At 38.7% G+C, this 72,089-nt stretch overlaps 1 protein-coding gene and 1 pseudogene across 5 annotated transcripts; both read left to right on the top strand.

Moving 5' to 3' along the window:
• Positions 1–15,522: 15,522 nt before the first annotated feature.
• RNPC3 (RNA binding region (RNP1, RRM) containing 3) lies at positions 15,523–57,891 on the top strand. Of its 5 annotated transcripts, none has more exons than XM_010589516.3 (15): positions 15,523–16,048; positions 18,178–18,225; positions 23,967–24,085; positions 25,292–25,375; positions 26,531–26,642; positions 27,705–27,773; positions 28,876–29,018; positions 39,940–40,065; positions 43,407–43,558; positions 46,003–46,164; positions 47,422–47,516; positions 47,606–47,664; positions 50,941–51,073; positions 52,267–52,338; positions 55,057–57,891. In XM_010589516.3, exons 1-14 carry the CDS (start codon positions 15,857–15,859, stop codon positions 52,324–52,326), a joined length of 1,554 nt encoding a protein of 517 aa, XP_010587818.1. In that variant the 5' UTR covers positions 15,523–15,856; the 3' UTR covers positions 52,327–52,338; positions 55,057–57,891. The 5 variants fall into 5 exon arrangements, with proteins under 5 accessions (XP_010587818.1, XP_003409575.1, XP_064138548.1 ...); XM_003409527.4 differs by lacking the exon at positions 55,057–57,891 and adding an exon at positions 53,415–54,002; XM_064282478.1 differs by lacking the exon at positions 55,057–57,891 and adding an exon at positions 53,371–54,002.
• On the top strand, positions 25,760–26,524 carry LOC135230855 (large ribosomal subunit protein eL19-like; annotated as a pseudogene).
• Positions 57,892–72,089: the final 14,198 nt, after the last annotated feature.

Below are 72,089 nucleotides of genomic sequence, written 5' to 3'. Positions count from 1 at the left end.
AATATATTTTGGGATGAGCAGGTAAAGGGTCTGAGGTTGAAAGAATTAGGAAACTTGTATTAATAATGAATATTTCAGCGATCTTTCTAAATTTTTTTTAATGGTAAGTTATGAGTATAGTAATAAGGGTCCAGTGAAACAACAAACGCATTACTAAGCAAAAGATGAACTAGTCAGGGGGTTCAAGCATACAATAGAATAAAGAATACAAACCTTTCTACTTTACAACTAAACTTTCATCCGCCTATCACCCTTCCATCCTAAAAAGTACATATATGATATTTCCTTGAAAACCCTATGGGGCAGTTCTACTCTGTCCTATAGGGTCGCCATGAGTGGGAACCCACTCCAGGGCTTTTTTTTTTTTTAAGTATAGCAGGTGACATTTTGCCTTGTGTAGGGTCGCTGTGAGTCGGAATCGACTCGAGGGCACTGGGTTTACTGGGAGGACAAGCTTGCCACCTAGTGGCAACTGCTGGGAACTAGAGAATAAGAGGATGTGCTCAGTGCTCACAAACATGTATGCATTAACTCAAAATTTAAATTAGCTTTGTATTTGCTAATTCAAAAATATCTGTAAAGTTCCTATTATGAGCTGGGATCTAGAGATATAATGGTGGGCAAAAATGAATATGGTTTCTAAAAAGTCTGGGGAAGTGGAGAAGATAGATGTTACTCAAATAATTGAGAATGAAACGTAAAAATCACGATAAAGTCTAATACTTCCATAGCACTGAACCTGTGCCAGATTAATACTTTGGATGCTCATAACAACCCTGGGAGGTAGGTGCTGTTATTATCTCTATTTTGCAGATTAGATGACTGAGGCAGACAGGTTAACTAACTTCCCCCAGGTATATAACAAAGCAGGAATATAAACACCAAAATCTGGGCTTTTATCACTGGCTCTAAATGTAAACTGGAACTGTGACAAATGCAAGCAAGAAAAATATATGATTGCACAGCCTGCATTCATTTCATTCATCTATTTATTCATGCATTCAACAAATACTTATTGAGGCCTAAAATGTGCCAGGTATTATTGTTGGTCTGTGGATAAAGTAGCAAACAAGACAAAGACTCTAACCTCATAGATCTTATGTCATAAACACGTACATATTATAAACACATACAGGCATTAATATATAACATATTTTTTGGCTGTTATATGCCAAGAAATTAATAGAGCAGGATAAGTGATTAGAAATTGATAGGTGGGTGAGGAGAGGCACTACTTCCAGAGTGGTCATGGAAGTCCTCTCTGAGCAAAGGGCATCTAAATAAAGGCCGAAAAATGTAAGGGATGTGCATCTGGGAGAAGAATGTGACAGAGAAAGCTGGTGAATGCAAAAGCCATTGGGAAGATTTTTTTGTTTTTGTTCTGTTCCCCCACCATACCCCATCCCCACCACTACAGCAGGAACGAATAAAGGGAAGTGAATGAGAAACAAAGCAGTAAGGTATGAGGTTATAGGTATAGCCAGAAAGGTGATACACAGCTGAAGAACTTCAGATTTTGCTCCAAATATGACAGAAAACCAAGTGAAGGTTTCAAACGTGACCTAATTTATGTTTTTAAAAAGATCACACTGGTTACTATGAAAAGAGTAGACCAGAGAGCCCCTGGGTGGTGCAAATGCGTTAACACTCTTGGCTGATAACCAAAAAGTTAGAGATTCCTGTCCACTCAAAGGCACCCTAGAAGAAAGGCCTGGTGACCTACTTCCCAAAAATCACGATTGAAAACCCTATGAAAGATTTAATGAGAAAATTATTATAAAGAACCTCACAGTATCTGACACATACTATACTATCACTAAACGTTACCTAATACCTCATAGGAAACCCTGGTGGCACAGTGGTTAAGCACTACAGTTGCTAACCAAAAGGTCAGCAGTTTGAATCCACCAAGCATGCTTTGGAAAATCCATGAGGCAGTTCTACTCCACCCTATAGGGTCACTATGGGTCAGAATCAGCTCAATAGCAACAGGTTTGGTTTTTGTTTTCTTTTAGTTTCTCATATGAATAAAAGAAACCCTGGTGGCGTAGTGGTTAAGAGCTATGGCTGACAACCAAAAGGTCAGCAGTTCAAATCCACCAGGTGCTCCTTGGAAATCCTATGGGGGCACTTCTACTATGTCCTTTAGGGTCACTATGAGTCAGAATCAAACCAACAGCAATGGGTAACTGGTTCATATGAATAAAAATGTATAGATCATAAGTCAGCTTACTTCTGTTGAAATCAGTGAAAGAATTTTGGCATGCCATCTGATACTGGTATCAGTCTATGAAAACAAACCAAATTACTTACTTCTTATGTCCCCAGAATTATTTTTTAAAGAGATTTGGTTTCATGTGCAGGTTGGCACCCAGTGGTGGGATGGAACAAGGTAGAAATGCCCCATAGGGTTTCCAAGGAGCTGCTGGCGGATTCGAACTGCCAACCTTTTGGTTAGCAGCCAAGCTCTCAACTACTGTGCCACTAGGGCTCCAGCATAAAGATAGATACTAATAAGTGGTAGCTATGTTTTTTTATGATTAAAAGCAGATTTAAAAAGAAAAAAACGTATGAGTGCAGTTCTACTCTGACATACATTGGGTCATCATGAATTGGAGTCAACTCGAGGGCACCTGGTTTTAGCATGGAAGCAAGGAAACTAATCAGGAAATTACTGCAACATTGCAGGTAAGAGATATTGATGAAGTGGACTGAGGGAGAAGGGTTGGGTAACATTGGATGTAATAATAAGTGATTGAATTTTATAGATAAAGCCCACCAAATCTACTGATGTGGTGTGAGAAAAGAGAAGCATCTACTTTTCATTCCACCGTTTTATACTGAACAATCTGCTAGGCGCTGAGAAAATCCAAAAATTAAAAATTCATAATACCAAAGAGATAGTCGATTAAATTTACAGGTGGCTACTATAATATTATTATAATTTTATTATAATATAAGAGACAATATGTCACAGGAGAATGTATAAAGCAGTGTAAGAAACCAAAGTCAAGGTCACATCTATACAAGGATCATGAAAACTATCATTAAGGCAGTGGCATACAGTACATCTTGTATCTTCAGATCCCAGTTCATATATAGTACATCTAAGAATATAGGAGGTCCCTGGGTGGTGCAAATGGTTTACAACTGACTACTAACCTAAAGGTTGTCAGTTCAAACACACCTAGCAGTGTCACAGAAGAAAGGCCTGGTGACCTGCTTCTGTAAAGATTATAAAAAAAAAAAAACCCAGTGCTGTCGAGTTGATTCCGACTCATAGCAACCCTACAGGACAGAGTAGAACTGCCCCATAGACCGTCCAAGGAGCACCTGGCGGATTTGAACTGCCGACCCTTTGGTCAGCAGCTGTAGCACTTAACCACTACGCCACCAGGGTTTCCCTGTAAAGATTACAACCAAGAAAACCCTGTGGACCAGTTCTACTCTGTAATACATGCAGTTTCCACGAGTGGGCATTAACTCCATGGAAAAGGTTTTTTGTTTTTGGTTTTTTTTCAGGCTATAGAGACAGGAACTGGTGGGCGTCTTCAAGGAAAAATAAATAGTTCTACTTTGCTGTAATATAAGATGAATATAAGGGTAAAAACCTGTGTCTGTCAGTTTGTCATACTGTGGGGGCTTGCATTTTGCTCTGATGCTGGAAGCTATGCCACTGGTATTCAGAAACCAACAGGGTCACTCATGGAGGACAGGTTTCAGGTGAGCCTCTAGACTAAGACAGACTAGGAAGAAGAACCTGGCAGTCTACTTCTGAAAAGTATTAGCCAGTGAAAACCTTATGAATAGCAGTGGAACATTGTCTGATATAGTGCAGGAAGATGAGCCCCCCAGGTTGGAAGGCACTCAAAAGTTGACTGGGGAAGGGCTGCCTCCTCACAGTAGAGTCAACCTTAATGACATGGATGGAGTAAAGCTTTCGGGAACTTCATTTGCTGATGTGGCATGACTCAAAATGAGAAGAAACAGCTGCAAACATCCATTGATAATCAGAACCTGGAATATATGAAGTTTGAATCTAGGAAAATTGGAAATCATCAAAAATGAAATGGAATGCATAAACATCGATATCCTAGGCATTAGTGAGCTGAAATAGACTGGTATTGGTCATTTTGAATCAGTCATATATAGTCTACTATGCTGGGAAAGACAACTCATAGAGGAATGGTGTTGCATTCATCACCAAAAAGAACCTTTCAAGATCTATCATAAAGTACAACGCTGTCAGTGATAGGATAATATCCATATGCCTACAAGGAAGGCAAGTTAATACCACTATTATTCAAATTTACCCACCAACCACTAAGGCCAAAGATAAAGAAATTAAAGCTTCTTATCAGCTGCTGCAGTCTGAAATTGACTGAACATGCAGTCAGGATGCATTGATAATTACTTGTGATTGGAATTGGAAAGTTGAAAACAAAGAAGAAGGATTGGTAGTTGGAAAATATGGCCTTGGTGATAGAAACATTGCCAGAGGTCAAATGATAGAATTTTGCAAGACCAACAAATTCTTCTCTTCAAATACCTTCCTTCACCAACATGAACAGCGACTATATACATGGACCTTGCCAGATGGAATATACAGGAATCAAATTGACTATGTCTGTGGAAAGAGACAATGGAATAGCTCAATATCATCAGTCAGAAAAAGGCCAGGGCCGACCATGGAAATGACCATCAATTGCTCATATGTAAGTTCAAGCTGAAACTGAAGAAAATCAGAGCAAGTCCACAAGACCCAAAATATGACTTTGAGTATATCTAGAGACCATCTCAAGAATAGGTTTGGCACATTGAACACTAGTGACCAAAGACCAGATGGGTTATGGAATGACATCAAGAACATCATACACGAAGAAAGCAAGAGGTCATTGAAAGGACAGGAAAGAAAGAAAAGACCAAGATGGATGTCAGAGGAGATTCTGAAACTTGCTCATGAATGTTGAGCAGCAAAAGCAAAAGGAAGAAATGAAGTAAAAGAACTGAACAGAAGATTTCAAAGGGTGGCTCGAGAAGACAAAGTACTATAATGACATGTGCAAAGAACTGGAGACAGAAAACCAAAAGGGAAGAACACGCTCGGTGTTCCTAAAGCTGAAAGAACTGAAGAAAAAATTCAAGCCTCGAGTTGCAATAGTGAAGGATTCTGTGGAGAAAATATTAAATGAGACAGGAAGCATTAAAAGATGGAAAGAATACACAGAGTCACTATACCAAAAAGAATTAGTCAATGTTCAACTATTTCAAGAGGTAGTATATGGTCAGGAACCGATGGTACTGAAGGAAGAAGTCCAAGCTGCTCTGAAGGCATTGTTGAAAAACAAGGCTCCAGGAATTGACAGAATATCAATTGAGATGGTTCAACAAACAGATGCAGCACTGGAGGTGCTCACTCATCTATGCCAAGAAATATGGAAGACAACTTCCTGGCCAACTGACTGGAAGAGATCCATATTTATGCCTATTCCCAAGAAAGGTGATCCAGTTGAATGTGGAAATTATAGAACAATATCATTAATATCACATGCAAGCAAAATTTTGCTGAAGATCATTCAAAAAACGGCTGCAGCAGTATATCGACAGAAAACTGCCAGAAATTCAGGCCGGTTTCAGAAGAGGACGTGGAACCAGGGATATCATTGCTGATGTCAGATGGATCCTGACTGAAAGCAGAGAAAACCAGAAGGATGTTTACCTGTGTTTTATTGACTATGCAAAGGCGTTTGACTGTGTGGATCATAACAAATTACGGATAACATTGCGAAGAATGGGAATTCCAGAACACGTACTTGTGCTCAAGAGGAATCTTTACATAGATCAAGAGGCAGTTGTTCGGAGAGAACAAGGGGATACTGATTGGTTTAAAGTCAGAAAAGGTATCCTTTCACCATACCTATTCAATCTGTATGTTGAGCAAATAATCCGAGAAACCAGACTATATGAAGAAAAATGGGGCATCGACATTGGAAGAAGACTCATTGACAACCCGTGTCATGCAGATGACACAACCTTGCATGCTGAAAGAGAAAAGTACTTGAAGCCCTTTCTAATGAAGATCAAAGACCACAGCATTCAGTATGGATTGCACTTCAACATAAAGAAAACAAAAATCCTCACAACTAAAACAATGAGCAACATCATGATAAATAGAGAAAGGATTGCAGTTGTCAAGGATTTCATTTTACTTGGATCCACAATCAACAACCATGAAGCAGCAGTTAAGAAATCAAACGACGCACTGCATTGGGCAAATTTGCTGCAAAGGACCTCTTTAAAGTGTTGAAAAGCAAAGATGCCACCTTGAAGACTAAGGCGTGCCTGACCCAAGCCATGGTATTTTTAGTCACATCACATCACATCCAAGTGAAAGCTGGACACTGAATAAGGAAGACCAAAGAAGAATTGGTGCCTTTGAATTGTGGTGATGGTGAAGAATATTGAATATACCGTGGACTGCCAAAAGAACAAACAGATCCGTCTTGGAAGAAGTACCACCAGAATGCTCCTTAGAAGCAAGGATGGCCAGACTGCACCTTACATATCTTGGATGTGTTGTCAGGAGGGATCAGTCACTGGAGAAGGACATCATGCTTGGCAAAGTACAGGGTCAGCGGAAAAAAGGGAGATCCTCAATGACGTGGACTGACACAGTGGCTGCAACAATGACTTCAAGCATAACAATGACTGTAAGGATGGCACAGAACTGGGCACTGTTTTGTTCTGTTGTGCATAGGGTCGCTATGAGTTGGAACTAACTTGATGGCACTCAAGAACAACACCTACAACATAAGGTTGAAATATGAATTAGAGTAAAATAATCAAGTGACTCCAAAGGATTAAGCAGATAAAAAATTAATCTTCTCTCTACCTTTTTTTTTGCCCCCCTCTCTGCTTGCTTACACAGCTTTCAGGACAGTGCTATAGCAATACAGTTCCATGCTGGTATCCACCTGTCACTGTAGTGTAGGTCTTTTTAAAGTCCTTGAGAGTGACAGTTGGGCACAGAAAATGATACTCAGAAATAACTGATGTTGTTAGGTGCCCTCCAGTCGGCTCTGACTCACAGGGACCATATGTACTACAGAACCAAACACTGCCCAGTCCTGCACCATCCTCTCAATTGTTGTTATGCTTGAGCCCACTGTTGCAGCCACTGTGTCAATCCATCTCATTGAGGGTCTTCCTCTTTTTCGGCTGACCCTCTACTTTAGTAAGCATAATGTCCTTCTCCAGAGACTTATCCCTCCCAATAACATCTCCAAATTATGTGAGATGAAGTCTTACTGTCCTTGCTTCTGAGTAGCATTCTGCCTATTCTTCTTCCAAGACAGATTTGTCTGTTATATATTCAATATTCTTCACCAACACCAGAATTCAAAGGCATCAAGTCTTCTTCAGTCTTCTTTATTCATTATCCAGCTTTCACATGCATATGAGGTGATTAAAAACACCATGGCTCGGATCAGGCGCACCTTAGTCCTTAAAGTGACATCTTTGCTTTTCAGCACTTTAAAGAGGTCTTTTGTGGCAGGTTTGCCCAGTGCAATGCATCGTTTGATTTCTTGACTGCTGCTTCCGTGAGTGTTGATTGTAGATCCAAGTAAAATGAAATCCTTGACAACTTCAATCGTTTCTCCATTTACCATGATGTAGCTTATTGGTCCAGTTGTGAGGATTTTTGTTTTATGTTGAGGTGTAATCTATACTGAATGCTGTAGTCTTTGATCTTCATCAGTAAGTGCTTCAAGTCCTTTTTACTTTCAACTGGCAAAGTTGTGTCATCTTCACGATGCAAGTTGTTAGTGATTCTTCCTCTAATCCTGATGCCCCATTTTGGCAGAGTTAGGTTTATTAATTTACTGTAGCAACAGAGACTGCACACCAGAGAAACGGCAAGGCATTTTACCAACAAAGGATGAGCCGGCAATATTATTGGTTTTGGGGAAAAGGTCGAATTTAGGTAAAATTTAAATACAGCAGTTCTTTAACAGGCTCAAAGCAAAGCAGGAATGTGTTAGCATCAGGGATAGGCTGAGATGTGGACTTAGGGTCCTGTTTCCTTGGAAACTAAAAAATTGTGTCTAAAAACCCATGATCTGAAGTTTCCATCTGGGCTGGAAACTGAGGCTATTTTTCTATGTCAAAGTGCCCACATAGCTCAGATCTCCAGGCATTTTGGGATGTTCCCATCTCACTAATATAATTTCAAAAAGCAAATTTACTAATAGTCTATGATGTCAGAGAACAAAGCTTTTCAGTGCTATATCATTCTTGTTAGTTAACAAAAGAAGTATTCTACATGTTTACACTACTGTAGCTTTTAATGTTAATATTTTATTAAAGTACAATTTTAAAACCCTATTTTTGCCTAAAACTTTAAAAATTCAACTTAAAAAAGCTCTGAAGCAGCAGCACACCTGTCTTGGGAATGAGCAAGAACAGGAGAGCTTTAAGGGGTTTGTGGGGGACAAACTGTCTTTTGCTAGGCCACTTATAAGCTAGTCCTAAGAGCTTTTAGTGTTCCTCGAAACTAACAGACAGCCAGACCAGCTAATCAGCATGAGATAGCTGGGCTCTCTCTGTGTGGATAGGACCCTACCCAAGAGGGCTATCTCCTAGGGTGAATGGCTCCAGATACTTAGCGTCTATATTCAGGGGCAGGAACCAAAGTTGTCAACCACAGAGTACAGGTAGTCCCCAACATATAATCGGGTTCTGTTCTGACAACTCCGTCGTAAGTCAGTTCTGACGCAAGTTGAATACCTCCTTTTTTAGTTCTCATTATTATTACCTTTTATTATCAGTATCTTTATTTGTATTTGGAGCCTGGAAACATTACATACACTTACAGATATATTTTAATATATACACACATAAAAAAATACACAAATCATAAAATTTTATTCCAATGATAAAGAGGAGTTGGCCAATGTTGGCATTTTGTCAGCTGCAGTAATAACTCTACTTGTGGGAAGTTCTGGGTCATCTGGATTATCCCTGGGGATGAGGATGCCATTTCTGTTCAAAAAATTAGTGGAAGTTTTCTGTATTATCCTTTTCTTTTTTTCTTCATGTATTTCACCATAACGTCTCACCGCTTTGCTCACTTTAGCAAAGCAATCTGCATTTGGGTCCATGTTTTCAAGCAACTGAAGCCCCTGATTTAGTTTAAAGAAAAAACTCCAGCTAATCCTTTCACTGGTCTGGTCTTTGGTCATTAGTGTTCAATGCAGCAAATCTATTCTTGAAATGGTCTCTAAATTCAGGTTGGATACACTCAAGGTCATACTTTGGCTCTTGCTGACTTTTTCTAATTTTCCTCAGTTTCCACTTGAACTTGCATATGAGTAATTGACAGTCTGACTCAAAGTCAGCCCCTAGCTTTGTTCTGATGATATTGAGCTTTTCCATCGCCTCTTTCCACAGATGTAGTCAATTTGATTCCTGTGTATTCCATCTGGGAAGGTGTACATGTATAAAAAACATGTATAGTCGCAGTTTATGTTGGTGAAAAAAGGAATTTGCAATGAAGAAGTCACTGGTCTTGCAAAATTCATTCATAAGATCTCTAGAATTGTTTCTATCACCAAGGCCATATTTTTCAACTTTCAATTCTTTTTCTTTGTTTCCAACTTTTGCATTTCAATCACCAGTAATTATCAGTGCATCCTGACTGCATGTTCAATCAATTTCAGACTGCAGAAGTTGCTAAAAATCCTCAATTTCTTCATCTTTGGCCTTTTTTTTTTTTTTTGGCCTTAGTGGTTGGCGTATAATTTTAAATAACAGTCTTCTTAACTGGTCTTTCTTGTAGGCGTGTGGATATTATCCTATCACTGACAGCATTGTACTTCGGGATAGATCTTAAAATGTTCTTTTTGATGGAGAATGCAACGCCATTCCTCTTCAAGCTGTCATTCTTGGCATAGTAAACCATATGATAGTCCAATTCAAAATGACCAATACCAGTCCATTTCAGCTCACTGACGACTAGGATATCAGTCTTTATGCATTCCATTTCGTTTTTGATGATTTCCAATTTGCCTAGATTCATACTTTGTACATTTCAGGTTCTGTTTATTAATGTATGTTTGCAGCTGTTTCTCCTCATTTTCAGTCATGTCACATCTGCAAATGAAGTTCCCAAAAGCTTGACTCTACCTGTATCAGATAGGTTAACTCTACTTTGAGGAGGCAGCTCTTCCCCAGTCTTACATTAACTGCCTTCCAACCTGAAGGGCTCATCTTCAGGCACTATACCAGACGACGTTCTGCTGCTATTCATAAGGTTTTCACTGGCTAATTCTTTTCAGAAGTAGGCTGCCGGGTCCTTCTTCCTAGTCTGTCTTAGTCCGGAAGCTCAGCTGAAACCTGTCTGCCATGAGTGACCCTGATGGTATCTGAATACCAGCAACATAGCTTCCAGCATCAGAGCAACACACAAGCCCCCAGGGTACAATGAACTGACAGACATGTTTAACACTAATGACTGAAGTCCAGGCAAGCTGTAGAATGATATCATACATAAAGAAAGCACAAGGTCATTAAAAAGACAGGAGAGAAAGACCTAAATGGACATCAGAAGAAGACTCTGAAACTTGCTCTTTAACATCGAGTAGCTAAAGCAAAAGGAAAAAATGATGAAATAAAAGAGCTGAACAGGAGATTTCAAAGGGTGGCTCAAGAAGACAAAGTAAAGTATTATGACATGTGCACAGATCTAGAGATAGAAAACCAAAAGGGAAGAACACGCTCAGCATTTCTCAAGGTAGGAGAACTGAAGAAAATATTCAAATCTCGAGTTGCAATACTAAAGAATTTTACTGGGAAAATATTAAATGACACAGGAAGCATCAAAAGAAAATGGAAGGAATACACTGAGTCACTATACCAAAAAGACTTGGTTGATGTCCGACCATTTCAAGAGGTAACGTATGATCAGGAACCGATAGTACTGAAGGAAGAAGTCCAAGCTGCTCTGAAGGCATGGGCAAAAAACAAGGTAAATAGTAAAGTGAATCATTCATCCACTCATTCACTGAACAAATATTTACAGAGTGTCTACTACGTACTAAGCATTTTATTAGCCATAAGGGACATAAAGAAACGCTTGCAAAGGATACTGTTTAAAAATAACATGCCCACTCCAATAACAGTTTATTCAACTACCCTTTTTTTTTTTTTCTGCAAAGCACTTAATCTCTAAAAGGAACTCAATTATTTATTTATCGTTTTGGTCTAGTCTGTCTCTACTGCTAGAATGTGAGTGCCAAGAGATCAGGGATTGTCTTGTTCTTCCTCCTTCCTAAATTTATAAACAATATGGATCACATCCCAGAGATCCATATTGGGCCACCTTCTATCTCTCATCCTTTGGATTTAGTTACTACATATGTTGATGTCACATTTGTATCCAGTGCTGACCTTTCCCCAGAATGCCATATTTACACATCCAACTGCCCACCTGAAATACAGATACTGAATGTTGCTGGTGTTAGTTGGCATCGAGTCAATTCCAACTCATGGTGATACATGCGTGCAAAGCAGAACTGTTCCATATGGTTTTTAAGGCTATGATCTTTCAGAAGCAGATAGCCAGGCCTGTCTTCCGAAGTACATCTGGATGGGTTCAAACAGCCAACCTTCCATTTAACTGTTTTCACCATCCAGGGACTCCCAGGATACCTATTATGGATTGAATTTTGTCGCCCCAAAACATGTTGTAAATTCTAACCCTATAACCTATAAATTCTAACCCTATAACCTACAAACCCTGGTGGCATCGTAGTTAAGAGCTACGGTTGCTAACCAAAAGGTTGGCAGTTCAATTCCACCAGGTGCTCCTTGGAAACCATATGGGGCAGTTCTACTCTGTCCTGTAGGATTGCTATGAGTCAGAATCGATTGGAGGGCAATTTTTTTTTTTTTTAAATACTTACATGTAATACCATCTGGGAATAAGTTTTTTGTTGTGTTAATGAGGCAATGTCAGTGTAGGGTGTGTACAGTGTGACTTAAACCAAACATATAAAACATATAAAAGGGCAGATTAGGCACAGAAGGAAGAAAGCACAGATAGGGGAGGATAAGATGCCACTCCCCATGAAGATCTCTAAAGAGACAAAGCCTCTCCCTAGAGCTGGTGCCCTGAATTCAGACTTCTGGCCTACTGAGACAGAATAAATTTCTGTTCTTTAGAGCCACCTACTTGTGGTATTCGTTATAGCAGCACTAAGAAACGAAGACAGTACCTCAAACTTAATATGTGCCCCACTGCCCCTGCCCACCAATGTCCCTAACCTAGCTACCCTTCAATCAGCTTTCTCATGCTCAGTAAATGACATCATCATCCCCCTACATGGTGAACAGTTTGGGGTTCAAGCCAAAATATCAGAATTTATCCTTGTTTTTTCTTTACCTTTCATCTGCAAGTGCTATGAACTCTACTTCTAAAACATATCTCAATTCAGCCCCTTCTCTCCATCTCTACTGCCCTTACCTACACATTTGGGTAGTGTCTCTTCTTCCAGCTACCATGAGACTGGTCTTCCTGCTTCTACGTTTGTTTTTAATACTGCAACCAAAGTGTAATTTTAAAACCTAAAATTTAATAAAAAGTCTTGTCAGTTTTCAATTGCTCTTCCGATAATCAAGGCTTCTAACAAAACTATAATCAAAGCTCCTGGGAGGTTTTCTTAACCAAATAATTTGGTCTTTGTCCTTAGTTCCTGAGAGAGAACCTCTAAAACCTTGAACCACTCAGTAATCATAAGTGCCTTTGATGAGGGCCCCAGACTACATTTAACCAAAAGATTATGCTAACGAGGTGACTCTTGAGTGGTTGCTGGCAGAGAAAGCCCACCCGGTGATATCAACCTGAAGACATTGACCAACTTCAGGGGAGAAGGGCTGGAGTCTGAATGAGACTCCCAATAAAAGCTCTGGACGCTGAAGCATCATGGCCTTCCTGGTTGGTGAAAGATATGAACACATGTGGGAAGGTTGCACGTTCCTTTTTGGGACATGGAAGCTCCACTTTGGGAACTCTTCCAGACCTCATCATATGTATCTCTTCATTTGTATTTTTTTCCTATAATAAAACTGTTATCATAAGTATAGAAACTTCTGTGAGTTCTGTGAATTGTTCTTGTAAATAATCAATCCCAAGGGACTGGTGGAAGCCAGTAGGTCAGAAATAAGGGGAGCTGCGGCCCACGAGCTATGCCTGCTATCTTGAAGGGGTAAAGGAACCCCCAAATTTGTAGCCAGCAGGTCGGGGTGGGGGGTGGAGGGTTGGGGACTTCCAAACTTATGGCTGACATTCTGAAGGGTTAGTGGGAAAACAATGAAATTGTAGCCAGCAGTCAGAAATGAGGAAGGCCTGAGGACTCCCAAGTTTATGGCTGGTTTCTGAAGTCCTAGATAGACTTGGCAATCTGGAGAACTGTGCCCTTTAACTTGTGAGAGCTGACCTAGCTTCAGGTGGTTAAGGTCAGAGGAAGAAGCTGCATGCACAGCTGGTGTCAGAACGGAAGTGGAACAGAACTGATGATACATTGCATTGATTTGATCCGCACATTTAGTATCAGAGCAATGTAATGTGGGCATTCCTATGATTTTTTTCATGCAGCTCTTAACAAACCTTAAGAGTCCTCATGATTTGGTTCTTCCTGACAGTTTTTTTTTTTTTTTTTTTTTTTTACCCCCATGTTTTACTGCCAGTCCCTTCCCAGTTCCCCCGAACAATACTCCACGAAAGTAGAACTGTATTGTTCTAACATCTAGCCCTGCAGCAAATAAAAAGTGTGGTATGAGATACCCTGGACCTCCAGACTGTGGATTATAGTATCTGCACCTAGAATAATGCCTCTCTCTAGAATTCTCAAGGCCCTCACTGTATGGGGGAGAGAAAAACAGAGGGGGAGAGACAAAGAGAGAGATAGAGACATCCCCTTTTGGGGATGATCTTTACCTCACTCCATTCAGAAACTAGGCGGGATAGTGGCTGAGTGAGATAGAGAAAATACATTTTCTCCAGTGTTTTAATATTAAAGTAGAAAGAATATATTTTCTAGTTGGTTTTAGTATAGCTATATAAGCTGTGATCAATCTCTCTCTAGTCTTTAGAAAATGGGACAGGTTCTGTTCAAGACAGGGCTCAGCAGCCTGTTCCACTCTTAACAAACACCCTTATACCTTATTACAGGTTTTCTCATATTTACAATGGGTCACTGAGAGCTCAACATAACTAAAGCCATAATGATGCTTTAAGTAATCTCTAGAAACATTTTTTATGACACCAGCTGCACTGGTCTCTTCCAGAGGTATGCGGAGCTCTCTCAACTCCTGTGGCCTTGGTCTTTCTTCTCTCTTTTGCTCTCTTGAGAAATGGCCTTCAGCCTACAAAACGGCAGAAATGCTGAGTGACATTTTCAATCTGCAACTTTCTTTCTTGCTTCCTATCTCAGCCAGAGTGGACTTGACAGAACAGTTTCACTAGCCGAGAGATCCTTATGTGAGTTTTTTTAGCCTGTTACAAACATACTGATTAGAGTCCAGATGTCTGACATGTGTACCTTTAGTTTAATAAAGAGTTTCTTGTAGTTGTTTTGTGATGTATGAGACCATTTGTGGACTACGTGCTCAAGACATTTGGTAACCCTAACCTTCCTCATATAAAACCCTCACGTCAGCCTTTTAGGGTAGACAGAATTTGGAAGAAATTTAACCGCCTCTGTCTATTGAATATCCATATTCAGTAAAGCCATCTTGCTGCTTACCTCCTCCTATCTCACTATTGGCTTTGGGCAGGAGGCTCGAATCCGCGATTTGCTGTAACGAGAGTGTGGACCCACGCAGTATTTCCAACAAACATACATAGAGTATCTCTCCCCAGAAGCTGCCAAATCTGTTAAAACCAACGCTGGCTGGTGCTTATCAGGATGTTATATATGCCTGTTGATTCAAGGAAACAAAACATTTCTTCTGTTTCAACTTTTTGTCCCTTAAACTGAGTTCTCCTGCACACATGAGCCCTTCCGAGCTATAAAAAGACTGCGCTATCTTTAAGATTTACCATCCAACACTGTAAAGAACACACCCAAATTTCCACCTCCACTCCTCTCCCTTCACCTGGCAGTCAGGTTCACTTTCAAAAGATGCCAGGATTAAAAACCAGTCCCTGGAGGACATCATGCTTGGTAAAGTAGAGGGTCAACAAAAAAGGGGGGAGACTGTCAACAAGATGGATTGACACAGTGGCTGCAATAACGGGCTAAAATATAGCAAGGACTGTGAGGATGGCGCTGGACCTGGGGAAGGTTTCTTTCTGTCCCACAAAGAGTGGCTATGAGTCCTAAACTACTGGAAGGCACCTAATAACAATAAAGTGCTGATCCGGATCTCGCTGGGCTCCTCCTCCCAGTCCCACTCCCCGTTCGAACATGCGCAGTAGCGAGTCTTTAAATGTCCTTGAGCGTCACCCTCTTTGCTTCACGCAGGCTGAGGTCCTTTATCTCTTTTTTAATCCTCGAGCCTCCCACGGGCGAATTTCTGTTTTTTAATACCTCCTGCAGAAACCTGAAACTTAAGTCACTTTACTTTCCGGTAACTGTACCACCTCACGCTTCAGTTTCATGAACTTATTTCCGAAGAAGTGTCTAGGAGCCGTGGCTCAGTTCTCGCGAGAAAGCGACTTTTGATCGCGGCATTTCCTTGTTTCCAGAATCCTTAGCGAGAAGCGGAAAAAGGCTCATTGAGTTCGGCTGGTGTTGCTGCTGCAGTTTCTTCTGCGGCTCCCGGCGGTGCCCTACTTGCTCTTTCTTCTGGGAAAATGGCAGCCCCCGAGCAGCCACTGCCGAAGTCGAGAAGTAGCCAGAGCTCCGCTTCGCTTTCCCCGCCGCGGGGCGACCGAACCCTTCTAGTGCGGCACCTACCCGCGGAGCTGACCACTGAAGAGAAGGAGGACTTGCTGAAGTACTTCGGGGCGCAGTCGGTCCGGGTCCTGTCAGATAAGGGGCGACTGGTAAGGGCGCGTCACTCCCGAGCCGCCCCGGAAGGCCCTGGATTAGTGGGGAGGGGAGCGATGACGGAAGAAGAATATAGAGAAGAGGGGGAAGACGCGCCTGTGTGGTAGGGACTTCCCCCATCTTTGCTCTCCTATGTCAAATTATCTTGAGTCCTAAGTGAAGTTTTAATTGGTTTGAATTTAGACTAGTCACAGCGCTGCGGAAAAGGAGCCCTGGTGGCGCAGTGGTTAAGAGCTGCCTGCTGACCAAAGGGTCGGCAGTGTGAATCCACCGGCTGCTCTTTGGAAACCCTATGGGGCAGCTTTGCTCTGTCCTATGGGGTCTCCGTGAGTCGGAATCGATTCGACGGCAACGGGTTTAGGCGAGGCTAAGAATGGAAAATAGCTTACTGTCATTATTTATATTCCCTTTTTGGACCCACCTTGGAGAATCTCACAACTCTTCTGAATTTGTTTCTCTTAGAATTAGATGATATTATAATTATGAAACCATTTTTTAATTCTCGTGTATTTGTAATCCTATGTTAACATATTTGTTAATATTAAGGCGAAATCACAGTAGTCAATAATTTCTGTAAACTGAATACAGGATTTCTTCCAGATTTTTAACCAAGGGACTCATAAAAATTTCCTGACCGAATCCATTAGGGAGCAATAGTTTAAGACTATTAAAAATTCCTATACAGGAATTTACACAATGATTTTATTTTTCTTTATACCAGATGTTTTAGGTGGGTTTCTGTTCATTAAAGTAGTAATGGTAATGTTTCTTTTCTGCAGGATGGTCTGCAATGGGGGATACATTAATGTTTTTCGAGTCACCCAAGCTCAAAAAAACCGAACTTGTTACCATTGAGTCGGTCCCAACTCACAGCGACCCTATAGAACAGAATAGAACTGCCCCATAGGGTTTCCAAGGAGCACCTGGTGAATTTGAACTGCTGACCTTTTGATTAGCAGCTGTATTTCTTAACCACTATGCCACCAGGGTTTCCAAAGTCTCCCCAGGTGACCCTAATGTGCAACCGGAATAGAAAATCACTGAGCTAGAGGAAAGACTGATTTTGGTCAGTGAAAGTCTCATGTATGCAAGTACAAATATTCTTCGTGGCTTTGATTTAAGCACTGTTAATTAAATCATCTTGGGTAAGAATAGATAAAGTATGTTCTATAACTACCCTAAACCAAAAAAAAAAACCAATCCGTGGAGTCGATTCTGACTCATAGTGACCCTATAGGACAGAGTAGAACTGCTCCCATAGGGTTTCCAAGGAGCTGCTGGTAGATTCGAACTTCTGACCTTTTGGTTAGCAGCCGAACTCTTAACCACTGCCACCGGGCTCTGTATAACTACCTTAAACCCAACCTTAGCAAGCACTAATAAGCATTGTCAAGAACTCTTCATTAAACAGCATAATGATTTACTTTTGACATATGTTCTTTTTCTGGTGGTTTTAGAAATATTTAAAGTTTATAGCTAAATATAGATTTCTCTTCTTGAACCTTATTACAAGGACAAAACACAAAGGAAACATACTTGGAATGATTTCTCTGTTGGTGAATATTTTTAAATTTGCAATAAGCTGTATAGAGAAAGTTTAAGATCTTTAGAAGAGTTATAAATGGGAGCTATTTTGTATTTTTTGATAAAGTAGAGGTTTTTAAACTTCTGATATGTGAAACAAAAACAAAAAACCCTAAATCTATTACCGTCAAGTCAATCCCAACTTGTAACGACCCTATAGGGCAGACTAGAACTGCCCTGTAGGGTTTTCAAGGAGCAGCTGGTGTGTTCGAACTGCCAACCTTTTGGTTAGCAGCCAGAGTCTTAACCACTGTACTGCCAGGGCTCCAAAGTATATGAAAGTATAGGTAAATGTGTTTTGTGTGTGTGTGTACACCTTTATAAGAAAAAAGCTACATAGCTTTCATGTTGAAATGTCTGACCCAAAAAGGTTCCAAACCACTTTATAGTGAAGCTAATAATTGGCTAAATTACCTGAGTTTTCTATCCTTTCCCATGATTTATTAATGTGTCAGATCACTCTCTACAGGTAAAATGTCATACTTCTTTATTAGAAATTGAGATTATGTTGGAAATAATTTCTATCTTAATTCTCTTTCAGAAACATACAGCTTTTGCTACTTTCCCGAATGAAAAGGCAGCTATAAAGGTATGACTTTTAATTTACTATTAAGGTGATCAACAGTTTTTTATTATACAGTATTTGATTGAAAAATGGGAGGTAATGTTAAATTGTAGTTTTTAAAAGCAAAAAGGTTTGTGCTTCAAGAGTTTGTCCAACAGGATGTATTTGGTTTGTCAGATTAGAAAAGTTACCAGATCTTGCCCAATGCTTAGGTATTTGGACATAAGAATAACCGATTAAATGTATAGTGAATTAAAGTTGACATAATATGTATATGTAATTAAAAATAATTTCTAAAGGATACAAAGATTAGTAATCACTGTTACAAGTAAAATATGCTAATTGTCTTTCTTATCTAGTGATGCTGTAACCGAAGTACCACAAGTGAATGGCTTTAACAAAGATAAATTTATTCTCTCACAAGCTAGTAGGCTAAGAGTCCGAACTTAGGGCGCCAGCTCCAGGAGAGGGCTTTATCGTCCTCTCGGCTCTTGAGGAAGGTCGTCGTCATCGGTCTTCCCCTGGTCAAGGAGCTTCTGAGCACAGGGCCCCTTGTCCAGGGGATGCGCTATTCTTCTAGCTTTTCTTGTCGGTTGAGTCCTACCTCGTTAACATAACTGCTGCTAATCCCACCTCATTAACATCACAGAGGTAGGGTTTACAACACATAGGAAAATCACCTCAGATGACAAAATGGCGGGCAGTCACACAATACTGGGAATCATGGCCTAGCCAAGTTGACACACATTTTGAGGGGACACAGTTCAGTCCATAACACTGATGAAAACCACATTGTCATGGAGTCAAGATTAACTTGGAGTGACATAATGTGATTTGTACCGAAAAGGATTATTTTGTCAGTTGCCTTGAGAATACACTGTAGGAGGGTAAGGTTAGAAAAAGGGATGGAGATCTGTTGAAAGATTATTGTGGTAATTCAGGCTAGAGGTGATGGTTGCTTGGGCCAGGGTGATAGCAGTGGAGGTGGTAAGGAGTGGTTAGATTCTGGGTATATTTTGGAGGTGAAAGTAAACAGGATATCTTGGATGGCTTGGACGTGGAAAATGAGAAAGAGCAGTCAAGGATGATTCCAAGGTTTTTGACCTGAGTAACTACAAGAATGGAGTTACCATCAGCTGAAATGAGGAAAGCTCCAAGTGGCACACATTTTTGAGGAAAAGATCAGTGATTCAGTTTCTGAAGTGTTGAAATTGAGATGTGTATTAGACACCTGAGGAGAAGAATATCCAACAGTATGGATGTAATACTCTTAGACTTCAGAACAGAGGTCTGGGTTGAAGTTATAAATTGGTGAATCATCAGCATAGAAATGGTATTTGAATTCAGGAGGCTGGATTAGATCAAGAGAATGAGTTTAGAAAGGACCAAGAACAGACTTCTGGTGTACTCCAACATCAAGAGTTTGAGAAGATAATAGCAAAGGGATTAAGGAATAGAAACCAGTGAAGTAGAAGTAAACTAAGAAAGTATCGCGTCTTGAAACCAAGTGAAGAAAATGTATCGAGGGAGCGAACTATGTTAAATACTGTGATTATGAAGACTGAGAGTTGACCGTTTGCTTAGCAATGGAGAATTTATCGTTGACCATGGCAAGTAGTATCATTGGATTGATTGGGGTATAAACCTAATCGAAATGGGTTTGAGACCAAATGGGAAGAGAAGAATTGTAAATAGGAAGTTTGTATAACGCTTAAGTCGTTTTTTTTTTTTTTTTTTTAAGATGAGAGAAATGGGAATATGCTGATATGGATGATCTAGTAGATGCAGAAAATTAATGATGAAGGTGAGAATGGCCCTCTGTACAGTTCCAAAGAGTGGCTAAAGAGAGGTCCTTGATTAGCTGAGAGAGGATGGGATTTAGTTTATCAGTCAAGTAACTGAGTTGCGATAGAGGCATGACAAGTGGAAGGTAGAATATGTAGATGCAGATGCTGGTATGTAGGAAGTTGTGGAAATCTGAAAATCTCATCTAGTTGCTTCAGTTTTCTCAAAGTAGGAAGCAAAGTCTTAGGCTAAAAGAATAAAACCCAAAAACCAAACCCATTGCTGTCGAGTCGATTGCCACTCGTAGCTACCCTATAGGACAGAACAGAACTGCCCCTTAGAGTTTCCAAGGAGCACCTGGTGGAATCAAACTGCAGACCTTTTTGGTTAGCAGCTGTAGCTCTTAACCACTATGCCATCAGCATTTCCGGCTAAAACAATGTTGTTTAGGTACTGTCCAGTCGGTTACGACTCATGGTGACCTGGTGTACCACAGAAAAAACACTGCCCCGTCTTGCGCCATCCTCACAGTCGTTGCTATGCTTGAGCCCATTGTTGCAGCCCCTGTGTCAATCCATACTGTTGAGGGTCTTCCTCTTTTTCACTGACCCTCTGCCTTACCAAGCATGATCTTCTCCAGGGACTGATCCCTCCTGATAACATGTTCGAAGTATGTAAAACGTAGTCTCGCCACCCTTGCTTCTCAGGAGCGTTCTGGCTGTACTTTTTCCAAGAGAGATTTGTTCACTCTTTTGTCAGTCCATGGTGTATTCAGTATTTTTCACTAACACAACTCAAAGCTATCAGTTCTTCAGCCTTCCTTATTCATCGTCTGGCTTTTGCATGCATATGAGGCGATTGAAAACACCATGGCTTGGGTCAGGCACACCTTAGTATTCAAGGTGATGTCTTTGCTTTTCAACACTTGAAAGAGGTCTTTAGCAGCAGATTTGCCCAGTGCAGTGGGTCTTGATTGTGGATCCAAGTAAAATGAAATACTTAACAACTTCAATCTTTTCTCCATTTATCATGATGTTGCTTATTGGTCCAGTTGTGAGGATTTTTGTTTTCTTTATGTTGAGGTGGAATCCATACTGAAGGGTATGGTCTTTGATGTTCATCAGTAAGTGCTTCAAATCCTCTTCACTTTTAACACGCAAGGTTGTGTCATCTGCATAATGCAGGCTTTTAATTAGTCTTATTCCAGTCTTGATGCCAGTTCTTCATATGGTCCAGCTTCTTGGATTATTTGCTCATCATTCAGATGCAGTAGGTATGGTGAAAGGATACAGCCCTGATGCACACCTTTCTTGACTTTAAACCACACAGTATCCCCTTGTTCTGTTCGAATGACTGCCTCTTCATCTATGTACAGTTTCCTCTTAAGCACGGTTAAGTGTTCTGGAATTCCCATTCTTCTCAATGTTATCCATAATTTGTTATGGTCCACACAGTCAAATGCCTTAGCATAGTCGATAAAACACAGGTAAACATCTTTCTGTTATTCTCTGCTTTCAGCCAGAATCCATCCGACATCAGCAATGATACCCCTTGTTCCATGTCCTCTTCTGAATCTGGCTTGAATTTCTGGCAGTTACCTGTCAGTACACTTCTGCAGCTGCTTTTCAGCAAAATTTTACATGCATGTGTTATTGTTTGATAATTTCCACATTGGATTGGATCACGTTTCTTGGGACTAGGCATGAATATCGATCTCTTCCAGTCAGTTGGCCAGGTAGCTACCTTCCCAATTTCTTGGCATAGATGAGTGAGCACTTCCAGCACTGCATGCATTTGTTAAAACATCTCAGTTGGTATTCTGTCAATTCCTGGAGCCTAGTTTTTCACCAGTGACTTCAGTGCAGCTTGGACTTCTTCCTTCAGTACCATCGGTTCCTGATCGAATGCTGCCTCTTGAGATGGTTAAACGTTGACTAGCTCTTTTTGATGTAGTAACTTCCATCTTCTTTTGATGCTTCCTGCATCATTTACTATTTTCGCCATGGAATCCTTTACTGTTACAACTCGAGGCTTTAATTTTTTCTTCAGTTTTTTCAGCATGAGAAATGCTGAGCCTGTTCTTCACTTTTGGTTTTCTATTTCCAGTTCTTCGCACATGTCATTATAAAACTTTACTTTGTCTTCTCAAGTTGCCCTTTTAAATCTTCTTTTCAGCCCGTTCATCATTTCTTCCTTTTGCTTTAGCTGCTGAACGTTTAAGAGCAAGTTTAAGAGTCTCTTCTGACATCCATTTTGGTGTTTTCTTTCTTTCCTGTCTTTTTAAAGACCTTTTGGTTTCTTCATGTATGATGTCCTTTCACAGCTCGTCTCGTTCTTCAGTCATTAGTGTTCAGTGCGTCAAATGTATTCTTGAGATGGTCTGTAAATTCAGGTGGGATATATTCAAGGTCGTATTTTGGCTCTGATGGACTTTTTCTAATTTTGTTCAGGTTCAACTTGAACTTGCATTTGAGTAATTGATGGTCTGATCCCCAGGAGGCCCCTGGCCTTGTTCTCACTGATGACATTGAGCTTTTTCATCCTCTTTCCACAGATGTACTCGATTTGATTCTTGTGTATTCCATCAGGGGAAGTCCATGTGTATAGTCGTTGTCTATGTTGGTGAAAAAAGGTATTTGCAGTAAAGTCATTGTTCTTGCAAAACTCTGTCATGCGATCTCCAGTATCATTTCTATCACCAGGGCCATATTTTCCAACTACAGATGCTCCTTCTTTGTTTCCAACTTTTGCGTTCCAATCGCCAGTAGTTATCAGCGCATCCTGATTGCATACTTGATTAATTTGAGACTGCAGAAGTTGGTCAAAATCTTCAGTTTCTTCATCTTTGTCCTTAGTATTTGGTGCGTAAATTTTAATAATAGCATTGACTGCGTTTCCTTTTAAGTGTATGAAAATTTTTCTGCCACTGACAGTGTTGTGCTTCAGGATAGATCTTGAAATTTTCCTTCTGACAATGAATGCACCGCCATTCCTCTTCAAGTTGTCATTCCCAGCGTAGTACAGCATATGGTTGTCCAATTCAGAATGGCCAATACCAGTCCACTGAGGCTACTAATGCCTAGGATGTAGATGTTTATGCATTCCATTTCATTTTTGACAATTTCCAGTTTTCTTAAATTCATAATTCATACATTCCAGTCACTATTGGATGTTTGCAGCTGTTTCTTCTCATTTTGAGTCATGCTGCGTCAGCAAATTAAGGTCCCAAAAGCTAGGCTCCGTGCATGTCATTAAGGTTGACTCCCCTTTGAGGAGGCAGCTCTTCCCCAGTAGTATTTTAAGTGCCTCCCAACCTGAGGGGTCATCCTCCAGCACTATATCAGACAGTGTTCTGCTGCTATTCATAAGGTTTTCACTGGCTGATTCTTTTCAGAAGTAGACTGCCCAGTCCTTCTTCCTAGTCCATCTTAGTCTGGAAGCTCACCTGAAACCTGGCCGCCATGGATGACCCTACTGGTATTTGAATACCGGTGGCATAGCTTCCAGCATCACAGCAATATGCAAGCCTCCACAGTACAACAAACTGACAGATATGTGGCGGAGCTATAAGAATAAAAAATTAGAGGGAGCATATTCTGAAGTTGAGAAAGTATAGAGAAAATGGACAAATAATGTAATATATTATTGTGGCATCATTAAGGGATGCCTCCAGATTTGTGGCCGTGGTCATTAAGTTACAGGAGACAAGACAGCTTCATTATGTGTATATTTATAGGCATTTTTGGCTGTTCGATTATGATGAGCTGACAGTTAAACTTAGGCAGGTTTTGGTTAGGTATCAGTCCTTTAATAAGTATTAAAAACTTAGCAATCCAGGAGTGGCAATGGGTGGGAAATAACCAAGGAAAAGTTAACAATTAAAGAAATGTATAAATTATTTTCCATATGGTTTCTAACAAGTGATTTTTGTTAGATCATCAAATCCTCATGTTTTTTACTCTCTTATTCTTCAACTGAAGGCATTGACAAGACTCCACCAGCTGAAACTTTTAGGTCATACTTTAGTTGTTGAATTTGCGAAAGAGCAAGATCAAGTTCACTCTCTACTTCCTTCTTCAAACGCTGAAAAAAAGAAAAGGTAAGTAGTTCTTCCTAACATTTTAACTTATCAGTTGTATTGTTTCTGGATTGTTTTCAGATTAGCAAGTAAATAATTTGAAACAGAGCATATGCTACATCTCTCTGTTGAATCTAATATATTAAAATAAATTACTCCTGATGTTGCTGTCAAGTTGATCTGATTCATGGTAACCCCATGTGTGCAGAGTAGAACTGCTTCACAGGGTTTTCAAGACTGTGACCTTTCAGAAGCTGAGGCTCCTCCGGGTGGGTTTGAACCACCACCCTTTGAGGTAGTAATTAAGCACTTAACCGTTTGTGCTACCCAAGGACTCCTAATTGGGCTTTAATTTTAGGAACCTGAGTGTTGCTTTAATATTACTGTTCTTGTATTGTTGGGTGCTGTGGAGTTGATTCTGACTCATAGTGACTCCATGTGACAGAGTAGAACTGCCCCCATAGAGTTTTCTTGGTTGTAACCTTTAAGGAAGTCAATCACCGGGTCTTTGTCCCATGCAGCTACTGGATGAGTTCGAACAGTCAACCTTTTGGTTAGCATCCAAGCACTTAACTGTTGTGCCACCAGGGTTCCTTGATTTAATATTAGAATTGATTAATGTGAAATGGGAAGAGAGTGGGCCGAAAGTATTCAACTTTAAGTAGAGAGACGGTAAGTAGTATAAAGTCTTTGATGTGCTATGAATAGCATGTCCCTTGAAATCAGAGATTGGTATTCGCTTGCCAGCTGTACTGCTGTGACTGTTTGTAATTACATAGCCCATGGTTCTTAAAGTGTGGTCCCTGGACCAGCTGCCATCACTTGGGATCTTGTTTGAAATGCAAATTCTCAGGCCTTACCCTAGCCCTATTCAATCAGAAACTTGGGGCTAGGAGTGGGAAAGCCTCCAGCAGTCTGCATTTTAACAAACCCTACAGGTAAATATTCAATTTTCTTCTTGGTTAATGAGAATTATAACATTTTCATAGGGTTGTTGTGAATTGTAAAAGAAAATGTGGAGTGCCCAGTGTCTGGAATAGAGAAGGTGTTCAATAAAGGTTAATTCTTATTTCCCTTCTTTTTCATTGGTCTTTGCTTGAGAAATGCTTGGAATTTTCATTTATTTATGGAACTGTTTTTATAATGCCATGTTTGAGAAGGTAAGTTGTCTTTTCTGTGTGTAATTTTTTACTTTATTAAGATCAACTTTGATTTTCCATTTTTTAGATCTGAAGACCCTCTGGAAGATGATAAAGAAAAGAAAGAATTTGGTTGTTTAACAGTAGAAAATGGAATTGCACCAAACCATGGGTTAGCATAATTTGTTTTTTGCCCTTCATTTGATTTTGTTTTTCTGTGTGTGTAAGATGCAAATAAGATAAATTTTTAAATTATATTTTAGTGTATGTCTTGTCTATTTTTAGTGTGTAGATTTTGAGATACGATAGCTTAATTGTCACTGATTCTGTTCAAACAAAGTATCTACTAAGATTTTCAGAGTTATAAACTCTAATAGGAAATACTTTATTAGGTATTTTTCTTTAAGCAATTTTTAGTTTTACATTTTCTTTATGCATTTTTCTTTAATGCAAAAAAGATAAGTTTCCTTTTGAAAGTGTTTATTTGAATATTCTAGCAACAAAGTAAATCAGAGAGTACTGCATCATTTGAGCAGTTTTATATGTTATCAGATAATCTCAAATTAATTATGGCTGTGAAACAATTATTAAAACATTACAGCCTTTCAGCGCTGTGGCCACAGCCATTAGTACGCTAAGGCTTCCGAAGAGGCTTGCCTCCAGCTTTCCCTGCTGTGGTAAGAAGAAAGCCTGATTTGACTCCAGTGATACCATTGAAGTCACCAGTGCCAGCTCCCATCAGCAAATCCGGAAACTGACCAAAGTTGGGCTGACTATCCTTAAGAGTATAACTGTTCCTTCTGGAGCTCTATGTCAGAAAAACAACTTGGCCTTCTGGAAGGGTAAGCATATGGGCATAGGTAACAAAAAGGTACTGCCAATGCTCAAATCCCAGAGAAGGTATCATGAGTAAGAGGATGAGAATTCTGCACTGGTTTCTCAGAAGACACTGTGAATCTGAGAAGATGTATCACGTGCATCACAGTACCTGAAGGTGAAGGAGAACTTGCTCAAGAAAACACAGGTTTTCATGAAACACATCCACCAGCTAAGGGCAGGAAAGGCCTGCAGAAAGCTCTTAGCTGGCCAGGCTGAGAACCGCAGGTCTACAACCAAGGAAGTATGGAAGTGCTGTGATGAGTGGCTCCAAGCCACAAAGGAGCCACTGTCCAAGGAGGAAGAGACCAAGAAATAAAGTTCCCCCTCATGTGTCTGTTCATAGTGGTCTTGGCAATTTTCAGATCAGTTATTCAATAAAGCAGGCTTTTATCTGCCTGTCTGAAAAATAAAAACACGATAATAAGCATTTTAAATGTTTTTCTTTTAGGCTGACTTTTCCTCTAAATTCATGCCTCAAGTATATGTATCCGCCACCTTCAAGCACAATCTTAGCAAACATAGTAAATGCCTTGGCAAGTGTGCCTAAGTTTTACGTACAGGTAAGTAGAATAAAGCTTGTTTTCCTGAAAGTACATGCTTGCTAGACTACTTTCCATGGTAATTTTCATACTTGTAATAGTATCAGATTGGTTTGAGAAAGGCAATGATATTATAATATTTTGAAGTTAATAAAATACTACTATTTTCAAGTCAACTACTACTATAATCTATGATAATAATGGATACTAATAAATACAAGCTAATGAGAAAAAAGGATTTTGGGGGATTTTTTGTCATTTTGTAATATACGTTTACATAAAATTTTTAAAGGAAAAGGCATAATAGGTACCATAACAAATGCATGGTAATAAGTGTACAAAGATATTTTGAAATACAAAAGATCAAAAACAAAAAACCAAACCCACTGCCATTGAGTCAATTCCGACTCATAGCGACCCTATAGGACAGAGTAGAACTGCCCCATAGAGTTTCCAAGGAGCGCCTGGCAGATTCAAACAGCCGACCTCCTGGTTAGCAGCCATAGCACTTAACCAGTACTCCACCAGGGTTTCCATACAAAAGATAGATGATGTTTATTTTCTGTATTGTGCTTTGCTGTTTAATGATTTCACAATAATCAGGGAAAAGTGTATAAAACCATTTAAGTAGATTTTACATTGCAATAGTTATTTCTTAGTAGTGAGAATAACTGTCTTTGTAGAATTGACAAGCATTTTAGGAAGGCCGATCTTCTGAGCCCTGGTGGCGCAGTGGTTGAGCACTTGGCTGCTAAATGAAAGGTCAGCAGTTCAAACCCACCAGCTGCTTTGTGAGAGAAAGAAGTGACAATCTGCTTCCATAGGTTTACAGCCTTGGAAGCCCTATGAGGCAGTTCTGCTCTGTCCTGAGGGTCACTATGAATCAATGGCAATGGGCTTTTTTAATCTGAGATGTACCAGTACCTTGTTTTAGCTCTGTTCTGGAGTTATAAAGGCAAGAGATAGGTTTTCTTATGTAGTAAATTAATTAATGATGTTATCATAGTGAAGTTTTTGGTGCATAAAACATGAGATGTAAGTTTATTTTATACTATGTCATTTTAAATGTTTTATCACATTAAGGTGCTTCATCTTATGAATAAAATGAATTTGCCCACACCCTTTGGACCAATTACCGCACGACCTCCGTTGGTAAGAGAGCTCATAGAATTTTCAAGATCTAAAATTTCTCTTGCTGAGTAGGATTATTGAGGCTAAAATATACAAGTGTTATTCCAGTAATCTGTGATGGACCATGAAAATCAGGAATAAATACAAGCAGTAATAGTGAAGTAGAGAACTGAGAGAGATGAGAGCTAGAACACGAAAGAGGTGCTTTTGGCAATACAGGAGGTTGTCAATGCTGCCAGTATTATTGCTGAGTCCTTTAATCCAGAACATCTTGCATCCTATAATTACACTTAACTAACTGAATTATCTAAAATTTCCATTGTTCTGGTTTTATTGCAAATAGTTTCATTTGTAGAAGACAAATAAGGTTATTAATATTTTCTTAGACTTTATGGTGTGAGTGTATCAATATAAATAGTACATTGTAACTGCTCTTGGATATTTTTTTATTTTATTGTTTTGCTATAATAAAATACTTTTATAAATAACAACGGAAACTTATTTTCAATGTTAACATATAAACAGAAGAAAATTTGCTTTAAGCTGTTGGCTGCTTTTCTAACGTAGATCTTGTTGGCTTTATAATTATTCTTTGGAACCTCCTAGAACTTCTTCCCTACTGCCTGTCACATTGAAGGGGTATTACCTAATGCTATGCTAGCTGCTGTTAACAAATAAACCTCGAATTTTGGTTGCTTAATGCAATTTTTTTTTTTTAATGCAATGTAAGTTATGTCAAATTCATTCCAAAAGTAGGGCCGGGGGCTGTCTTTAACATATACCTCTCCAGATTTATGAGATCTTTGACATATAGTCTGCAGCCCAGGAAGGACGAGAGGATTATATGTGGGTTTTTTAATGTTCACATTCCATTGGCTGGAACTCAGTTACATGGCTGGAACTAACTACAACGGAGTTTTGAAAATTTAGTCCAGCTGGCTACCAAGGCATATGAAATAAGTTTTATCAACTGGCAATCTGCCACAGCAGGTATTCCTTGAATATGTGAAAGAATGTCACAGGGTAGAGAAAAATGAGAAAGAAGTGTCCGAATGGAAATGGTTTTCCTTTTCTATAAAAATCGTAGATCTCCATAGTATTTTTGTTTTGTTCTTTTATTTAGTATGAAGATTATATGCCGTTGCATGCACCTCTTCCACCTGCATCTCCCCAGCCACCTGAGGAACCTCCTTTGCCAGATGTCGATGAGGAATTATCTAGTAAAGAATCAGAGTATGAAAGCAGTGATGATGAGGACCGGCAGAGGTTTGTAACGTCAAATAACGTTTGTTTAGATTTGTCAAATAATATTTGTTTAGATTCCAAGAAATATAGATGTAGGATGGGGACTCTATTGCTCTTCTTAATTTTGCATATATAATCTATTCTAATTATTTGCAGATGACGTATTTACGAATTCACATACTTGCTAAAATTTATTTACAACCCTAAAATTACTAGTTGGCAGCTCTTTCTTGATCATTCTCAGATATCATCAGAGTGACAAAAAACTTGAGTTGTCCAGTGCATACGTGGTTGAACAAGACTGGTTTGGTGTTCTCTGATTCAGTGTTCCTGATAACTTTATAGAACATAAGTACTGTGAATGATGAAAATCAACTATAATTTTTCATAATTTGGGGCCATTATAATTTATCCATCTTTTTTTTTTTTTTTTTAGCCCCTCAATCTCTCAAGCATGTATAGTAGTTATAGGTTAATGAAGACCTGAGAATAGATATCAGGACCTAAGGAAAAAATTTTGGATTGTGCATAGCATTTTTAGATTGATGATTGTGATGTTATAAAATATTTCTATTTTGACAGCTTATTCCCCTGGACTTTATTTACCCAAAATGATTTCTACGGTAATTCTGTAGGACTTTATCCAAAACTCTTCATAGTGCAGTTCAATTACTGTTTTTATTGGTTGTTCTTGACTACTAATATATATTTTTCTTAAAGATTCTGACAGAGAGCAATTATACCTTGTTAATAATGTCCAGGCATATAATCCACAGCATAGCCTAGAACAGGAATTGGCAAGCATTTTCTGTATAGAGCCAAATAGTACATATTTTTTTATTTTGTGGGCCAGCAGGTCTGTGGCACGAATACTCAGTTCTGTTGTAGTGCAAAAGCTGCCATAGACAATACCTAAGTGAATGGGTGTTATGTTCCAATAAAACTTTATTTACAAAAATAGACAGCTGGCTGGATTTAATCTTTGGGCTGTAGCTTGCCAACCCCTAGCCTAGAAGACTGGTATGGGTAAATGGTAATGGGAATCTTGGGTAACTACACACAGAAGGCATCTGGTAGAGATGGGATGGTTGACGTGAGAACCCAAGCAGAAACTGTGGGTAGAGTATTCAGATAATCAGCAATTTGGCTATTATCGAATCATAACTACTTGAGTAGTAGCTCAATATGTATTCTTTTTCTAGGGAGAGCATTAAAATCAACCAAAACTACAAAATGGGGGTGAATAGACGTATCTGTCTCAGATAGAGACATTTAGGAAAGCTGGTTGTTACTGCCTGATAGAAGTAACTTTGTCTTGTTGTTAAATAAAGAGCGTATAGTGTTGCACTGGGTCAATTACTTAACCCCTGTGAACTTTATAAAAGTGCTGTATGTAAACTGGCCCAAACCTTTTGGTTTTTTTTGTTGTTGCTGTAGGTTTCCACTTAGGGATGTTGTGTGGAATTCTGCAAATAGTTCATCTTGAATCACATGTCAGTAGTGTTCTAGAAGCTTGGTATACTTTGGGGGAACAATTTGATTGTAGACATTTGTTTTATGTAACTGAATTCTTTAAAATTTTGGTAAAACTGTGGTTGTAAGACTTTAAAAGTTTACAGCATGTTTTCATTTTTCCGCACTTTTAGAGAAAAATGTTTAAGATTTATTTTAACCATACCCCCTCTACCTGGATTTTGTTGTATGTTTGTTTTGCTTTGCAATTTCACCAGTGTAACCATGGGGAGACCTAGCTATGACTAGTGTATTTTGAGCTGCTCTGCAGAAACATGCTGCCTGACTGTGGAAGACACAAAAATGCCCAGACAAGGTCTACTCTTAATGTTAAATATTAAATAATACAGATAAGCTATGAACAAGGTATCAGTGTCACTCCTTAAGTGTTACTTAAAAGCTGTCTCAGAGTGTAGTATTTGAAAACTTTGTTCTCAAATTATCTTGCTTGTACTGACAGTTATGCACAAAATGCTTTTAAAGAAAGAAGAATACTTCAGTCCAGCCTCCCTTTAAAATGCTTAGAATATGAATCAGAATTCTATTATATATGGTTTTTTAAATATCAATCAAGCAAACAGTGAATTTAGATAGATTTATTTAAATGTATCCTCTTCAACCATATAGCATAACGTTCAGGCATTTTATTTGGGAAACTAATGTTTATAATGAAACATCTTTAAAAACTGGTAAGTTGTAATTTAAGTAAATTCCTAATTCCTTCAAGATAAGATGAAAGTTGAAAAAGGAGATTTTGAACTTGAGCGTTTATCAAATTGAGTACATCTTTTTTTTCCTAACTTTATTTATTGTGCTTTAAATAAAAGTTTACAAATCAAGTCAGTCTCTCATACAAAAAGCCATACACACCCAGCTGTGCACTCCCAGCGCTCTCCCCTTAATGAGACAGCACATTCCTCCTCTCCATCCTGGATTCCCTGTGTCCATTCAACCAGCTCCTGTCCCCCTCTTCTTTCTCACCTCGCCACCAGACAGGAGTTGCCCACATAGTTTCATGGGTCTACTTGAGCCACGAAGTTCACCCCTCACAAGCATCATCATCTACCTTATAGTCCAGGCCAATCCCTGTCTGTAGAGTTCGTTTCGGGAATGTTTCCAGTCTTGGGCTTTCAAAGGGTTCGGGGACCATGACCATCAGTGTCCCTCTGGTCTCGGTCAGACTGTTAAGCCTGGCCTCTTTATGAGAATTTAAGATCTGCATCCCACTGTTCCCAGCTCCATTAGGGCTTCTCTGTTCTGTTCCCTGTCAGGGCAGTGATCAGTGGTATCCGGGCTGATGGAGCCTCTGGCTTATGTGGCCCTTTCTGTCTCTTGGGCTCATATTTTCCTTAGGTCTTTGGTGTTCATCATTCTCCTTTACTCCAGGTAGGTTGAGACTATGCATCTTAGATGGCCGTTTGTTAGCATTTAATGCCCCAGATGCCTCTTACCAAAGTAGGATGCAGAATGTTTTCTTAATACATTTTGTTATGCTGTTGACCTAGATGTCCCCTGAAACCATGGCCCAAAACCCCCTTCCCTGCTACTCTGACCTTCGAAGCATTTGTTTGTATTCAGGAAACTTCTTTGCCTTTGGTTTAGTCCAGTTGTACTGACTCCCTGTCTTATATGTTGCCCTTCCCTTCACTTAAAAAAGTTTTTGTCTGATATCTAGTTAACGAATATCTCTCTCCCTCCCCCTCCACCCTCATAACCATCAACGAATATTTTCTTCTGTGTTTAAACTTTATCTAGAGTTCTTATAATAGTGGTCTCATACAATATTTGTCCTTTTGCATTTGACTAATTTCAGCGTTACGCCTTCCAGATTCCTCCATGTTATGAAATGTTACACAGATTTATCATTGTTCTTAATTGTTGCATAGTATTCCATTGTGTGACTATACCATAATTTATTCATCTGTTGAGGGGCACCTTGCTTGCTTCCATGTTTTTGCTATTGTAAATAGTTCTGCAATGAACAACAGGTGTGCATATATGTGTTCGTGTGAAGGCTCTTAATTCTTTAGTGTATATTCCAAGGAGTGGAATTGTTGGGTCGTATTTTTTTTTTTTTTTTTATGGTAGTTCTAGCTTTTTAAGGAAGCGCCAAATCGATTTCTGAAGTGGTTGTGCCATTTTTCATTCCCATCAGCAGTGTATGTGTTCCAGTCTCTCCACAACCTCTCCAACATGTATTATTTTGTGTTTTTTGGATTAATGCTAGCCTTGTTGGGGTGAGATGGAATCTTGTTGTAGTTTTAATTTGCATTTCTGTAATACCTAATGACTGTGAGCATTTCCTCGTGTATCTGTTAGCAGCCTGAATGTCTTCTTTGGTAAAGCGCCTGTTCATATCCTTTGCCCATTTTTTTAATTGGGTTATTTGTCTGGATTCTCAATTCTGTTCCGTTGGTCTGTGTATCTGTTGTACCAGTACCAGGCTGTTTTGACTACTGTGGCGGTATAATAGGTTCTAAATCAGGTAGTGTGAGGCCTCCCACTTTGTTCTTTTTCAGTGTTGTTTTACTTATCTGGGGCCTCTTTCCCGTCCATATGAAGTTGGTGATTTGTTTCTCCATCTCATTAAAAAATGTCACTGGTATTTGGATTGGGATTGCATTGTATGTATAGAATGCTTTGGGTAGAATAGACATTTTTACAATGTCGAGTCTTCCTAGTCATGAGCAAGGTATGTTGTTCCATTTAACGTTAAGTGTCTTGGTTTCTTGCAGTAGTGTCTTATAGTTTCCTTTGTGTAGGTCTTTTACATCTCTGGTTAGATTTATTCCTAAGTATTTTATCTTTTTAGGGGCTATTGTAAATGGTATTTATTTGGTGATTTCCTCTTGGATGTTCTTTTTGTTGGTGTAGAGGAATCCAACTGATTTATATATGTTTATCTTGTATCCTCATACTCTGCTGAACTCTCAGTTTCAGTAGTTTTCTTGAGGATTTTTTGGGTTTTCTGTGTGTAGGATCATGTCATCTGGAAACAGATACTTTTACTTCTTGTTTACCTAACTGGATGCCCGTTATGTCTTTATCTAGCCTAACCGCTCTGGTTAGGACCTCCAGCACAATGTTGAACAAGAGTGGTGATAAAGGACGTCCTTGTGTGATTCCCATTCTCAAGAGGAATGCTTCAGTCTCTCTCTGTTTAGGATGATATCGGCTGTTGGCTTTGTATAAATGCCCTTTATTATGTTGAGGAATTTTCCTTCTATTCTTATTTTGCTGAGAGTTTTTGTCATGAATGGGCATTAGATTTGTCAAATGCCTTTTCTGCATCAATTGATAAGATCATGTGGTTCTTTTGTGTTTTTTTTCTCTATAATTTTTTTATTCTTTGTATATAAGAACTGTCCTTTGGGATACTGATAGCTATTTTTTACCGTTAGTAGAACTTGGCTTTCACTTCAATTAGGCAAGGTAAAAAAGTTGTGTTCTTTAAAGAGAATCTGGAATAGAGTTGTGTCTTCTAAAGAATGGGAGGTGGAAGCTTCTTTGCTTCCTTTAATAAGCTGTCAAGATTTAACTTAACCATGTTTTAAAAATCAGGTTTTTTTTTTCCCCCAATTGTGGTGAATATAAACATAACAGAACATATGCCATCTCAGCGTTTTCTACAGGTACAATTCAGTAACACCGATTACATTCTTCAAGTTGAGCAACCATTCTCACTATCCTTTTCCAGATCTTTCAACCACCATTAACATAACCTCAGTGCCCCGTAAGCAAAAACCTCCCTTTTTCCCCCTCCCTCACACCCTTGGTAACCACAAATAATCTTTAGTTTCTGGATATTTGCTTATTTCATGTAAGTGAGATCATATTTGTCCTTTTGCAACTGGCTTATTTGCTCAGAATGATGTTTTCAAGGTTCATCCATGTTGTGGCATGCTTAGGACTTCATTTCTCTTTACGGCTAAGTAGTATTCCATTGTGTGTATATACCACATTTTTTTTTTCCGTTCATCTGTTGATGGACATTTCCATTGTTTCTACTTTTTGGCTATTGTGAAAAGTGTTGCGATAAACATTGAAGTACAGATTTCTGTTTGCATTCTTGCCTTCACTTCTTCTGGGTGTTTACCTAGGACTGGGATTTCTGGGTCATATGGTAGTTCTGTGTTCAACTTTCTGATGAACCCCCAACTATTTTCCACAGTGGTTGTACCATTTTATAGTCTCACCAGAAGTAGATGAGGGTTCCAGTGTCTCCACAGCCTCACCAACACCTGTTGTTTTCCATTTGTTTGATTATTGCCATTCTAATAGAGTTCAGGTGGTACTTCATTGTAGTTTTTTTTTTTTTAATAATTTTTATTGTGCTTTAAGTTAAAGTTTACATATCAAGTCAGTCTGTCACATACAAGCTTATATACACCTTACTCCGTACTCCCACTTACTCTCCCCCTAATGAGTCAGCCCACTCCCTCCTTCCAGTCTCTCCTTTCGTGACAATTTTGCCAGTTTCTAACCCTCTCTACCCTCCTATCTCCCCTCCAGACAGGAGATGCCAACACAGTCTCAAGTGTCCACCTGATACAAGTAGCTCACTCTTTGTCAGCATCTCTCTCCAACCCATTGTCCAGTCCCTTCCATGTCAGATGAGTCTTTTGTTTTTTATATGATGGATTGCACTGATTGTTTTTTAAAGTTGGAACATCCCTGCATACCTGGTATGAATCCCACTTGGTCGTCGTGAATTATTTCTTTGACATGTTGAATTCTGTTGGCTAGAATTTTGTTGTGGATTTTTCCATCTAAGTTCATGAGGGATATTGGTCTGTAATTTTCTTTTTTTGTGGTGTGTTTAGCTGGTTTTGGTATCAGGGATGTGCTGGCTTCATAGAATGAGTTTGAGAGTATTCCATTCTTTCCTATGCTCTGAAATACCTTTAGTAGTAGTGGTGTTAACTTTTCTCTGTAAGTTTGGTAGAATTCTCCAGTAAAACCATCAGAGCCAGGGCTTTTCTTTGTTGGGAGTTTTTTAATTACTTTTTCAATCTTTTCTTTTGTTATGGGTCTATTTAGTTGTTCTACCTCTGTTTGTGTTAGTTTAGGTAGTTAGTGTGTTTCTAGAAAAGCATCCATTTCTTCTAGGTTTTCAGATTTGTTAGAGCACAATTTTTCATAGTGATCCGATATGATTCTTTTCATTTCAGTTGGGTCTGTTGTGTTATCGCCTGTTTCATTTCTTATTCTGGTTATTTGCTGCATTTCCTGTTTTTCTTTCGTCAGTTTGGTCAGCGGTGTATCACTTTTGTTAATCTTTTCAAAGACAGCTTTTGGTCTTGTTAACTCTTTCAATTGTTTTTCTGTTCTCTAGTTCATTTAATTCTGTTGTAGTTTTTTTTTTTTTTTTAATTTGCTTTCTTGCGGTGCCTGAGGGTTTCTTTTGTTGCTTTCCTTCTATTTGTTCAAGTTGTAGGTATAATTCTTTGATTTGGGCCCTTTTTGTATGTGTGCATTTATTGATATAAATTGACCTCTGAGCACTGCTTTAGTGTGTCCCAAAGGTTCTGATAGGAAATATTTTCATTCTCATTAGATTCTATGAATTTCTTTATTCTGTCCTTAATTTCTTCTGTAATCCAATTGTTTTTGAGCAAAGTGTTCAGTTTCCATGTGTTCGATTTCTTTTTCCTGATATTTCTGTATTGACATCTAGTTTTATGGCTTTATGGTCAGAGAAGATGCTCTGTAATATTTCAGTGTTTTGGATTCTGTAAGACTTGCTTTATGGCCTAATATGTTGTCTATTCTGGAGAATGTTTCATGTGCATTGGAAAAGAAAGTATACTTGGCTGCTGTTGGGTGAAGTGTTCTGTATATGTCTGTGAGGTCAAGTTGGTTGATTGTGGCATTTAGCTCCTCCGTGTCTATATTGAGCTTCTTTCTAGATGTTCTGTCCTTCACTGAAAGTGGTGTGTTAAAGTCTCCTACTGTTATTGTAGAGATGTCTGTCTTGGTTTTCGATGCTGTTAAGAGTTTATGTATTTTGAAGCCCTGTCATTGGGTGTATAAGTATTTAATATGGTAGTATCCTCCTCGTATATTGTCCCTTTAATCATTATATAGTGTCCTTCTTTATCCTTCGTGGTAGATTTAAGTTTGAAGTCTGTTTTGTCAGAAATTAGTATAGCCACCCCTGCCCTTTTTTGATTGATGTTTGCTTGATGTATATTTTCCATCCTTTGAGTTTTTGTTTGTGTCTTCGAGTCTAAGGTGTGTCTCCTGTAGGCAGCATATAGATGGACCTTGTTTTTTTAATCCATTCTACAACTCTGTGTTCATTGGTGCATTTAGTCCATTTACATTTAATGTGATTATAGATAGGTGTGAGTTTAATGCTGTCATTTTGATGTCTTTTTGTGTGTGTTATTGACAAGTTTCATTTTTCCACTTAATTTTTTGGGCTAAGTAGTTTTTCTTTGCTAACTGTGTGTTCCTCTTTTGCATTGTTGATTTTGTTATTGCTGAGTGTTTATTTTTTTTTGTATTTTATTTTGATGTGTAGCATTGTTAGTCTCCTTTGTGGTTACTTTAATATTTACCCCTATTTTTCCAAGTTTAAACCTATCTTGTATCTCCCTATATCGCCACGATTTCCTCTCCATGTGAAAGATCTGTGACTTTTTTATTTAGTCCCTCTTCATTGCTTTAATGTTGTCGTCTTTTACATAATGACATGGCTGATTCCCTATTTTGAGTTTTTTTTTTAATTTTGATTTAAGTTTTTGTAATTTCCCTGTCTGGGTTGATATCATGTTGCTCTGTCCTGTGTTCTAGTGTTGGATTGGTATCTAACATTATTGATTTTCTCACCAGAGCAATCCATTTAGTATTTCTTGTAGTTTTGGTTTGGTTTTTGGAAATTTCCTAAATTCTGTTTATCTGGAAATGTCTTAAATTCGCCTTCATATTTGAAAGACAGTTTTGCTGGGTATATGATTCTTGGCTGGCAGTTTTTCTCCTTCAATGCTTAATATATGTCATGCCATTGCCTCCTTGCCTGCATGGTTTCTGCTGTGTAGTCCGCTCATTCTTAGTTACTCATTTGTAGGTGACTTTTCGTTTATTCCTGGCCACGCTTAAAATTTTCTCTTTACCTTTGGTTTTGGCAAGTATGTTTATGTCTTGGTGACTTTCTTTTGGGATACACCTTGTATGGAGTTTGATGAGCATCTTGGATAGATATCCTTTCATTTTTCACAATGTCAGGGATGTTTTCTGTCAACAAGTCTAAAAGAATTCTCTCTGTATTTTCTGTTATCTCTCCCTGTTCTGGTTCTCCAGTCAGTTGTAGGTTATTTTTCTTGATAGAGTCCCACATGATTCTTAGGGTATCTTCATTTTTTTTAATTCTTTTACCTGATTTTTCTTCAGATATATTGTTGCCAAGTGTTTTATCTTCAGTCTTGCTAATTCTGACTTCAGTTTCCTCGGTTCTCCTTGCTGACTTTCGACTGCGTTGTCTAATTCTGAAATTTTACTATTAATCTTCTGAATTTCTGATTGCTGTCTCTCTATGGATTCTTGCAGCCTATTAAATTTTTCATTATGTTCTCGAATAATCTTAATTTCCTTGACTGCTTTGTCTGCGTGCTCCTTGGCTTGTTCTGCATTTTGCCTTGTCTCCTTCCTGGTGTCTTGAAGAGTTCTGTATATTACTCTTTGTGTTCTACGTCTGGTAATTCCAGGAATACATCTTCATCTGGAAGAGTCCTTGATTCTTTGTTTTGGTAGTTTGTTGGAGCAATCATGAACTGCTTCTTTATATTGACTGTCTTCTCTGAGCCATCTATCCGTTATGAATTTATTTCATGTTTGCTCACTGTTTCCTACCTTTTTGTTTTGATATACCCAAATAGGCTACTAGAGTGAACTAACTTCGTTATTGGAGTCTTTGAACTACTAATGTCCTGTTACCAGATGGCTAGAGCTGTTACTAGGTATATGAGCCTAGGAGTCCATTCACTATACTTGTATAGATTCAGCGCAGGTGTCCCGGTAGTCAGTTATCTAGTGTGTGGTACAGGCTCTCACCTACAGTCTTAGAGGAACAGTGGTGATTGGTGTATGCACAGGTTTCTGGTAGCAGCAGGGCATCACACTCTGAGGAAGGCAGGGGGCTGATAACGTTCCCCCCAGTGTCTGTGAGGAAGGCACCTCCCTGTTCTCTAGAGCGCTCTGGTGGTTGGGTTCTACAGCTGTACCATAGATGCCCAGTGCTTTTAATTGTAAGGACTGGTGGGCACCACTCATCCTTGGAGCCCTGTCACAGGTGGCTTGGTGGCATGGGTGGAGCCTGCAGTCCTCAGGCCTGTCCTGTGGGTATGTGAGGGTCCTGTTTAATAGGCAGAGTGGTGTCAAACATTAAAAACCTGCCTCTCCACCACACAGCTAAAACAGTTAACAGGCAGATCTCAAACAGATTCACCCTTGCAATATAATAGCCAGATCATATTTGCTGTAATGGGGCCACCTGGATCATTGCAGGTGACAAAGTTTGTGGACTGCTTGTGCCTGGACTGGAGCCACTTCTGCTCTGAGTTTCCAGGTTAGAGGAGTTGGCAGAGTATTTTTGCCCTGTTTGTTAATTTGTTCCTTTTCCAAGGCCAGGAGGATGGCTCAGGGAGCTCAGCAGGATCTGTCTCAGGCCCAAGGAAATCGACTGTTAGTGAAGCCAGCTGGGGCAGAGGGAGGGGGGATCAGATAGATAGGAGAGATTTCTTCCAAAAGGAGGAGCTGTTAGATCCACGTGGTAAATTAGACAAAATCACTTATCTTGTGCTGAGAGGGCTGTTTTATCTCAGATTCTGGAGGTGTGTGTAGATTGTGTGTGCTAGCTCAGTTCCCGCCATGGTTGCACCAAGAGCTTGGGGCTGCGCCACCTTGCTTGCCTTCTTTTGCTGAAGCATCTGCGTCCTAAATGCCACCATCAGCCCCACTTCGGTCACACCGGGGGATCAGGGCTGCACCACTTCCCTTGCCTTCTTTCACTGAGGCATCCACGTCCCTGAACACTACCACGGGCCACACTGCAGTCACTCTAGGGAATAGGGGCTGAGGCAGTGCCACTGATTCGACAACTCCTCGTTGCTTCTGCACCGTTTCTACCTCCCCCGTCACTAAGCCTGATTTCTTAACTTTGCCTTTGATGCTCAGGGTTTCTGGCTTTTCATACATATGATCGATTCACTTGTTTTTTCAGGTCTTTGTTGTAAGAGGGACCAATGAAAGCTTCTGACTACTCTGCCATCTTTGCCCTGCCCTTCTCAAATTGATTACATCTTGATGTCTTGGTTGTTATATTTATGCCACATAAGCATAAATACAAATTTATCTTAACAGAAACTGTGGTAAATAGCTATACTTCTAGTTAAGTAAATCTTTTTTACCTCCCTTTTCTCCAACATAGAATGACCAAACTAATGGAACTAGCAAATCTTCAGCCCAAAAGACCAAAAACGATAAAGCAACGCCATGTGAGGAAAAAGCAAAAAATAAAGGATATGTTGTATACACCTTCAGCTGCTTCACACAGGTAATTTTGTTATGGATTATGAAATAAGGGTTTTTTTGTGTACTTTGTCTACTTGTTTAACTCGTTCCATTTCTCAATCTGGCTTTTGTTTCATATCCCTCTACTTGGTTCACTAGTCACTTCCTATTTGCCAAATTTACAAATATATGTAATTCTCTCACAGTTGACCAGCTTTTGATAATATTGCCTATCCCAGATCTCAAAATTGTTCACCCTTAATTTTATATTACCTTTCTCTGTTTATCTCCCACCTTACTGCCTAACTCTGTGCCTCTGTTTCTTCTAGTTTTACAACCTCCTCTTTTCTCTTTTAAAGTAGTGGTTTCATATGCTTGTGTTATGATCTTCTGTTGATACATTTATGTTGTCTTCTTTGTTGATCTCGTCCATTTTTATGGTTTCAACTAGCATATTTTTATGCAAATAACACACACCTTCTATGTTTGTTTGCCAACTGCACCCTCCCCACATGAGGTATTTTCGTAAGCGTGCTGTGCTGATTATTTTTTTACAGTAACACTTAAAAGAAAAAAATTGGCCTAGCACCACTTATGAAGATACCTCGCAGGGAGTGGGCGCAGGTGGCAAACAAAAATAGAAGGCGTGGGTTATTTGTGTGAAAATGCAGTATGGGAGCTAACGAGTACCATATCTCTATCTTCAGATTTATCCTTTGTCCTGAGACCCAAAATCGTCATTCCCAGTTTCCTATTTGCATACTCAGTGTCTTGTAAGCACTTAAAATATTCTCCAAAACAAAACTCATTTATTTGCTTCTCACTATCTGTTTCTCCTTTTGCATTCATAGTTTGGAATGTGTTTATGTGAAACTGTGTTAATTCCTCCTAACTCCACTCTGTGATAGCAAACATGTGCTGACTTCAAAGTACCCATCGAGTAAAAATTCATAAATCTTAGTTTGGCACTTAGGACCACCAGAGTACTTTTTAATATTTAATATTTATTGGATGGTAAAATTTTTCCTAAGTATTGCTTTGGAGCATACTTCCAAATATTAATGCCATATTTTTAAGCAATGAATTAATAGTCTTACAGACAAAAAAAAAAAAATGTGCACGCAATTATTGCAATAACAAAATATTGGCATAAGAAAAAGATAAAAAGTAATAACTGTAGGGATTTAAGAAAAAAGTGGTCACAGCCAGTTGAGAAATCTGGAAAGGGTATAATATGTAGGAGACGTTGGAGCTGATCCTTGAAGGATGAGATTGAAAAATTGAGTAGAGAATGGCTATCCAGTGTGAAGGGAAAAGCATAAAGTTTCAGATGAGTAGGAATAGAAATAATGAAAGAGAAAGAAGGATGTGGGGAGATCTGCCTTAAATATTATGCTGTTGTTACGTGCCGTCAAGTTGGTTTGTGACCCTAAGTACAATAGAACTAAACATTGATCTTGCGCCATCCTCACAGCCGTTACTATTTTTGAGCCCATTGTTGCCGCCGCTGTGTCATTGAGGGTCTTCTACTTTTTCGCTGACCTTCTACTTTTCCAAGTATAATATGTCCTTCTCTAGGGACTGGTCCCTCCTGATAACATGTCCAGAGTACATGAGATGAAGTCTTGTCATCCTTGCTTGCCAGGAACATTCTGGCTGTACTACTTCCCAGACAGATTTGTTTATTCTTCTGGCAGTCCATGGTACATTCAGTACTCTTCACCAGCACCATAATTCAAAGGCATTGATGTTAGCAGAATGTTATGCTAGAGAGTCTGAGTTTGTTGAGGGAGCCATTGAAATGACATTGACATTAAAAAAAAAAAAATTCCTTTTGGGCTACATTATAATAAACTTCCCAAGGAATAAGCAGTTTTCCTGAGAGCCAGGGCTATAGGTATGCAAGAATTCCATTAGCGATAAGTTAACTTTCAACTGTGTCTTGAACATTGTGTTATAGTAAAGAAATTACCAATGCAGTGATATTCATTGTAAATGTATTTTGTTTGAGATGTATTATCCATTTTTCTCCTTTCATTGGTTATGTATGACATTTTATATTTTAACATGTTTTATTTTAAAATTATGGCAGGAATTTTATTTGCTCGTTCAACAAGCAGTTCTGTGTATTTTAATATCTTAATTAGATAAAAATTACCATAAATTGTGATTTTAATTTCATTTAGTTTTTCTATAAATTTCCATTTAAACTAGTAACTTTGTAAATTGAGAAAGAATTTTGTTAAAATTAACTTTCTTTTACTTTTGCAAGAATGAGCTTTTAATTTTTGTATTTGATTTTGCTTTAAGTATAAATAATATATACTTTTTAAGCCCACCTATGTCTGTTTTGACACCACACACACATGCTTTTAATCTGTAGCAGTGTTGACCACTGCTGTAAAGTGGTCTCTATAAAACCTATAAACCTAATGGAAACCACATTAAGAAGAAACAGATAAGACTAATTTTAATAATGTGTTTTATTTAACCCAGTATATCCAGAATATGGTTTTGTTCCGTAGTCAGTATAAAAAATTATTGGAGTATTTTATATTCTTTTTTTGTACTAAGTCTTCATAATCTGGTGTGTATTTTGTATTTACCAAAAAAAAAAAAAAAACATTGCCACCGAGTTGATTTCAACTCATAGCCGTAATGACCCTATAGGACGGAGTAGAATTGCCCCATAGGGTTTCCAAGGAGCGGCTGGTGGATTCAAACTGCCAACCTTTTGGTTAATCACTGAGCTCTTAACCACTGTGCCACTAGTGCTCATTTAATTTGCATTAGCCACATTTCACGTACCCGTTAGCAACATGTGACTAGTGGCTACTTATTGGAGAGCACAGCTTTATAGTATATAAAATATAGTGCACAGAAACACATTTGTTAAATAAAATGAACTTTTTTGCATGTTCAATACTCCGTGATTTAGAATTAATAGACCTCACGTCCTGCCTCTGCTCTTTTCTCAGTGTTTTTTTGCAGATTACTTAACATTCCTTAGGCTCATCTCCTGATCTGGAGATTAGGAATTTAATAGTACCCATTTTGGAGCTTTTATTAGGGTTTATTGAAGTGTTAAGTGTAAATTACTTTGAGCAATGCCTATAGTGTCCCCAGTGCCATCGAGTCGATTCCGACTCATAGTGACCCTATAGGACAGAGTAGGATTGCCCCATAGAGTTTCCAGGGATCGTCTGGCAGATTCGAACTGCCAACCCTTTGGTTAGCAGCCATAACACTTAACCAGTACGCCATCAGAGTTGCTAGTGTAATGAGTGCTTAATCAGTGTTAGCTTTTTTAAGTTAAAATAATGTTTTTCTCAGGATTTTGTTTATTTGCCGTTACAAACCAATGCTGTGATTGTCTTTAAACAGTAATTTACATCCAGTGCTGTTACCTTCAGATGTATTTGACCAACCACAACCTGTAGGTAATAAAAAAATTGAATTCCATATATCTACTGGCATGCCAGCAACATTTAAGAAAGATTTAGAGAAGGAACAAAATTGTGAGGAACAAAATTACGGTAAGGATATTCTAATTTGTTCATATACTGTATAGAAATTATTTTCAATTAGTGTTTTGTGTTAGAATTAAGTTTTATGTGTAATGAATTTTAGTGTATGTGATCTGTATTTAAAATATGGAATAGGTTCTTCCTCAATATCATGAAATAATACCCATTTTCAGCTTTTTTATATAACTAATATTGATGCTAGATAACAAGATTATCATTGCTACTTTTGGTAGTAATGAACTCCAGCATGAAATTTAGTGTGTTTTTTGCTCATGTTCACACTAAAAAATATAAAAAAGTTTTTATATTGGCTTAATTTTTTATTGCATATCTTACGGTTTTATTAGTATAATCGTATTAATGGTTAGGAGGTAACCACGTGACTAAACTGTGAGTTGTGGATTTTTTTTTTTTTTAAATACAAAAAGCATGGAAGGTTATTTACCAAAGATACTGTTCTTAAATTTAAAGATAATGTATTGAAATTATAGGTTTCTTTTGCCACTTATCTTAGGCATTAATTTGATATTAGCGTTTTTTTGTTCCCTAAATCTTTTTAATTTCAGAAATAATACAAGCTTATAGAAAATGTAATCAAAACAGACCATATAAACTGAAAAAAAAATTAAAGTTGACGCCCCAAACCCACTCATCCCACTACCTAGAGATTTACTGTTAGTAATTTGGTGTATGTGTTTGTGTATGTGAGTGTATATCCTTCCAGACCTTGTCCTATACATGTGTAAACACATTCTGTTTTTTTTTGTTGTTGTTAATGGGCACCGTGTTAAACAGGCTGTTCATCACTCACTTAGTAACAACTATTGGAAGCTAATTATATAGCAGACCTTATGCTAGGCCCTAGAGAATAAGCTAGACATGGTGTATAATCTTTTGAAGATTAAAGTGTTATGTAGGGATAGCTTACGGTGTCAGAACATAAAAATATATATCTTACTTGGCTGCATAGTACTCCGTCGTGTAGTTATATGAATCTTTATTTAATCATGCCCTATTAGAAGTTGAGGTTGTTTAATTTTTTTTACTATTACGGAAAATACTGGAGTTTACATCTTTGTACATATATCTTTGAGCACTTGTGTGAGTATAGGATAGAGTTCTAGAGAGTATTGCCAATGTAGTGAGTGAAAAACTGTAAATGGTTTTAATTCCTGTCCTTGATGATTAGTGAGAATGCATTGCCTTTTCAATAGCTCCTATTTGTTTCAGTACTTTTCTGGTTGTAAGTTTTTCTTATCTCATAGCAGTCACCCTTTTATACAATTTTTTAATTTTTTTAAACATAATTTAGTCAAAGACTTAGAAGGGGGACAGGCATCCCATTCTACATCAGTATCAAAGTAGTAATGTTGAAGTGATAGAAGAAATTTTAAAAGTGTTTCCTGTTATTGATGCCTTTAGGCCACAGGAGCTCTGTTTCTGCAATGGTTTTTCTACATTATAGAGAGATTACTATAATGCTAAATATAGTATATTAGTTACAATGTTTTCACAGCTTTTTGCCATCCTAGCATCCCTTAGTGTTTCTTTCCTTTTTAGATAATATCACTAGAATGTTTCTAGTAATGTTTTTCATTCCCAGTCCTTCTCCCCAATCCAGTATAATTCTTGCTGATGATAAAATTCATGGTATGTATTGCTATCTAATACTGAAATTTGCCATCTTTTTTTATTTTTCTAAATAAGAGGTGATTTTTTAAATGTGCAAACACCTGTTTTTCTTTATGTTTTGTAAAATTGGGATTAGGATTGGCTTTTTTTTTTAGTAACCTCAAATGGAAGTGTCTTATGTTTATTGCTTCTAGATAATTTGCTGATATTATTTTAAATCTTTGAGAAGTTTAAAAATGTTTTCACAATATTCTGATGTATTATGAAATCTTCATAATAACCAAATGTGTAAGTAATATTGAATAACTGTGCCCCATTAGGATGATTTTGATAATTATGTATTTAATTGTACATTTCTTTTGTTCACATAATTATTAAAAATTCAGAATGGTTGGGCTAAACAAAATACTGATTATTGCCCCCCAAATGCACGCACATATGCAGACATCTGCCCACAGAACATTTTCATCAGATGCCACAAACTAAATACATCGAAATATCGAAACTGAAGTCATTTTTTTCTCACTGTCTAGACCCTCGAAATGGCACCACAGAGCAACCATTAGGCTTTCTAGGTATTTTCTGCAGTTGCTTTTATGCTGTAGTGACAGAGTTGAGTAGTCATGACAGAAACCATATGGCATGCAAACCCTAAAATATTTACTCTTTGGACCTTCACAGAAAATGTTTGCCTACAGCTGTTCTGCATCATTGAGAAAAACACCAAAGAATTTTGGTGCCAAAGATATCTTAAAAAAATATAAAAAAACTTTTCTGATTGGAGGGATTTTTAACAGCTAATGTTAATGTTGAACTTTTAGATTTACCCAATCCTGAAGTTGATGCATCTAATGTAGGATTTGGAAAAATCTTCCCAACACCTAATGTGAACATCACAGAGGAGATTCAAGAAGACTCTGATGAAATGCCATCAGAATTTATTTCTAGAAAGGAGTTGAAAAAGGGCAGAATTTCTAGAGAAGGTAATTTCATGAAATAATCCAGCACTTATTCTATCTTACATTTCTTTTTACAGAAACAAAGCAAATCCTTTCATGTTATTTATCTTAATTTAAGGTTCATGCACATCTCTTCAATTAAGGTTTTCAGTCACCTCGTTTGGTTATACTTCGTAGAAGAAGGTACCTCTAAGTACAATGTTTCAGTCTATTTTTAAGGGAAAATTTTTAATTCCTAAAACTTTTATATGACATTTTACACAAATCAATGTGTCCAACACGTCTTGAGTTAGATATTCCAGGTACGGGTGATAGACTATCTCAATACTGTATCTGAGATGCATACAAAACAATTGTTTATTTAAAAACCAACTTAATTATTTGATGGTTGGTAAAAAAAAAAATTTTTTTTTTTTTTAACCTATGCTTAGGGGAACCCCTGGTGGCGTAGTGGTTAAGTGCTACGGCTGCTAACCAAGAGGTCAGTGGTTTGAATCCACCAGGTGTTCCTTGGAAACTCTATGGGGCAGTTCTACTTTGTCCTATAGGGTCGCTATGAGTCGGAATCAACTCGACGGCAGTGGGTTTTTTTTTTTTTTTTTTTAACCTGTGTTTAAGGATTTCGTATCCAACATGATAGTTTGTTTACTTCTAGAGGAATTTTTCTAAATTAATAACTTTTAGGAAAATATTTCAGTCTTAGACAGACATGTAACAAATGGGAAATGGACTTCCAAGTAACATTTTTGCAGAGAACATCTAGTTGTCAGGAACAGATTAGTGACATTAAATGGGAGGGGCCTGTAGAGGGGAGGGATTCACAGGCCACAGTTTGACCGAAATGCCTGATGATTGTTATTTAGTACTTCATTCTTTTATTCGAATGTGTAGGAGGCTGGTAGTTTGGGAGGTTCACTTTAAACTAAACAGTTATACAAATGATTAATAAATATTATTTTACCCCAGTCTCTCTAATAAGCAACCTATTTTAAGGACCTGTAATAGTTGATACTTCATTGGACAAATTTTAGTTGTTCTAGATGCATATTTTAAAACAAAAGGCACTTTTTGGTTTTTTCATATAATCAATTCAGATTTTTAATGGCCATTTTTGGTGAGAAACTTAACATAGCTACTAATTTCTGTGGTTTTAACATTTTAATAATGCTTGATTTGTCTACTTAATAGTTTTATTTGAATGTTGTTGGTTTTTTTTTTTTGGGAAAACTAATGAAAATGTCTTAATTTTATATCCTTTTTATGTTTTGTTTTTAAAATAAGAAATGGAAACACTTTCGATTTTCAGAAGTTATGAACCTGGTGAACCAAACTGTAGAATTTATGTAAAGAATTTAGCTAAACATGTTCAAGAAAAGGTAAGTTGAAATTTATAAATTGATTTAATTAATTTACTTTTTATTTTTCCTGGATTTCATTATTTTTCTTTTTCCCACTGAAATTCTAGGACCTTAAATTTATTTTTGGAAGATATGTTAACTTTTCATCAGAAACAGAACGGATCATGTAAGTGGCAGTCATAATCTCACATTGTGTTTTGTTTGTTTCAATTACAAATTTACCCCTCAATCCCCCCCACCCACCCACCCACCAGCCAGCATTTTCCTTTTAGCGATAGACCATGAAGAAGTTGATCTTTTCTGTTAGGTACTCAGTCTTTTAAGACATCCAGGGCAGGGGCCAGCGACCTTTTTTGTGTAAATATCAAGATAGTAAAAATTCAGTATTTTTATTTATTACCAGCTATATGGTATCTGTTGCAACTACTCAATTCTGTTGTAGTATGGAAGTAGTCATAAATAATATGTAAACAAATAATCATGGCTATGTTTCAATAAAACCTTATTTTAGAAACAGGCCAAGTGCTGAATTTGGCCTGACCCCTTCCCTAGAGCAGTGGTTTAACCTCCATAAGAATCATCTGGAGAGCTAGTTAAAACAATTTTCTGAGCCTGTCCACCCAAAATTCTGGTTTTCTAGGTTGGAATTAAAACAAAAAACAAAAAAACGTTTTGCCAACTTATGGCAACCCTGTAGGACAAAGTAAAACTGTCCCATAGAATTTCCAAGGAGTAGCTGGTGGATTTGAACTGCTGACCTTTTGGTTAGCAGCCAAGCTCTTAACCATTGAGCCACCAGGCTCCTAGGTTGGACAAGGGGCCATGAATTCACATTTCTCACAAGCTCACGGGTGATGCATAAGCTGCCAGTCCGGGGATTACACTTCAAAAACCACTGCTTTAATGACTCATCCAGAAATACAGCAGTGAGGCAAGGTATTCTAGGTTCTTGCACTAACAGCAACTCATGTTTTAATGAAGCTGCGTTATGCAAGCCTTCCAATTTCATGAGAGCAAAAAAGAAGGATGTCATTTTTAAGTACTGTAAAAGCTAATGTTTGTGGTTAGAATTTCATTCTTTAAAATTCCATCTTCAGTTAACAGAGACCTTGGCCATATGAATTAGACCTTGGCCATAGGAAGAAGCAGGAAAAGATAGGTGAGAGGCTTTTGACCAAAACTAAACCCATCGCCATGGAGTCAGTTCCAACTCATAGTGACCCTATAGGACAGAGTAGAACTGTCCCATAGCGCTTCCAAGGCTGTAATTTTTATGAAGCAGACTGCCATATCTTTATTCTGCAGAGCGGCTGGCGGGTTTGAACCGCTAACCTTTTGGTTAGCAGCCAAGTGCTAAACCACTGCAGCACCAGGGCTTGTTTAAAGACTTTCGAGTGGAGGTAAAATAGACATATGACTCAGACTTCTCTTTTGTTGATTCTAGTTAATTTTGTTTCAATCTTCAAGTGAAACCAGTACTTTTAAAGTCTTATCAGGCCTATTACCATTTTAGATAGTAGCAACATGTCTTAAAATTCGGCATTTATACTCAGTACTAGTGGATATCTCTCCTTACAAGGATACCGAAAGTTTCTTTTGTTGGCCATACAAAATGCTGATCCTTTTTTATTACTTCCTTTGAGTCACGGTTATAAGAAAAAGAAAAAAATATATAATAAATATACATGTATATATACAAATACCTGTTAGTTTATACATTCTTTCCATTTCCAGTATTTCCTGTAATTAGAATTTTAGAAAAAAAATTCTGTTTCCACAAAGCTATAGAAATCGAAGTGTTGAATTAATAATTGTTTCCCATAGGACTAATCATGTAATTTTTTTTTAGGAAGCATTTCACTGCATCTTTGATACTTATTTTAATGCAAAAATTTGTTTAAAAAATGTATTCTTTTGCTAATGCCATAAACTATTTAAAATGGTAGACCAACTTTAGTTGTAAATTACTATCTAATTTTTGAGTAGCTTTTGAACATACATAGTTTTCTTTCAAAAATGTTGAAAAATGACTGGACTAAACGAAAAGCTGTGAAGTTTCCTGAATACAACAAAACACTTCGAAGACCAGAGTAACAGGGATGGGGGTCTGGGGACCATGGTTTCAGGAGACATCTAGGTCAGTTGGCATAACAAAATGTATCAAGGAAACATTCTGCGTCCCACTTTGGTGAGTGGCATCTGGGGTCTTAACTGCTAGGAAACAGCCATCTAAGATGCATCAATTGGTCTCAACACACTGGGAGCAAAGGGGAATGAAGAACACCAAAGACACAAGATAAATACGAGCCTAAGAGACAGAAAGGACCACATAAACCAGAGACTTTATCAGCCTGAGACTGGAAGAACTAGATGGTGCCCAGCTGCCACCGATGACTGCCCTGACGGGGACCACAACAGAGAATCCCTGACGGAGCTGGAGAAAAGTGGGATGCAGACCTAAAATTCTCATAAAAAGACCAGACTTAATGATCTGACTGAGACTAGAGGCACCCCGGAGGTCATGGTCCCCAGATGTTCTGTTAGCACAAGGCAGGAATCATTCCCAAAGCCAGCTCTTCAGACAGGGATTGGACTGGACTATAAGTCAGAAAATGATACTGGTGAGGAGTGAGCTTCTTGGCTCAAGTAGACACAAGAGACTGTGGGCAGCTCCTGTCTGGAGGCAAGAAGAGAAGGCAAAGGGGGACAGGAACTGGTTGAATGGGCACAGGGAATACAGGGTGGAGAGGAGGAGTGTGGTGTCACATTAGGGGGAGAGCAGTTAGGAGTACATAGCAAGGTATGTATAAGTTCTTGTATGAGAGACCGACTTATTTGTAAACTTTCACTTAAAGCACGATAAATAAAAAAGAAAGGTTGAAAAATGAGTACATGTGGAATATAGAACACTATACCAAGAATTTACAAATTTGTGCTTCTGTCTCTGTAACTAACTGCATTACCTTGAAGAAGTCAGTTAGCCGCTATAAGAATCATCTATAGAATAATTTTGACCAGATGATCAGTATAGTCCCTTCCTACTCTGAAATTCTGTACTTTCTGTAATAATGTCAGCCTTTCTATTCTTGGTTGTGTAGTTTTTGTTTTTGTTTTTTTTGTCACTTGATCTGATAGTATAGAATTAGCTGTGAGTACTTCAGAAATGTTTAAAAATAGAGATATGAAACAAAAAACTTAGGTTTGTTTTTATACTTGCCAGCAGTATAATTTTTAAATCATATTTAAATTTATATTATCCATCTAAAATCAATTTTAGAACCAACCATGTCATATAATTTTATAAAGCCTGACTAATATGTTGGACATTTTTACCGTTTGAAATAGCAAAATTTTAAATTGTTCAACACACTTCGATTTACTTCATGAAAACTGTTTGCCAGTGTTTGATTCAAAGCCCCTCTTTCTTCCTTGACTTTTCCAGGTTTGATATCCGCTTGATGAAAGAAGGTCGCATGAAAGGACAAGCTTTCATTGGACTTCCAAATGAAACGGCAGCAGCAAAAGCCTTGAGGGAAGCTAATGGATATGTTCTTTTTGGAAAACCGATGGTGGTTGTATCCTTTAAACCAATCTGTTCCAAGACTGTGTAGTTTTTAGGAGAAAGATATAACTGAAACTAATTTATATTATCATTTAGGAATCTAAACAACTGGCATTCTAGCTTGAGGTATTTCAGTTACATTTGAATGTTACTGAGTTAGATGACTGTAATTTAGATTTTTATTGGAAAATAAGGGAACTTAAGCAGCATGAGGTTAGTAGAATTTCAGCCAAGTCTATGAACGTTTCAGTTATGCAGCTCAAAAGTACACACTCATGCTAAATTTTAGAGACTGTGTAGTTTCCAGGATCACATTTGGTGGAGTCCTTCAAGAAGGATACAGTTCATGGAAATTTTATCACACGCATTCCTCACTGTCAACATGGTTAGGTGCTAAAGACCAGGTCGTTATGTGAAAATCAGTGTTACGCAAAAGTGGAGGATGGCCACATCAGATCACAAAATGGAGGATGACTAAATCGTTGCGTAACTGCCAAACCACTGAGAATCATAGCCCAGCCAAGTTGACCATAAAAACCCGTTGCAGCCCAGTCAATATCGGCTGATAACGACCCTGTAGGACAGAGTAGAACTGTCCCATAGGGTTTCCAAGGAGCAGCTGGTGGATTTGAATTGCCAGCCTTTTGGTTGGGAGCCAAGCCCTTAACCAGTGTGCCACCAGGGCTCACGTAATCTTAATTGTCACAGCCAGCACTACTCTTGCCTTAGACCTCAGCATTCACTGCCACACCAAATAGATTTTTTGCTATTGTCGTAAATGCAGAGTGTTGAACTACAAGATGGTTGATAAGTGAGGAGTGGGTGTATTTTATGTCTTACTGTATTGTAGCTCACATTTTCTTCTTGAGAATTTTATTAACCAGAATATGTCATTGATCAGTCATCCTGCTTTTAGTAGTTAATGCAATTTGCAAGCAAAAAATCAGTGGGATATGTGGTAGAGTGAAGGAGTGAAGATAATGGTTGTACAGAAAAGATTAATTTTACTTCCTCATAAATACCTAGAAAAGTCTTGGACAGGAGGTTGGAAGCACTTAAAGTATCCAGTGAATGCTTGAGAGTAGGAAGACAAGTATAAAAGATAAAAATCTATATTCCTACCCTACATCAGAAAGTTTTTGTTGTATTATTTAGAAAATACTTCTTTCATTTTTATGAAGGAAACCTTAATTTTAAAAATACTAGCAATTTGCTCGATCTGCTAGACCAAAGCAAGATTCTAAAGAAGGAAAAAGAAAATGTTAAAAACTAGTAAAGGTAAGTCTGGATACAATATAATAAAAGGGTAAGACTATTTCTTAAGATAAAATTAAGGCTAAAAGCCTGCTACAGTAGTAATTCAGTCTCCCAAGATTTTTCAGGAATTTATTTACCTTTATGCAGTTAATCACCATGTAACTTAGGAATTTTAACTACAGAATAAGCCCATTTGTATGTAAAAATAAAGTATGGAGAATAAATTTTATAAGGATAACATTATCTTTATTTGCCTTTATTTACTTTTTCTGCCTAGAGAGAAGCAGTGGTTCTTTAATATGTGTTAGAATCACCTGGTGAGCTTGGTAAAACTCAGATTATTGTGCTTTACTTCCAGAGTTTGTCATTCAGTAGGTCTGGTGTGGGGGCCTAGGGTGACCAACCATCCTAGTTTACCTGTGACTTAGGGGTTTCCCAGCAGACTGGACTTCTAGTGCTAAAGCCAGGACAAGTTGGTTATCCTAGATGAAGCCTGAGAGTTTGCATTACTGAGTTTCCCCTTAATAGTGAGACATCTGGTAGAGGGACCACACTTTGAAAACTCCTAAGGTAAACACAGCTAAATTGTCTAACTCATGATTCTACAATCCTGAGTATATAAAGTTTTTGATTATTAACATAATTCATAAAAATGTATACTTTTTTATGGAATGAAATATTTTCTCCTTCAAACAAATAACTTTAATACATCCTTAAGTAGTTTGAGGATTAAAAATGTTAAATACTTTAAATTCTAAAACTTGTGTTACACTGTTTAAGTAAGATGTTGACTGGAAGTATATTCCTTTTGTTTTCTATTTTATTTTAAATCAGCCTTTGTAAACTAGAAGAACATGAAGTAAATGGGTCAGAATTACTGGTGGTTAGCTGAAAAAAACCATGTGACTAAATAAGAGGAAATTTTGCTGAATGTTTATTCCCTCTGTGAAATAACTTGATTATTTGAATCTTGTATTTATACTGATACAGTCAGAAGTTCTATTATCTTAACGGAAATATTAAAATTAAACTTTATTTGTAAATCTAATGCAGAGAGATAAGAAAAAATTAAACCGCATTCTGCTGTTCTTCTTTAGAAGCATTCCTGCGTAAATACTGCTGTAATACTGTCATGCAAAGTGTATCCTTTCTTGTTGTATCCTTTTTGGGGCAGTGCTTTTTGGTTTTTTTCTAGAAACGTTTTACCCTTCCTCCATCCATTGGTCCACATTGAGCAATAACTTTTACATTTTGTTCAAATGAAATATTTCTAAAATTATCACTGCAGATTGAACAAATTGTGTTTTTTAGATTTGTTGAGTTTTTGTATATGTTCTTAAAGTTATATAATTTTTTCAGAGAAAGTTAGTGAATCAGGTCACCTTATTTTCTTGAAGAATGTGTGCATTTACTTTAATACAGAATGTAACCTTGCTTCTATTTGTATATTTCCTAAACCTAATAATGTGTTTTCTGTTTTATGATATATCTGGTTTAGGTAGTCTATGTAACATGTTGTAAAAAGTACATATCTTGAAAATTAAAATAACTGATTTCTGTGTAAATTCCAAATAAGAGTAGCTGACCTCACATCTAAAGTCTTATTGAAATCTCCTTTGAGATAGATGGCAAGTGGAAGTGTCTTTTTTCCCTTTTTTTTTTTTTTTGTCCCCCTAAAAACAAAAGATGGAATACAACAAGAATAACAAAGGGGAGAAGACACTATATTGACTCAGGGTAGCTCATTAAGTGAAAAGAAATAATCCTGGTAGGTATACAAGAACAGTGATTTCCAGACTGGTTGATGTCCAAAATCATTACAACAGTGGTACTCAATCTTGGTTGCACGATAATGATCTGGGAAACTTCTTAAAAAAAATATGGATCGGAAAAAAAAAAATCCCTTAAAAAATATATATATATAAAAAACAAACCCAGTGCCGTCAAGTCGATTCCGAGTCATAGCGACCCTATAGGACAGAGTAGATCTGCCCCATAGAGTTTCCAAGGAGTGTCTGGCAGATTCGAACTGCCAGCCCTTTGGTTAGCAGCTGTAGCACTTAACCACTATGCCACCAAGGTTTCCAAAAAATATATGGTGAAGTTTAACTGGTCTGGGCTCCAGTCCAGATACTGAAATTTTTAAAACCTAAAAGTGATTCTAACATGCAACCAAGGTTGAGAAACACCAAGGAAAGATTTTTATGCATAAAGATTCCTGGACTCTACCCTAGAACTAATAAATCAGGATGTCTGGGGATGGGGCCCAAGAACATAATTAGAGAAGGTTCCCCTCATAATTCTAAGGACTGACCAGTTCGAATACTACTTTGTTAGCATAAAATGGTCAGGTACCTAATACTAGCCTAGCCATCTAACCTAAAAATTGGAAAATTGAGACTTGGAGCCCCGACATGTCTTTCTTTCTTGCAAATTCTGCTATTATTAGTACTATGAAAACAGCTCAAACTTCTGTTAAGTACTATCACCGTAAGAGTGCATAAAAGCAATAGATACTGAAGTAGCATTTGTTTCTGTATGGGGACAGTTAAAGTGTTTTATTTTTTAATGTTATAAATCACAGTTTTTCTGTATAAGCTGTTTACCTAATTAAAATTTTGTTGCACTGACATGATTCACTAATTTTCTAAATATAAATGTTTTAGCTTTTAGTTATTTTTAAACTATGAACAGTTTTATAATCATGATTATTTTTAATGGACTTTTATGGTGTTCTAGGTTCCTTTTGAATTCTGTTACCTTTCAAGTGCTTTCCAGCTTTGAGGAGGAGAAATTGGCCACCTGGACTGGAACTGTGCGTAACAGCTTTTAAAGTGTGTTTAATTATTAAATCTATATGTATTTAAATCAGTTGAAGATCTATTACATGTATTTTAATCACTCTCCTCGTATATAATAAATTATTTTTCCTTCTGGTAAAGTGGTGTTCTTAATTTTTTTTTATAAGTCGTATGCATTTGGTATGACTTTATAATTACATACTTTTTTATGTAGTTTAACAGTTCTAAATGTAAATTCTGTTTTATGATTACAAATACTGCCATTTCTAACTGAATACTAATTAATGCCTTACACATTTTTTAAGCAGTAATCTTAATTTTAAGTGATAATTGTTTTAGAAATCTTATCTGTCTGGGTTTTTTTTGTTGTGGGGTATTTCGTTTTTGTTTTTGCTAGTTGAGATTGTCTCTGTGTAAGAGTTTGTATCTGTACCCTAATTTAGTGTTCCCTATTTGTACTCCCAAATGTATCGGAATATCACTCAGAGGTGAAAATGTTTCCCATATACAATTTTTCTGTTCTCTTAGTGAAATGAGTTTCAGCTATATGTAAGTAGAAAAACTTTGGTGTTTTTTATATGATCTTACTGATACTCTTCTGTGAGTATGTGATAACAGTTCAGAGTGACTGCCCAGAGGCTCAGATCTCCTGGATACTCGGATTTTTAAAACCTTCCAGAAGTGGTGTGCAGCTAATGTGCAACCAAGGTTGAGAAACACCAAGGAAGGATTTTTATGCATAAAGATTCCTGGACTCTACCCTAGAACTAATAAATGAGAATCTCTGAGGATAGGGTCCCCCCCATAATTATAAGGATTGACCAGTTTATATACTTCTTTGTTAGCATAAAATGGCCAATACCTAATACCAGCCTAGTTTCTTCTCCTTTGCTCATAGCATTGTGTAGTGGGGAGAGTGAGAACATAAAAGATAGGAATTAGAAATATGGAGAAGTGAACCCTGAAACACGCAGATGTTTAGATGGCAAAGTAGTTAAGAAACCACTAAAGAAGACTGAGGAGGAACAGGTGAAGAAAGTACCTCAGCCAGGAAGTGGTGATCAAGTGTGTGAGATCTGTTAATGATGCAAGTAGGAGGAATTCGGGGGGTTGAACCTTAGGTTTAGTAACATTTGTGACCTTGACCTTGACTAGCTGATTTGACTGATGGAAAAGTGACAGCTGGCATTCAAGACAATGTTAGAGAGAAACTGAAGATAGTGAGAATTGAAGATAACTCTTTTAAGAAGTCTTGCTTTAAAGAGGAATTGAGAAATTGGTTGTTACTAGAGTGGGATGTAATATCGATGTTTTTTTGTTTATTTTTAACAGACATTATGTTTTATAAAGATATACCAGATTTTTGTGCTAGTAGAGAGAAAAACATGGTGTAGGAAGCACAGATTGCTGGAGCCATAGATCTGCTGTACAAACAAGATACGGCTGCACTCCCCTTATTAATAGCAGTAAAAGAACGGGCAGATACTTAGGTCTATATGCTTGTAGTTTTGGGAGATGTGATAGTAGGAGCATGGGGAAATTTTGTTTTTTTTACTAAGTGGAGTAAGAGGCAAGGTCATGAGGAAGAGGAAAGACGTGATGGAGAGTTGAGGAAACAAAAGGTATAAATTAGATATCTCGGAAAGTGTGAAAATGAACAAACTCTTAGAAGGATTGCCAGACAGTACTGAAGTGCCCACTTGAAGTTACCGGTTATTCTTTTGTTGCTAGTGGTGAAAATATGTACAACAAAACATACTACAATTCAACAATTTCTACATTTATAATTCAGTGACATTGGTTACATTCTTCAAGTTGTGCAACCATTCACTCTTTTTTCCAAATTATTTCACCATCATTAACATAACTCAGTAACCCCTAAGCAAAAACTCACCCTTTTCCCCTTCCTGGGGTAACCACTAGTAACCTTTAGTTTCTGTATATTTCTTATTTCGTATAAGTGATTATACTATTTGCCCTTTTGCGTCTGACTTATTTAGCTCAGCGTATAGTGTTTTCAAGGCTCATCTATGTTATGGCACGCATCAGGTCTTCGTTTGTCTTTACAGCTGATTTAATATTCCATTTTACTTATGTACTACATTTTGCTGATCCATTCATCTATTAATGGATATTTCAGTTGTTTCTACCTTTTGGCTGTTGTAAAAAGTGCTGCATTAAACATTGGTCTAGAGGTATCTGTTTACATTCCTGATTTTACTTCTTCTGGGTATATACCTAGGATTGCAGTTGCTGGGTCATATGGTAGTTACTGTGTTTAACTTTTTGAGGAACTGTCAAACTGTTTTCCACAGTGGCTATACCATTTTATATTCCTACCAGCAAGAGATGAGGGTTCCAGCTTCTTCACAACCTTGTCAGTACCTGTTGTTTTCTGTTTTTTGATCATTGCCATTCTAATGGGGATGAGGTGATACTTCATTGTGATTTTGATGACATCTCCCTAATGGCTTCTTGGAAACCCTGGTGATATAGCGGTTAAGTGCTACAGCTCTTAACCAAAAGGCCAGTGGTTCAAATTCACCAGACGCTCCTTGGAAAGTCTGTGGGGCAATTCCACTCTGTCCTATAGGGTCTTTGTGAGTCAGAATTGACTCAGGGTCAATGGGTTTCGTTTCAGTTTTAACGAAGTTGACCATCTTATCGTGTACCTGTTGACCGTTTGAATTATCGAGTGAAATGTCTGTTCAAGTCCTGCCCATTTTTTCAGTAGGCTGTTTGATTTTTGTTGTTAAGTTGTAGACTTTTTTTTTTTTAATATTTTTTGGCTATTAGACCTTTATTGGATATATAAGAGCCCTAGGTGGCACATGAGCTCCTGTAAACATTACAGCCTAGGAAACCCTATCGGACAGGTCTCCTCTGTCACATAGGGTCTCTTTGAGTCGGAATCTATTCAGTGGCACACAACAACCAAATATGGCGCAAACGGTTTATTTTTGACTGCTCACCTAATGGTTGGCGATTTGAACCCACCTGGCGGCACTGTAGAAATTGTTGTTAGTGGGTCCCATTGAGTTGATTCTGACAGCGACCCTGTGTACAACAGAATGAAACACTGCCTGGTCCTGTGCCATCCTCAATACCACTGCTGTGCTTGAGCCCATTTTTGCAGCCGATGTGTCAACCCATGTCATTGAGGGTCCTCTTCTTTTTAGCTGACCCTCCACTTTACCAAGCATGATGTCCTTCTCCAGAGACTGATCCCTTCTGATACCATGTCTGAAGTATGCGAGACATAGTCTCACCGTCCTTGGTTCCAAGGGGCTTTCTAGTTTTACTTCTTCCAAAACAGATTTGTTCATTCTTTTGGTAGCCTGTGGTATATTCAGTATTCTTCGCCAACACCATAATTCAGAGGCTTCAATTCTCCTTCAGTCTTCCTTATTCATTATCCAGCTTTCGCATGCGTATGAGGCGGTTGAAAACATCATGACTCAGATCAGGCGCACCTTAGTCCTCGAGGAATTTTGTTTTCTTCCATACTGAGGTCTGTGGTCTTTGATCTTCATCAGTAAATGCTTCAAGCCCTCTTCACTGTCAGCAACCAAGGTTGTATTATCTGCATAACACAGGTTGTTATAATAAGTCTTCCTCCAGTCCTGTTGCCCATTCTTCATATAGCCCAACTTCTCAGATTATTTGCTCAGCATACAGATTTAATAGGCATGGTGAAAGAATACAACCCTGACGCACACCTTCCCTGACTAAACCATGCAGTGTCCTCTTGTTCTGTCCGAGCGACTGCCTCTTGATCTGTGTTCCTCCTGAGCACAATAAAGTGTTCTATAATTCCCAGTCTTTGCAATATTTTCCATGATTTGTTATGATTCACACAGTCGAATGCCTTTGCATAGTCAATAATACACAGGTAAACATCCTTCTGGTATTCTCTGCTTTCAGCCAGGATCCATCTGACATCAGCAGTGATATCCCTGGTTCAACGTCCTCTTCTAAATCCGGCTTGAATTTTTGACAGTTCCCTGTTGATATACTAGTGCACCCACTTCTGTGTGATCTTCAGCAAAATTTTGCTTGCATGTGATATTAATATTTTTTGATAATTTCCACATTTGGTTGGATCACCTTTCTTGAGAATAGGCAGAAATACGGATCTCTTCCAGTCGGTTGGCCGGGTAGCTGTCTTCTAAATTTCGTGGCATAGACAATTGAGCACTTCGAGTGCTGCATCCATTTGTTAACACATTTTGATTTGTATTCCGTCAATTCCCGGAGACTTGTTTTTTGCCAGTGCCTTCAGTGCTGCTTGGGCTTCTTCCTTCAGTACCATCAGTTCCTGATCTTAGCTCTCATGGTGGTAGTTCTCAACCCACCCCATTCTCTAGACGTACGTAAAAATTCTGAGACCTTAGACAGATCTTCAGTCATCTTTCTCCCTTCATTATCACTGAGATGCCCTTTGTTCTAGTCCTCATGATTCCTTCAGTTCTAGCACTTATGTCGCTTCTTTGCCACACCTGGAGCATGAGACAATTTAGCAAGTTTAGGAACTCTGGTGTCTAGAATTTAACTTCTCTGTGGATATGCACAAACTCATACCTACTTCATAAAATTGTATTAAGTGAATTTGCATATGATTAATACTTAGAATAGTGCCTGGGGATTACTAATTATTATTATTAGATCTTGATGCTTTCTTGTTGTATACTACTTCCAAGTTTTGGGTATATGTTAGGTGGGATATTCTGATTGTTAATCTCTCTAGCCTTTATGAAAATCAAAGGCTCTCCTTTTTTTTTTAATCTCTTTCATTCACTGTAGAGTGAAAGCAACTGTATTAATTAGTGTTCACCAGAGAAACAAAACCAGTATATGATATATAAAAATAGTGTGTGTATATATATATATGTAAATGTGTGTGTATACCGCATTTTTCGCAACCAGCACACCAACTTAAGTAACATGCACACATAACATGCAGAAATGATGAAATTATGCTAAAAAGTTCTGGCATAGTGTTCACTTGCATATACTGCACGTCTCATGACATTTCCAGAAGTGAATTTCAACGTCATTCACCCTCATTCAGTGGTCCAAAAGTGTTACTTTTGATAATATTTGTATAATAACGGTATAAGCCATGGTCAAGAAGTAATGGGTAGAGTTCGGTAGTACCCTGGTAATCGGAAAATAAACAATGGAAATACTGCATTTGTTTCTATTAATTTAAATTGGTAATTATATCCCCAGTGCTTTTGAGTCATCAGTCGGAACTTTGAACCTACCGAAGCCTGTCTATAAATCATGTACTATCAATTGGAATTGTAAACAAAGTGAAGCCTTGCACTGGCATGAATGACATGAGTAGCTATCAGTAGGAATCTCAGTTCAATCTGCATTGATGTAATTATCAGTCGTCTTCCAACTCTGGCTTTTAATTGGAAGAATAAACAAAGCAAAACTGATACACAGTTACTCTTGGCTCAACAGTTAAATGTGAAAATCTCATCAGATTGTCCTAAGTGAAACCATTAAGCTGTGTTCAAAAACCAAAAACCCACTGCCGTCGAGTCGATTCCGACTCATAGCAACCCTATAGAACAGAGTAAAACTGCCCCCATAGTTTCCAAGGAGCGCCTGGCGGATTCAAACTGCTGACCTCTTGGTTAGCAGCCGTAGCACTTAACCACTACGCCACTAGGGTTTCCTAAGCTGTGTTAGGTCTGCTTATTTCATAGCAATTATGTCTTAGCACCAGTATCTTTGATCAATGAACATAACTCACCTTAGTCATATGCTAGCGAGCATATAAAAATACCTTAGCTTCTTCTATACCTCACATGTGAATTTTGCAATCTCTTTCCTAGAACCAGCCAGTTATCAATTGTACACATCTTCAGTTTATAAATCTAAATCTTAGAACCAGTTTGGATCATGGCAATAATTAAACATAAGTCCTATACAGCCAAGTTCAAACTGAAAGTTGTTGTGTGAGAGCAGAAGAAATGGGTAGCAGAGTGGCAGCTAGAGAGTTCAAGGTTGGAGTCATCCATCTGTGAATGGAGAAAGGAGAAAAAGGAGCTGGAGAAAATGAATCCACAAAAATTCATGTCATGGGCCCAAAGAGAAATGGCCTGAGTTGGAGACCAAATTAAAAGAGTGGGTTATTTCTCAAACAGAACAAAATCAATCTGTTTCTACTGTCACAATTCAGACCAAAGTGAAGCTTCTGGCAAATGAAAGAAGAATCCCAGCTTTCAAGACAAGTTTTACCTGGATTTATGAATTCATGAAAAGGAATGACTTTTCCATGAGAATGAGAACCACTGTATCCCAGCAACTACCAGATAACTGTGAGCAAAAGGTAGTCAACATTCACAAATTTGTCACCAAAGAAATTTCTGAACTCGGTATCTCTGCAGTAGACATAATATGGGTGAAGTTCTAATGTCTTTTGAGATTCCAGCCACCAGGACTGTAGCTGTTTCAGGTATGAAAACTATAGCCAGTACGACCACTGGGCACAAGAGTGCTTGTTTCACTGTAGTCCTTGGTTGCACTGCAAGTGGGGTGAAATCAAAGCTGATGGTGATTTTCAAAAGAGTTACCATTCCCTGCGAAAAACTGTCCACCAGTGTGGTTGTTCATTGTAATAAGAAGGGGTGGGTGGACTATGAAGTTATGAAAGCATGGAAGGTGAGGGGATTCTCTTTGAAGTCTTAACTAATTTTCAATGCCATGGCTGCTCACAAAGAAAAAAATGTTCAAAATTATATTAACTGGTGTCTGTATAGCAGTCGTACTAAGCTGCAGCCACTGGATAATAGCCGTCAACCATCAGTTTAAGACTTTGGTGAGAAGAGAGTGGGATGAGTGGCTGCAGCCTGTGATTCATGAGTTCACTCCATCAGGACAATTGAAATGGGGATGTTTACAGAAGTCTGCAAATGGGTGGCTTCTGCTTTGGGGAAAATAACCCCAGAAACCATCTGCAATGGCTTCAGAAATGCTGGGATTGTGTACCAGTAGGGTACCGATGACAAAGATGAAGATGCTAAAGGCAGTGATGATGATATCAGTTCAGAAGTCACAAAACAGCATATGCGGGCAGCTCTGAGATATTTCAGTGATGATAGTGATGAGGAATCGGACTTTGAAGGAGTCCAGGAGTCGAATGATGGTGGTGATGGTAATCGATAAGCTAAGATGGCCTCTTTTAAGATGAAAACACAGATTTCTGGCGATTTTTATTTGTTGGTTTCAAAGACTTTGATCAAAAATTGTTTTGGTTTAAGATTTATGAAAGCAATAACACATACACCCTGTCTTGTCCTTATAGGTTTAGGCCTAGGGTCATTTCTTAATAATTTCTAGCTCTTCATGCATTCATAATCTTTGCTTTCAACCTGGCATCCCATATCCATCACGAGCCTGTGCAGTTCACCATTGGATGCACTTGGTTTAGGAAAATACCTACCTTAAATGAAGTTTCCTGGAGATGGGTGTTATCCCAGTAACGTTAAATCCATTGGACAGAAAAAAAAAAAAGATTGGTACAGCATGATTATGAAACTAACAGAGTGAGGTTTGCAAAAAGGTATAACTCATGTCTGATTTGGATAAAAATACAGTGTATATCTAGAGAGAGAGACTTGAAGAAGTTGGCTCATGGGCAGGAGTTAATGCTCCCCCCACTGATTAAATGAGGCCCACTCACATTTTTTAAAATAATCTGCTTTAAAGTCAACTGATTGTAGATACCACAGCTATGAATAATTTTCATAATATATACAGTTTAGTGTTTAATTGAATAACTTGGTACTTTTGCCTAGCCAAATTGATGCATAAAAGTAACCATTAGAGTATATCCTTTGTCAACCTGACACCCACACACATCTCCTAAAACCATACTTAATCTCCCAATAAAAACAAAAACAAAGTCTTACTCCCACCTAACATGATACAGCTATCCTGTGTACAACTTAAATGTGCTAACCTTTTTCCCAGAAAAGAACACAAAGTCTCGTAGTTATTCAAGTCTTAACAATATCATGTAACTTAAAATACTGTGAATGATTTTACTGAAAATCATTCAAAAGTGGCAGCAGCAGTATATCAACAGAGAACTGCAAGAAACTCAACCTAGATTCAGAAGAGAACGTGGAACCAGGAATATCATAGTTGATGTCAGATGGATCCTGGCTGAAAGCAGAGAATACTAGATGCTTACCTGTGTTTATTGACTGCAAAGACATTTGACTGTGTGGATCATAACAAATTATGGGTAACGTTGTGAAGAATGGGAATTCCAGAACACTTAAGTGTCCCCATGAGGAACCTGTACATAGATCAAGAGGTAGTTGTCTGAACAGAACAAGGGCATACTGTGTGGTTTAAAGTTAGGAAAAGTTTGCATCAGGGTTGTATCCTTTTACCATACCTATTGAATCTGTGTGCTGAGCAAATAATCTGAGAAGCTGGACTATATGAAGAAGAATGGGGCATCAGGATTGGAGGAAGACTCATTAACAACCTGCATTATGCAGATGATGAAACCTTTGCTAAAAGTGAAAAGGACTTGAAACACTGATGAAGATCAAAGACTACAGCCTTCAGTGTGGATTACACCTCAACATAGAACAAAAATCCTCACAGCTGAACCAGTAAGCAACATCATGATAAATGGAGAGAAGATTGAAACTGTCAAGGATTTCATTTTACTTGGATCCACAACACCCATGGAAGCAGCAGTTAAAAGACACGTTGCATTGGGCAAATCTGCTGTAAAAGACCTCTTTAAACAGTTGAAAAGCAAAGATGTCACCATGAAGACTAAGGTGCACCTGACCCAAGGCATGGTGTTTTCAGTGCCCTCACAGGCATGTGAAAGCTGGATGTTGAATAAGGGATACTGAAGAATTGATGACACCTTTGAATTGTGTGGTGTTGGCGAAGAATGTTGAATATACCACAGACAACCAAAAGGAGGAACAGATCTGTCTTGGAAGTGTAACCAGAGTGCTCCTTAGAAGCAAGGATAGTGAGATTAAGTCTGACATACTTTGGACATGTTATCAGGAGGGATCAGTCCCTGGTGAAGGATATCACGCTTGGTAGAGAGTCAGCAAAAAAGGGGAAGACCCTCAGTGAGATGGATCGGCACAGTGGCTGCAACAGCGGCTCAAGCATAACAAGGGTAGTGAAGATGACACAGGACTGGGCCATGTTTTGTTCTGTTGTGTACAGGGTCACTATGAGTCGGAACTAATTTGGTGGCACCTAACAACAACAAGAAAGTACTGTGATGTAAATTGTTATTAATATGTCTTATGTTAGATGATTTAAGGGAATAACAGAAGATAACAAGGATATTTCAGAATATATATACATTCTCACACACATACATGTACACAAATATATTCACAATGAAAAGAAATACTCATAATTTCAGTCTTTATTTCTGCAAGTGGTCATAGCTGATATTTACAGCTACCTTTCTCCACTCTATTTCATAATTACTTTGCCCTCAACAAGCACTTCAGCTGTCTGGTTCTTTGCCTGGTGAGACAAGCCAAAACTCATTCCTGAAGAATCTAGACCATTAATAGTCATACTTGTAGTTTTCAAATTTTTCTTGGAAGTAGTACAACCAGAATGCTCCTTAGAAGCAAGGATGGCAAAACTATGTCTCACATACTTTGGACATGTTATCAGGAGTGATCAGTCCCAAGAAGGACATCATGCTTGGTAAAGTAGAGGGTTAGCACAAAAGAGGAAGGCGATCAACGAGATGGATTGACACAGTGTCTGCAACAATGTGCTCAAGCATAACGATTGTGAAGGATGGTGCAGGACCAGGCAGTGTTTCGTTCTGTTGTACATAGGGTTGATATGAGTTGGAAGCGACTTAACGGCACCTAACAGCAACCACAAAGTTTTCCATTGGCTTTAATCGCAGGGCATGATAGTACTAAGAGATGCCCTAAGGGATCACCTGTATTCCAATATACACTTCCGTTCCTTTTGTACTAGTAGCTCAATTTCCCCCTCTTTATTGGCATCAGCCACCCAGCCAGTACAGCAACTCTGTGTTTCGCCTGTTAATTTAGAGGAATAAGGATCCCAGATTGGCAGGATGGCAGTTTAACTTCAGCTCAATGGAATTATTATTCTGTCTCCCAATGGAAGTGTGCCTCTAATACCTGTAAAACAGCAAAGCATAAGGTTATAGGACAGGAAACAAAAATTTTGCTGGTGAATCACTAGGTGTTTGTGATGGTTAGGGTGTGTGTCATCTCGGCTGGTCAATGATTCTCAGTGGCTTGGCAGTCATATGATGTGATCACTTCCGTGATGAGATTTAATATGTAGTGGTCACCTCCATGATGGGATCTGCTGTGAGTAGCCAATCAGTTGAAGGGGAGTTTCTTTGGGCATGGGGCCTGCATCGATTATAAGTGGACATTCCGGTAAGGTTCATGGGCTTTTGCTCACGCTGGATCCTGCAGCTGGCTCCTGTTCGTCTGACCTCTGTTCTTGGAACTTGAGCTAGCAGCTTACATGTGGTCTTGCCTGCCAGTCTTGGGATTTATTGATCTTCACAGCCTGTGAGCAAGAGCCTTGCTCACTGACCTGCCTATCTTGGGTTTGCCAGCCCCTGCAGCTAAGTGAATCAGGAGAAACCTATATCCTGACCTACGGACGTGGGACATTCCATCCTCTGTAATGTTGTGAGCCATTTCCTTGATATAAATTTCTGTGTACATTTATATGCCTTACTGGTTTTGTTTCTCTAGAGAGCCCAGCCTAAGACATTTGGTACAAAGAGTGGTTCAAGAGAAACAAAGTTGTAAGGATGAGTTTTCCAAATTGGTTCTCAAGTCTGGTTAGTCTTACAGATGATCATGACTCCGCTTCCAGTGGTAAAAAGGGCACTGCTAATCCATGGCGTGAGTGGCAATACAAATACACAAAATATCACCACTAGTAGATCAGGTACCGTTGAAAAGCAAGGTTCTAGGTGATTGCATGCATGATACCTTTCTACAATTTTGTCATAATGAGAAGTAAAAGGAAGCTGGTTGGTTGTCCTACTTTTGCTAGACAGAGTGGTGGAAGAAATAGATGAGCTTAGGGCTTTAGAGTCAAAACTCAAGCACTGCACGAACAACTTCAAAGTTTCTACTTGTGCTTTCAAAAAAACGCCTCATTTCTTGTATTAACAGAGCTGATATTGCCAAAAACCAAACCCAGAGTCATATAAGAGTGGCTGAATTACAATGCCAACTCAATTGCCAGGGTGTCTGAAGTTAAAATGAGGGCATTGATTGGTAAAAAATGGGATCCTGAAACTGGGATGGGGACATATGGGCAGATAATCAGGAAGCTGGAGACACTGAGCCCCTAAATACTGTTGAATCACTCCTGCCAGCAGAACCACTCCCATCTGAAGAGAGTACATGTTTGCTACCACCCTGCCCAGAATAACCATTAGCCCCTCCACTCTCATGAGATTAGCCCAAGCCCAACTGCCTCTAAAGAACCCTTGTCTGAGTCATTGCCTGGAGCATGTCCTGAGGCAGATGCTTTACAAGACAATGCAGAATGTTCTCAAAACAATTCCACACTACTGATTCTGGCTCCTAGACCTATAACTAGACTTAAGTCCCAGCGAGCCCCAAAAGGTGAAGTACAAAGCATGACCCAGAACTACTTAACTTTTCTAATACGTATAAACAGAAACCTGTATATGTGTGGGAATGGCTATTAAAGGTGTGGGGTAATGGTGCAAGGAACATAAAGATCAGTCTGCAAGTAGGCACATGAGACTATGTTGGCATCTCCTGCCTGGAGGGGAGATGAGAGGGCAGAGGGGGCCAGAAGCTACCCGAGTGGACATGAGGAGAGTGGAGGGAAGAACTGTGCTATCTCATTAGAGGGAGAGCAATTAGGAGTGTATAGCAAGGCGTATGTAAATTTTTGAATGAGAGACTGACCCGCTTTGTAAACTGTCACTTAAAGCACAATAAAAATTAATTACAAAAAAATAAAATCAACCTTGAAAAAGAAAAAAAAAAGATGGGTCAGTCTGAGTTTATTGGTACGGTCCAATTAAGCACAGATTCATCATTCAGTTTTTCAGCTGGAGAGGTTAAGAAAGGATCTAAGAGTTTATTTGACTGGGTTGCTGAAGCATGTGTTATGCAGTGATGTATGGCTAAATCAAGTAGAAGTACCAGACTTGCCTTGGTATAGTGTAGAAGGTATCCAAAGGCTTAGGGAAATTGGCATGCTAGAGTGGATTTGTCAGGTTAGACCCACAGACCCACACATGCAGTGTCCAGAAGACATACCTTTTACAATAGTGAGGAACAGATTTGTGAAGGCAGCCGCAGCATCCTTGAAGAGTGTGGGAACTGCCCTAACTAAATTGAGACACGTAAGTACAGTGGGGCTGATTGAACCCCGTAGTAATAGGGGCCAAGTGGCAGCACTCAATCAGTAAAGACAAGGTCGGGGATGGATGCAGAAATCAGAATCTGACTCATACGGACTTACTGCTTTGGCTTCTTAGTCATGGTGCCCCTAGGAGTGAAATAGGAAGCCTACTAAATATTTACTTGATCTGTATAAACGAATGAATTCTAGAGCAGGGCCTAACTCGAATCGCCAGAACAGAAAGTCACAGCCCCTCAGTCAATTGCCAGGCTTGAGCGAATTTAAAGACCCACAACCCCTTGAATGAAGGGGAGGCCGGGTTTCCTTGAGGAAGGACTCCCATACACTACCAAAAAATGTGGACTGTGTATCTTTCTCCCAGCCTTCCCCAAAGGAATCTATGGCCTTTTACAAGACTGACTATTCATTGGAGAAAAGGAAATAGGCAGACTTTTCTGGGGTTACTGGATACTGGCTCTGAACTGAAACTAATTCCAGGAAACTCAAAATGTCACTCTGGCCCACCAGTAGAGTGGGGCATGTGGAGGTAGTTTATTAATGTAGTCTTACCTCATGTCCACTTCACAGTAGGGCCACTGGGTCCCTGTCATGGATTGAATTTTGTCCCCCCCCCCCAAAATGTATCAGTTTGGCTAGGGCCTGATTTCCAGTATTATGTGGTTGTCCTCCATTTTATGATTGTAATTTTGTTTTAGAGAGGATTAGGGTGGGATTGTAACACTCTTACCCAGATCACACTTCTGAGCCAATGTAAAGGGAGTTTCTTTGGGGTCTGGCCTGCACCACCTTTTATCTCTCAAGAGATAAAAAGGAAAGGGAAGCAAGCAGAGAGATGGGGACCTCATACCACCAAGAAAGCAGTGCCAGGAGTAGAGCGGGTCCTTTGAACCTGGGGTCCATGCCCAGAGAAGCTACTAGTCCAGAGGAAGACTGATGAGAAGGCTGACAGAAACCCTCCCCCTGGAGCTGACACCCTGAATTTGGACTTTTAGCCTACTTTACTGTGAAGAAATAAATTTCTTTGTTAAAGCCATCCACTTGTGGTATTTCTGTTACAGCAGCACTAGGTGACTAAGACAGTCCCTGAACTCATCCTGAAGTGATTTCCCCAGTTCCAGAATGCATAATTGGAATACATACACTCAGCAACTGGCAAAACCCCCACATTGGATCCCTGACAGATGAAATAAGGGCTATTATGGTAGGAAAAGCCAAGTGAAAGCCGTTAGAACTGCCCTTACTTAGGAAAATAGTAAACCAAAAGCAATCTGGCATTCCTGGAGGGATTGTAGAGATAACTGCCACCATTAAGGACTTGGAGAATGCAGGGGTATTGATTTGTACCACAGCCCCATTCAACTTGCCTATCTGGCCTGTGCAAAAAAGAGATGGATATTGGAGAATGACAGAGGGTGACTCCAATTGCAGCTGCTTTTCCAGATGTAGTTTCATTGCTTGAGCAAATTAATTCATCTCCTGGTGCCTGGTATGCAGCTATTGATCTAATGCCCTTTTCTCCATACCTGTTTCTAAGGACCACCAGAAGCAGTTTGCTTTCAGCTGGAAGGCCAGCAATGCGTTTTGTTACCTACCTCAGAGCTACATCAACTCTCCAGCCCTATGTCATAATTTAGCCTGTAGGGACCTTGATCACCTTTCCCTTCCACACGGTGTCATTACATTGATGACATTATGCTGATTGGACCTAGCAAGAAAGAATTGTCAATGACTCTGGACTTATTGGTAAAACATTTGCATACTAGAGAGTGGGAAATTAAGCCAAAAAAGATTGAGGTGCCTTCCACTTCCGTGAAATTTCTAGGGGTCCAGTGGAGAGAGCATGTCGAGATACTCCTTCTAAAGTGACAGACAAGTTATTGCATCTGGCTTCTCCCACAACTAAAAAGGAGACGCAACACCTAGTGGGCCTCTGGATTTTGGAGGCAACATATTCCTCATTTGGATGTGCGACTCCAGCCTATTTATCATGGGACTGGAAAACCTGCTAGTTTTCAACGGGGCCCAGAAGAAGAAGGCTCTGCAACAGGTTCAGGCTGCTGTGCAAGCTGCTCTCCCGCTTGGGCCATATAACCCAGCTGATATAATGGTGTTTGAAGTGTCAGTGGCAGAGATGCTGTTTGGAGTCTTTAGCAGGCCCCTATCGGTGAATCATAGCACAGACCCTTAGGATTTTGGAGCAAAGCCCTGTCATCCTCTGGCAGATAACTACTCTCCTTTTGAGGAACAGCTTTTGGTTTGTTACAAGGCCTTAGGAGAGACTGAACATTAACCATGGGACACCAAGCCACCATGCAACCTGAGCTGACCATCATGAACTGGGTGTTGTCTGACCCACAGTGTTGTAAATTTGGATGTGCACAGCAGCACTCCGTCATTAAATGGAAGTGGTATATATGAGATTGGGCCCAAGCAGGTCCTGAAGGTACAAGTAAGTTACATGAGGGAGTGGCCCAAATGCCCATGGCTTCCACTCCTGTCACATTACCTTCTATCTCCCAATTTGCACATATGGCCTCATGGGGGGTTTCTTACAATCGGTTGACTAAAGAAGAGTAAACTCATGTCTGGTTTATAGACAGTTCTATGCGATATGCAGGCACCACTCAAAAGTGGACAGTGGCAGCACTACATCCTCTTTCTGGGACCTCCTTGAAGGGCAGTGGTGAAGGGAAATACTCCCAATAGGTAGAAATTCAAATGATGCACCTGGTTGTTCACTTCGCTTGAAAGGAGAAATGGCCAGATGTGTGATTGTATACTGATCCATGGGCTGTGGCCAATGGTGTGTCTGGATGGTCAGGGACTTGGAAGAAACATGATTGGAAAATTGGAGACAAGGTGGTATGGAGAAGAGGTGTGTGGATAGACCTCTCTGAATGGGCCAAAGAAGTGAAAATATTTGTGTCCTATGTGAATGTTAACCAATGGGTGACCTCAGCAGAGGAAGATTTTAACAATCAAGTGGATAGGATGACACATTATGTGGAAACCAGTCATCATCTTTCCCCAGCTACTCCTGTCATTCCTCAATGGGCTCATGAACAAAGTGGTCATAGTGGCAGGGATGGAGATTATGCATAGACTCAGCAACATGGACTTTCTCTCACCAAGGCGAACTTGGCTACAACCACTGCTGAGTGCCCAAGCTGCCAGCAGCAGAAACCAACACTGCGTCCCCTATATGGCGTCATCCCTCAAGGTGATCAGCCAGCAACCTGGTGGCAAGTTGATTTACATTGGACCACTTCTATCATGGAAAGGGCAGTGTTTTGTTCTTATTGGGATAGACACTACTCTGGGTATGGATTTGCCTTCCCTGCATGTAATACTTCTGCCAAAACTACCATCTGTGGACTTACAGAATGCCTTATCCACTGTTATGGTATCGCACACAGCATCACCTTGTATCAAGGGACTCACTTCACAGTGTGGCAGTGGGCCCATGCTCATGGAATTCACAGGTCTTACCATGTTCCCCATCATCCTGAAGCAACTGGTTTGATAGAAGAGTGGACTAGCCTTCTAAAGACACAATTACAGTGCCAGCTAGGTGGAAATACCTTGCAGGGTTGGGGCAATGTTCTCCAGAAGGCTGTATATGCTCTACACCAGCATACAATGTATAGTGCTGTTTCTCCCATAGCCAGGATTCATGGTTCTAGGAATCAAGGGGTGGAAATGGAAGTGGAACCATTCACTATTAGCCCCAGTGACCCACTTGCAAGGTTTTTGCCGCCTGTCCCGTGACCTTATGCTCTGCAGGTCTAGAGGTCTTAGTTCCAAAGGGAAGAATGGTCCCACCTGGGACATATCACTGATTCCATTGAACTGGGAATTAAGAATGTCACCTGGCCATTTTGGGTTCCTTATGCTTCTGGATCAACAGGCAAAGAAAGGAGTTAGCATACTGGCTGGTGTGATTGATCCTGATTACCAAGAGCAGATTGGATTGAGATTACATAATAGAGGTAAAGAAGAGTTTGTTTGGAATGCAGGAGATCCTTTAGGGTGTTTCTTAGTACCACCATGCCCTGTGATTAAAGTCAGTGGAAAACTACAGCAATCCAATTCTGACATGACTACTAATGGCTGAGACCCTTCAGGAATGAAAGTTTAGGTCACCCCACTAGGCAAAGAATCATGACCACCTGAGGTGCTTGCTGAGGACAAAGGGAATACAGAATGGGTGGTGGAAGGTATTTTTAAATACCAGTTACAACCATATGACCAGTTGCAGAAACAAGGACTGTAATTGATATGAGTATTTCTGCTTTGTATGTGTGCATCAAATATATTTGTTTTCTTCACTTATATAAGATGTAAACAGGGCTAGTGCATTTTCAGTTGTATGTGTGTGCGTTGTATCATGTTAGGTGCAAGTATGACTTTATAATTGTCTTTGTTCAGAGTATTTTTTAAAAACTTTTATTGTGCTTTAAGTGAAAGTTTACAAATCAAGTCAGTCTCTCACACAAAAACTTATATACACCTTGCTACATACTACCAATT

Source organism: Loxodonta africana, chromosome 3 (assembly GCF_030014295.1).
Source record: "Loxodonta africana isolate mLoxAfr1 chromosome 3, mLoxAfr1.hap2, whole genome shotgun sequence".
Lineage (NCBI taxonomy): Eukaryota > Metazoa > Chordata > Mammalia > Proboscidea > Elephantidae > Loxodonta > Loxodonta africana.
This window is presented reverse-complemented; position numbering and strand designations above follow the sequence as displayed.

Bases quoted from the DNA above. Each gene is read 5' to 3' on its own strand.
- RNPC3 (XM_010589516.3), top strand. From the start codon at position 15,857: ATGGCAGCCCCCGAGCAGCCACTGCCGAAGTCGAGAAGTAGCCAGAGC. The intron at 47,517-47,605 runs GTAAGTTGAAAT...CTGAAATTCTAG, and splicing joins CTAAACATGTTCAAGAAAAG to GACCTTAAATTTATTTTTGG. The intron at 47,665-50,940 runs GTAAGTGGCAGT...TGACTTTTCCAG, and splicing joins TCAGAAACAGAACGGATCAT to GTTTGATATCCGCTTGATGA.